The following is a 72,089-nucleotide window of genomic DNA, read 5'->3' as shown; positions in this document are numbered from 1 at the left end:
TAGCCCTGATGACACTTTGATTTAAAGCTTCTGGCCTCCAGAATTGTGAGAATAAATCCCTATTGTTTTAAGCCACCTAGTTTGTGATCATTTGTTATAGTAGCCCTGGGAAAATAATAACAGCATATATCAGTTATAGGTCAAATTCTCCAGGAAATATTCTAAGACAGATTTTTTAAATTATATTTTTATTTTTACAGACTGCATTTTGATTCATTGTACACAAAAGGGGTACATCTTTTTGTTTCTATGGTTGTACATGATGTAGATTCACACCATTCCTGTAGTTGTACATGTACATAGGGTAAGGATGTCTACTGAGACAGATTTTTATACAGGCAGTTTCTTGGGGAGTGTTCTTGGAAACAATACCTAGAAGACTGAGAGAAAGGTGGTACTAAGCTGAGGCAGAAGTTGTACCAGAGGCTAGAGCCCATCCACCCTGGGGCCCTGAAGTTAGGAAGGTCCTTTAGAGTTGTCTGAAATTGAGGAGCCAAGTCTTGGCACCTCTGCATCAACCAGTCATTGGTAGGGGAATTATGTGGGTTGTAGCTGCTTTCAGAAGAGGGTGGACTGGGGAGGTCTCCACTGTAAGCCTCAGCAGACGCCACTCCCAGAGTCTGGGGAGAGGGAAACCTTACCCTGGAAAGGGGAACTGAGCCCACAACAAAACACTAAAATGCCCTTTTGCTATTTCTATGCTTCTTTCTAATACACATTTTCAGTGTTAGCACTTAATTTCTGAAACACTTGAGCTTTACATTTACATATAAATTCAGCAGGATATTTAAAGTCTAAATCTATTGTCAAAACATCACTGAGTTTATGTATTAAATTCTATAGAACAAGCTCATTTTAAGAAAGTGGAACTATCCCATATGACTAAACGACCGTGTGATTTTTCCAGGAAACAGTTTTCTTTCTATATATACCTCTCTCAGTTCCTCCAGATGTCTCTCTTGACACTGGTTTGTTTTTAACACTTGCTGTTCTCTGCCTGGTGAGCTTTTCTCCCTGGAACCCCCTGTCCCGCCCACCAAACACATGGCTGGCTCTTGAACTTTGTTGGTTCTTCCTACCAACGTGCTCTCCTGACAGCACCTTGAACTTTCCATCTTATTGCTCATCACATTTGCAACTGTGAATTGCAAATCCTTAGCTCTTAGCACTGGGCCAACAGTGAGTGAGTAGTGTACAGATGTATTTGTTGAACTGCATGCAATCCTGCCCTGCGAAGCCTGGAGTCAGATTGAGTCCAATTTGCACTTTATGCCTTTAGCACCAAGCAGAGTGCTAAGCATTTGTGGATGTTTGCTAAATGTTTTTGAGTGACTCAGTGACTTTACACAGTGGTTACATTTATATACTTATGTCTTCCGTTCTGCTGTCCAAATTGCTTCTCCTAATACCAAGGAACCGAATACCTGCAAGGTGTGGCCCATGAGATGCTCTATGGGTGGTCTGTGGCACCAGCCCTGCAAAATCCATGCAACCATCAACCACTGGCCTATACCAGTAAGCGCTGGAGGGAATTTCTCAGTTTCTTTAAAAACATCTCTGTGATTTCCCCTACGAAAGATTCTAGATAATATATGTAGATACTCTCTTTTCGGGAAGTGGAGCTTATCTCCTTCCCCCACCTCCCTTGCACATGGCTTGTTTTGAAAGAGTTTGGAATGGAAAGTGGGGAGAATAACATGATAGCAGAGACCGCTGGCAAACGCTTCTTGGTCTGGCGATCCAGGTTAATTAACACCGTGAGTTGTGCTGATAGCACAGACCCTGGCTGTAAGTGATGACAGCAATGCTGTGGTCTTCCCCAGAGCTCATCGCCTTAGTCTCATCATGAGGAAAGCACCAGACAATGCAAATCGAGGGACAGTCTACAAAGTGCATGAACATTACTCCTGGAACCTGCCAAGACCACCAAAACAAGGGGAGTCAGAAACTGTGGGATACCGGCGAGAGGAGGCTAAGGATGACTCAGGGCAATGCGCTATCCTGGATGGGGTCCTGGAACAGAAGAAGACATGGGGGGAAACTAGTGAAGTCTGAATGAGGGGTGGAGTTCAGTTACATGTGCCTGTGTTGTTTGCTCAGTTGTGACCCATGTTCCATGGGAATGTAAGAGGTAAACAACAGGGGAACAGGGCGAGGGGGATTCTGTATTATCGTTGCGACTCTTCTGTTCATCTAAAGCTAGTCTATTTTTAAAAAATCTAGGAGTAGCACAACAACAATTTTAAGCCAGGGGAAAGCCACCAAGCCTGCTCAGCCCTTGGGTCAACCTATTTTATTGCAGAGATATGGAAAGGGAGGAGGTTGGGAAGGAAGCAGTACAAGGCCAGGGGCTCAGCTAGAAAACGTGTTCCAAACAGGATGAAACATCAGAGTGAAGCCCGCATCTTACGTAAATAAACAGTAGAGAGTAAAAGAAAATATTTCAGTGCCACCTGAATCCAAGCAATGTTCTCTTCCGTTGACACCATGCACAGCTGGTGGATTACAAAAGGAGGTCCAGAAGTCCACATTCCAGCCCTCTGTGGCTGAGGTCAAGTCTGGGAGCATCACCATCAGCACCTCCTCCCAAGCAGTGCTACTCAAGAGTGAGAAACACCCAAGTCCCCTGTACTGAGAGGCCTTCTCCTTGCCCATCCCACCTCATTGGCAGAAGGAAGACATTCAGGGTCTGACGCTGGGGCCTGCGGACACAGAGGAGAGCCTGGGAGGTAACCCTGGGAATCTAGGTGAGGAACAGTGAACCTCCTGGGCAGGCGATTTTTTTTGGTAGTAGGTGCAAGACAAACTCCCCTCTCCAGGGAAAAAGAAAAGGAGAAAAGAGAAAGAAAGTGAATTAACATATTTAGGGAAAAGAAAGAGGTTCACAGAAACAGCTTCACCACATGGATCCAAAATTAGCAGGGCCCCAGGCACAGGACAGGGTCCCAGGGGTAAAACCTGTTCCTAGAGGGCAGCTTAATGCCAGAGGCTGCTTTTTAAGGCCAGTCAAGCCACTGGAGAGGCAGGGAATGAGAGAGGTTTGAGAAGGAAAGTCGAATTTAAAAACTACTGCAAGTTGCCATGTGGGTCCCCTGGGAGGCCCCCTTGTCCTTCAGCACTGATGACATCCCCAAAATATCGCACTCCAGAAAGTGTCCATGACTCCTCCCCTCTCATCCTGTCTGACTGCTTGGACAGCACCTTCAAAGACTCCTGATCCAGACTGGGCTCTACAAAATGGTGCCCTTTCCCTCCCCACTCTCCCCTGTTGCAATTTCTAAGTGGAGTGAGTACCTGACTCCCCTGCAAAGCAGCAGCACAAGATGTAAAACTGAGAACAGTGTGGCATTTTACCAGGTCTCTTATTGCAACGGAGTTTGGGGCTGCATAACCCCTAGATTCTACTTCTAGCTAGCTTTTGCAAAGTCCCCCATGAATAAAGGCATTGAACAATCCAAGGATTCATTTTCTAACCTCAACTCCAAGCAACCAAGTCCTCCCTGAGAAAAGGCCTTAACTCTCGTCTAAGGATTTCTCTCTTGGGACTGGGGCTGGGGTTGTGGCTCAGTGGTAGAGCGCTTGCCTAGCATGTGTGAGGCAGTGGGTTTGATTCTCAGCACCACATATAAATAAATAAAAAATAAAGGTCCATCAACAACTTAAAAAAAAAAAAAAAAGATTTGTCTCCTCTTCAGATCCCCTGAGGACTGGTTTCCTGGAAGTGAGACACACAAAACCAGGACAGCCCCAGGGAAGAGCCTCAGGCTGACTCAACATTTTGGGGTTGGAAGGGGGCTTGGACTTTTTGCAAACCCCCCACCCCGCAGACTTGGGGGAGGACAGAGGATTGGGGTTAAGAGCAAAATGATCAGATGGGGACAGGAACGGAAGGTTGATACTCAGAAGCAGGGTTGGTCTTCAAGTAGGGCAGAACTTGGAGGTCACTGGGTTCTCCTGGGATGTCCCCAGGACTCCATCAGGCAGCAGCCCCACAGTGAAGTTGTGAGGATTAACAAAACCCATCTTCCTTCCCAGCTTCTCAGGTGAAAGTCACAATGTAGACACCAGCCAGTACCTTTTTCTCCACCCAGAGGCTTGGGAATAGCTGGGTGGGTTTTGTGAGTGAGTGTACCTGCACCTATGTATGCACACATGTATACATATGCACATGAACTCACAGAACACGTAAGTACATGCACATGTCAGGTGAGTGTGTACATGTGTGTGTTAACCCTTTTCCAGATCCTCCATTTGCTCAGAGCTCTTGGCTTGCTGGCTTTAAATATTATACAAATAGCTGTTTTTCTCTCAGGCTTTAGGTCACATAGGCATAGCAGTCAAGTTAATTTGAAAAGGAGAACCTAAATGCAAATCTAATCTCTGAGAAGTAGAAATCAGTGACTTTTCACCTGAAAATCTAGCCTTATCTCATTTCCACAGGGAGAACTGGAACTGGGTCTTTATTGGAGGAGAAGTTTCCAGACTGCAAAGGAAGATGAACTACATTGCTCTCAATTGGCAGACAGGATGAAGACAAATAACAATGACACACATTTGTAATTGCCTGGCATCGTTAGGTGGAGTTCAAAATGTTTTACATCCTTATCAAACTGAAACTTATCATGTTTGGAAGGTATGTAAGAGGTGGGCAATGCACACCTATTTCTTAGATGGGAAAACTTGAGGCTCAAAATGAGACATTCTTTAAACACCAAGGATGTATGTTTTACTTGAGGTTTGCAAACTCCTCAGGGTCCAGGAAAGTGTTCAGGGTAACCATGAGCATCTCTATTAAGACTGATTAAATTTCAACCATTCTGATATGAATTTAGCCTAAAACTGAGTACTGACATAAAGTTCCAAGGCATACATTTGAATTTGTGTTTATAATCTTGTCAGATACCAGTGACTGCGTTTACCTTAGGTGTAGTGCTCTTCGAATTGGGTCTGTGGATATATTGTTCATTGGATCCCCTAGTTTGGGAAATCCTGCGCTATGACTCATGGCATTCCTGTAGGATCTGCCACATGGTGTGGTTGACTCTTGGCATCAGCCAGAGGGAAATGGTGGGACTACAACAGTGTGACTCTTGCAGTCATCAAGGACGAAAGAGGGTGGCTCATGGGGGAGTGATCTGGCCTGGGTCGACCTCTGAGGAGGGGTGCTCTGGGGCCGTGGTAATGCCAGTGAACAGGTGGTGTTGGCGGCACAGCTCTGCAAGGGCCACCCACTGCAAGCCATCAAGTGCTGGGACTCTGACATCCGGGCCCCAGCAAAATAGGCAAAGCTAGCTATGGTTCCAGCAGAACTCAGAAAACCTAATTCACAACAGGGGGCTTAGCACCAGCTTCACATTCTTCCAAGTGAGGAAACTGTGGCAGGGGTTCAGAGTTGTTACTGGGCCAGGGAGGAGGGGCTGCAGAATAGCGGGAACACAGGGGACACCACGCCTGGCATCCTGACACCAGCTTTAAGGCTGCACAGGGGCCTTCTGTGAGAAGCTCCTTCACTTGGCCAAGGCCTACTCACCCTTCAATTATCATATGAAATGTTAGTTCTTCTGAGAAGCCCTCCCTGAGTCCCAGACTTGATTAACTTCTCTGCCAGACACCCACACACCCTGCGCCTACCTCTGTGACCCTTCTTTCACTGGTGATTAGCTGCTCAAGGTTTGTTTTCATAACTGGACCATCGGCTCCCTGAGGGTAAGGGTGATGCCTACCTCGCTCACTGCTGTACTTCTCAGCACAGTGAGAGGCTTAGTGATTGGGCTTAGTAAAATTTGCTGAAGAAATGAAAGCCATGTGACTTCTGGGACCCTCTGGTGTGGTGGATCTGGGCCTCTGCTGCCCTCTCTGGCCTAGTGAGAATTAGTCTGACCCCAATGTCCAATACCCAAAGCTGAGAAGAAACCATCTACAGAAACATGTTTTTGAGTTCTTTAAAGCACTGAACCACATGCTGGCTGCTGGATTTTAGAGTAGTTTTGCTATCATGCTTCTCTGGATCTGGTTATTCAGAGAGGGACCCTCTTCTCCCACTCCTCATGGGGACACCACTCTAAGCCATGAACTCCATCACGGCAGAAAACGTGGGGCCGTTTTGAGAACTTCATAAGTACCAGGCACTTTGAATATTATTAAAAGTGTTCTTATGTGCATAAAATATAACATATTTAATCATGTAAAAGTTGAGTTCAGATTTTGTGGCTGGTGGGAATCACATTTTATAGACATTTAATTCAACATTATCAATTTAAATTTTTCAGTTTTCTTAGTTTGAAAAGCACATATAGTTTTCTCAAATTTTTTTTTTCTCAAAAAAATGTATAGGTCTTTGAAAAACTCCTTTATCCACTTATTGAATAAAGTGGTTCTAGGATAATGTTCTCAGAGAGAGATGATTCCTTGGGCCAAGGTAGCTAGGTTCCATGGCTTGAACCAGCAAACAAACTAGTGTTCGCTGGTAGGAGCCAAACTTCCTTATGAGACTCAGACACATCTATTCACAGCACAGCACTTGGCAGCCTTCCTATGGATTCTGTAGGCAGAACAGAGGAAGAACATTCCTGCCACCAGAATTATGGGCTGTGTGTCTATGAGTGGGTGGTGAGCTCTGGATCCTAAATAAGGCATTTGGAATGTGAAACAATCCAGCCAAACTAGTCATTGCACACTGACCACAGTGATGAGACTTGGAGAATCTGGGAGAGAGAAAACAGGGAGAGTGGTAGGAAGAGGTGGGAAGAAAGAAGAGCTAATTTAATAGTGCAGTTATTGAATTAAATTAAGAAAAGTCACACAAAGTTCAATTTTAAGATAATAGTTTGAACATCCAATTTTTTTTTTTTTTTTTTTTTTTTTTTTTTTTTTTTTTTTTGCGGTGCTGGGGATTGAACTCAGGGCCTTAGCTGCTCGCAAGGCGAGCACTCTACCAACTGAGCTATCTCCCCAGCCCTGAACATCCAATTTTTATGGAATAAAGCATGTTGTGGAGTTTAATTACAAAATATACCAGGCCTTGTACTAAGCCCTACTGAAAAGTAGTTTATGTGTGTAGATAGAAATACGTGGGACTATCCTGCACAATATAATAGTGTGAACAAAGAACACAAGGCAGTAATTGTGGGGCTGGACAAGGAGACAATCATTAATGGGACCTGAGGGAGTATAGGAAGGTTCTTCAGAAGGGATGGTTTCTTCACTGGATCTTGATGGATGACAAGAATTTTTCCAGGTAATAAAAGGAAAGAACAAAATACCAGAAAGAGGAGTAAAAATGAACAAGACTATTTAAAATTTTAAAAAAAGATGGTAAATTTTCATCGAGTGCTTTCTGTGTGCTAGGATCAGTTCCAAGCACTTCACAGTTAGTAATTCTCACAGCAGTCCTATGGTAGGGGCGTTATTTCACTTTATGGCTGAAGAAACCAGAGATGTGGGAAGTAATTGCCCACTCAGGCACCCTGGTCCTAACTACTCACCATGACCCCTGCAGGTGTGGGAGGGAAGGGGAGGGAAGGAAGAGAAGGATTCCCATTGACTGGATTCAGCTTCTTAGCTGTGGTTGGAGAATTGGATGATGAAACTGAAAATAGAAATTGGACCAGATTGTGAGGATTCTGAAATGCCACATTAGGATTTTGGATTTTATCCTGTAGACCTTTCTCAAAGTGTGGTTGATGGACCATCTGTATCAGTATCATCTCAAGCTTGTTAAAATGCAGATTCCTGGGCTTTGCCCCAGCCCTACTGAATCAGAATCACAGGGATGGAGCCCCACAATCTGAATTTTAAAAACCTGCTTTTTCAGTGATCCTTCTTCACTGAGAAGGATCTCAGACTTCTAGTCTGAGAACCATTTCTGTAGCTATATAGATTCATTTTTAAGATTCATTTTTCAGAAAGCAAACTTTTGAGCAATGCACGAGTTAGGGAGGGGAAACTCCTAAAGCTGATCCATCCAGAGCCGCCTTTTCTACCCAGTGATGGCGAGAGTCTAGATTCACAGCAGTTGTACTCAATTGACTCGTGCTCCCCAAGGATTCAGAATGAAATCTTATTTAGAAATAGGGTCTTTGCAGATGTAATTAGTTAAGATGAGGTCATGCTGGATTAGAGTGATCCCTGTATCCCGCAGCTGATGTCTTTGTGAGGGAGACAAGAGGGAGGTTCAGATGTTCAGACACAGAGGCACACAGGAAAGAAGCCCTGTGATGGAGGCAGACGCTGGATAAAGCTGCTACAAGCCAAGGAACACCAAGGACAGCCTGCGACCCAGAAGCTGAGGGTGAGGCATGGCAGAGATCCCCCCACTCAGAGCCTCTGGAAGAAACCAACCCTGAGATGTCTTGATTTTGAACTTTTGACCTCCCAAATTTGGAGAATAAATATTATGGTTTGGATGTGTTGGTTTTCCCCAAAAGGTTCCTGTTTGAAGGTCTCCTCCTGGTGGGACCTTTAAGCCATGTGGTTTCCAGTCAGGCACAGTTGTACATGCCTGTAGTCCTGGCGGCTCAGGAGGCTGATGTGGGAGGATTGCAAGGTCAAGGTCAATTGGGTAACTTTGTAAGACCTCATCTCAAATTTTAAAAATAAATAAATAAAAAGAAAGCTGTGGCTTTCTGGGAGGTTGTTAGGTCACTGAGGATGCTGCCCTCAGAAGGGAATGCTAATGTCCTGCAATGAGTTCTTGCAAGAGCAAGTTGTCATAAAAGCCTGAACATGATCCCAGTCTCCCTCTGGCTCCTGTGTAGTGATCTCTCACTCCCATATACACGTCTGCCATAATGCCATCTGCCCGTAGGCCCTCTCGTGAGGCCAAACCAATAGTGCCACCTGATCGTGGACTTTCATTCTCCAAAACTGTGGGCTGAATAAACTTCTTTGCTTTCTAAAGTTACCCAGTCTCAGGTATTTTGTTATAGTAACAACAAAATGAACTAACACAATACATTTCTGTTGTCTTAAATCTCCCAGTTTGTTGAAACTTGTTACAGCAGCACTAGGAAATCAATACAGTAGTGTTGAGAGGAGTTTCAGTGGCAAAATTAGAAGGACTTAGGGATTATATTGGAGAAAGGGTGAGATATGAACAATTAACCATTCAGAAGCTTATGTTTGAGTGGTCAACAATAGAGTTGTGTAGTAACAGAGCCCAGACTTGGATTTAGAAGATTGGAGTTTAATTCAAGTTTGGTACCTACTCATAGTAACACAGTGGCACCTTAGTTTTCTCATCTGCAAAATAGGGACATACCCACCTCAAAGGACTGTTAAGAGGAATAAATGACATGAGAGAGTTAAAGAAATATGCACATTTCTGACACTCAAATATTTTTCATGCTCATTTCCAAAACAGAAAAACTAAAAATGAAATTAAACCAAGAAGAACTTGTCTAGCAAGTATCCTCAAGCCACAATCACATCCCGAGCCCACCCTGCAGGCTGGTGATGGAGTTAAAGTTGTGCTCAGCCCTCTTCCCACTGCTGGTCTCAGCGCCAAGGATGAGCTGTGCTGGGAAGGAATGCACTGAGGCCGAGCACAGCTGGCCTCAGGTCAGTGATGAGTCTGCCTGGCACCGGCATCTTCACGGTGGTTAGGAGCTTCTCCTACTGCATGCCTGCCAAGTTCATCACCACAGGGCTGGGCAGGAAAGGGGGATCAGCAGCCAAGTCCAGGAAAGCCTTTTGGAAGAGCACCTATGGGGAAAGCCGTGGGTCTGGAGTATTCATAGCTATTGGGGAGCCAGTCGTGAGTCTGGCAAGGGGGGGTAGGGTGGGATACGGGACACCGAGGTTACAACGAGGGGTGCCAGGAGAAACCCAGAATGCCCAGTTAAATTTGAATCTCAGAAAACTTAGGAATCAAATTTAAAATAAGTATTGCAAAAGGTATCCTTGCTAAATCTGGCAACCTTAGATTGGACCCCTCAGGCGAACAAAGGATAACCTTGGGGCCAGGGCAGACAAGGAGGGCGCAGCACGAGCAGGAGGGTGAAGGCCTCACCTCAGCTCTCCGCAGATATGTCTCTGATCCCGCCCAGGTAACTGGTGGGACAGACGGAGCACTGCCTCCAGCCTCCTGGGATTCCAACCTTGATTTGCCCAACAAATATCAAACATCCTTCTTTTTATATATATATATGTTTTTATTTTTAAATTCGTTCTAATTAATTATACATGACAGTAGAATGCATTTTGACACATTGTTGAACGCCCTTCTTCCTCTGTGGCTAATCTCCCCATTCTGGTCCCTGGTTTTCAGCTGCACATCTGGAGATGGGATGGAGATCCCCTGGGATCTGGTCCTCTCTTCTGTGTCAGACTTAAGTGATCCCTGCTGCACTTAGGGGAGGTGCTTCAGTAACACAGAGGAGCCTGTGCAATGGGAAATGGTGCTACTCAGGATGGGGGGAAATTAGGGCTAAGTCGTGATTAGAAATAGTCAAGCGTTAATGAGCGGACCACCTAGATGTTCATATTTAAAGAATTTAAGGTCCAGTAATGACTGCTTTAAAAAGTTTCCATCTTTTAATACAGTATTATAATATTCTAAGATTAAAAATGGCAAAAAATGTACACTGTGTCATCTTTGACCCAGTTAAACTTGCCTACAGAAAGAAATTCAGCCTCTTAGAACTCAAGGCAGGACCAGTCTCATGGATGCAAACTGTGCAGGTCCCTGAGCTCAGAAGGGTCCCTTATTTGATTAATGTGTTGTTGTCACCTCACAATTGTGTGTGTGTGTGTGTGTGTGTGTGTGTGTGCTAGGCATTGAACCCAGGGATGCTTAACCACTCAGCTCCATCCCCAGCCCTTTTAAAAAATTTGAGACAGGGTCTTGCTAAGTCGCTGAGGCTGGCTTTGAACTTGTGATCCTCCTGCCTCAGCTTCCAGAGTCGCCAGGGTTTCAGGTTCACCTCACAATTCTTAGTAACTTCTAAACAAGGGGTCCTGCATTTCACTATGCACGAGGCCCTGCAAATTATGTACTGTGCCCTGCTCTAAGGGGAGGGGATCTGTCTAAAAAGTAAGCACAGCACATGGAAGAGAAAAAGAGTTTTGAAATGTCAGCCTTACAAATCCTAAATCCATGATGTGACGTGAAGTCACAACTGGGAGACATTTTCATTTTGGGAGAGAAGTCAAGTCAAATCCAACAACCTCCAGGGGAGGCAGGTCAGGCTGAGGATGTCACAAGTCTGCAGAGCTGTTCTTTCCCACAGACAGGCATAACCCAAGGGGCGTGTTGTGGGGAGGGGGCCTTCCGGCTTCCTGCAAGCTGAGCCATCCATTTGAATCCCATAGGAGCAGCCTTAAGTCCTCAGTCAGTCTCCCTCCCCTTCCCATCAGCCCATCAGGTTGGGCCCTCACCCAAAGATGGACTTGGTCAGCAGGCTCTGGGGGTCTTGGGATTTTTGGTGCAGTACAGGGGACCACAAACAGGAAGGAGTCCTTGGACCTGTCTATTCTGTTCACTCAGCATTCTTTTCCTTCTTGTCTTCCTGCTCAGTTGTCCCATTACCCACATCCCTGACCCATCCCCTTCCAGTTCCCCAAATCCTGATGCATCTGAGTTCCCACAGGATCAGGGGCTCAGTGGAGCAGAGGTCAGGGAGGGGATGGCCTTTCCCATCCTTTTGTTCTAGTCCAGTGGCCCAGCCAAATATCTTGCTATCTTAGGTGATAGGCAGTGGGACTGGCTGCCAAGCAGAGAAGCTTGTGGGAAATTCAGTGGGGCAGGCTTTTTGTTTATTTCTAATAGGAAGTTAGGAATTACCCAGAGCACTGGCTGTGTTTCCAGCTGACAGCCTCGTGCCCTCCGGTGACTTCCACATCCTCTGCCGCTGCCTTTATTGATAACAGCTGCAGATGACCAGGGTCAGGGCTTGACTTGCTGCCTGCTGTCTCTACTCTTCAGTCCTTGCTTGGATGACATCAAGTGCCCAGTGCCCAAATCTGCCAGGTGGCTTCAGAAAATATGCTTGCTGAACTCACAGAAGTAATTCAAGACATGGTACTTGGAAGAAGGTCTGACTGGTAAGGGTTGGTAGTTGGGCCCTAATGTCCCAATGATAGCAGGACCCAGACTAAGATACAGCTTGTATTTTAAGAAGAACATGATGAATAAAAATAGCCCATATTATTATTTAATGCCTAATAGCTCCATGGAGACATTACAGTGTGGTATTAAGATCATGGACTCAGGCCAAACTGCCTGCACTTGAAGTCTCCTTCTGACACTTGTTAACTCTGTGACTATGAGAAAGTTGCTTAACCTCTCTGTGCCTGAGTTGTATTATCAGTATAATAGGGATAAAGAAAGTGGCTACTTCATAAAGTTGTTGTAAGGATTAAATAAAATAATACCCATAAATCATTTATAGCAATGCCTGACACATAGCAAGTGCTCAACAGCTAGCAGCTAATATCTTATTTTTTGTTTAATCCTCACACTGATGCTGTAAGGAGCGCATACTGACAGGTTAAAAACTAATTTCAAAGAGGTTAAGTAGGGCTGGGGATATAGCTCATTTGGTAGCGTGCTTGCCTTGCAAGCACAAGGCCCTGGGTTCAATCCCCAGCAACACACACACACACACACACACGCACACACACATAAAGAGGTTAAGACACTTGTCCAAGTAACACAGTTGGCAAGTAACAGAGTCCTGATTTGAATCAGAACCCTGTGTAGCTACCCCAGCAACGTGGAGAGGAGAATGGAGGCGTCTGGTCTGGCATCTTTAACCAGTATTGCCAAACCCTAGGATGTTCTTTTGCGTTTACCCAGGGCACCAAAACAAGGGAGCAGCATGGTGAGGGCGTCAAAGTGAGGACATCTTTTCGCAAGAGCAGTTTGCCAGCCGGAAGATTTAGGAGTGGAAAGAATTTAAGGGAGGATCACTGTTTGCCGGATTACAGCTCCTGCTATAATCCACTGAGTGCCTTGGGAGTGAAAGTTAGTGAGCAGAGTTGCTCCAAACAACTACCAACCTCATCTTCCATGGCTTTGGAAGGAAAGTGGAAGGCTACGTGTGGTATAAGGTTTACCGCCAGAGTCGATATGGGGCTAGTGGTTTCTAATAACCTACTAATCTCAGTTGAGTCTTCCTCACATGGGCTGTGATTAAAGCTGATGCTCCTAGTGGACCCTGGTACATTTCTCTCCATCTGCCAGGCTCCTTGTTCGCTAACTGGCTTAAGCACCTAGGTCTGCTTAAAGTGGAATTTATGCCCATTAGAAGTGGCTTATCAACTGCAAAGATTCCATCTGTATCTTTTACTTTGGTGAAAGAAACTCTTCCCCAAACTAAATCAGTCTGGGAATAAATAATAATACTTTTTAGTATCCCTGATACTAAAAATTTCTTGTATTTAAAAACACTGACAAGGGGCTGGTGTATGGTTCAGTGGTAGAGCCTTTGCCTGGCAAGTGTGAGGCACGGGGTTCCATCCTCAGCACCACATAACAAATAAATTAAAGGCATTCTGTCCATCTACAACTTAAAAAAAAAAAAAAAAAAAAAAAAAAAAAAAACACTGACAAGACCACCCTACTAGTAAATAATCTACTTTCTGCTATCCACAGTTATTTATAAATTTAATCAGGGAGTTTTTTTTTTAAATAAACCTCGTATTTAGAAAACAAACAAACAATAAAAACCACGTGCAACTATTTCAGAAATGCTTCCACACAGAAGAGAAACCTTCTTGCCAAAATGCTACCATATAAAGACAGTAATCAAAAGGGCCCTTGTTGAAATGTTAGCTTCTTCATATTAAGTAGACTTGGATAGAAACATGAATATTTTGCTTAACTCCATAAATCTCTTTGTAAATCACTCTTTATTTTAAAAATACAACCTATTTTATTAAATAGTATTTTGTGCACAACAGGCTGTCAAGTTCTTTTATCTAAGGCAAATAAAAATTATTTGATCAGTTTTTGGTACCAGAAAAAAAAAATTAGTGTAGTACTAAATTGAAAAAAGTCAAGAGATTACTGGATTGGATAGCAAAAGATCTGTGTTCTTAACACACATGTTATGTTCGTTACTTTTTCCTGGGTAACAAATTACCCCAAAACTTAGTGACTTAAAACAATAGTAATCATTTATTTTCTTTCAGGTCTTCATGAGTCAGGAATTCGGTTCTGGCTCATGAGGTTGTCATCAGATGTCAGCCGGGGCTGCAGTCTTCTGAGGCTTGACTGGGACCACAGGATCTGCTCCCAAGTGGTTTGCTCACTGGGTGGCAAGCTGGTGTCCACTGGCAGGGGGCCTCACTTTTTCTCCACATGGGCCTCTCCACGGGCTGCTTGAGTATCTTCAAGGCGTGAGAACTACCTTCCCCAAGAGCGATCCAAGAGACTGAGGTGAAGCTCACAGTGTCCTTTGTCACCTCTACCATCCCCTCCACCATACAGTATTGGTTGGTCACACAGGTAGGCTCTGATTCAGTGTGAGAGGAGAACATACAAAACATGAACAACAGGAGGCAAGAATTACTGGTGGCCACCCTGGAGGCCAGTTTTAGGAAGCCTTCTGCTGTGACTTGAATATGTCCCCCCAAAGGTCATGTGTTGGAAACTGAATCCCCAAATTCAGTCAATGGTATTTAGAGGTGGGGCCTTCGGGAATTAGGATTAGATGACATCATTAGGGTGGGGCTCCATGATGGCATTAGTGACTTTATAAGAAGAGAGAGACCCGAGCTAGCATGCCTGCTGTCTTGCCATGTGCTGCCTTCTGCCATCTTATAATGTAACAAGAATTCACTCACCAAATGCCAAGCAAATACCAGTGCCATGTTCTTAGACTTCTCAGCCTCTAGAACTGTGAACCAAATAAACTGTTCTTTACAAATTACCCAGTCCTAGGTATTTTGTTATAGGAACAACAAATGGACTAAGACACCTCTGATCTTAGTAGTTTGTGCAAGTTTTCCATTCTTATTTTTCCATAACATCCAACTCCATTCATCACTCCACTAAAGTCTTCTACTCTCAATTATAGATGCATAGAGTCAAACAGCACCATAGCAATCACCTATTCCAATTCTAAATGCCTCTTGAGACAATTTATTAAAATGTCCTGTGGATGTGTTCCTTTCCTCCACCAGACTGTAAGCTCCCTGTGGACAGGGATTGTCTTAGAATCCGGGATAAACCCTGGAACATAGAGGTGCCATGCCCATGAATGCTGACTGAAGTGTTTTACTTACCTTGGGATGGATCATTTTTGGTATTTGGACCTTAGTTTTCTTGTTTGTACTAGACTGGATGATTTTAAGCTATGTGCCACTTTATCACTTGAAGGGCTTTTTTTCCCCAGTGGAATGTGGCATGATAGCACTTCACCACTTCCCAGAGGCTTCTCCTTTTGGTTTGGGATATAGGAAATACTGTGGAAGCAGAGACAGCTTATAGTAGACCCTCAAAAGGCAGTGGTGAAATAAACTGTCATCCAAGGATTCAGCTTTTAAGTTGAGATCAGTTTAAGAATACTTCCCAGCTGTGTTGTAGGGAGGAAAAACGGGGATGGCAATTCAAGACAATTAAATACTCTATTGCTCTTCTGCTTCACAATTCCTCTGGCTTCCTGCTGACAACAGAGAAAAACTTGACTTCTTTAGTCTGCATCCAGGGCTCCAAACACCTTCCCCTTCATGGACCCCTGGCTTCAGGCATTTACACCATGGCTACACCCTGTCCAGGCCTTTGTTTTTTTGATTTGTGGTAATTGTTTGCTTTGATGTAGTTTGCCAAGTAAAATCTAGGTCAGCACTTTCCAAAGATCCCCTAAATTTAGCACAATTTCTTCTCCAAAGATCCATCAAATTGAGTGTAAATTGTTTTGGAAGCTGCAGTCCCAAGAAACACTTAAAATTAAAACTACCAAGAAGCATTTAAAATACATATAAATATTATGCCATGTTATTTTCCTAAAGATATTTAATCCAATAATGTTTTAGTCAGCTACTTTGCCACTGTGACTAACAGACCTGACCAGAATAATTGTAGAGGAGGAAAGGTTTATGTAGGGTCTCATGGTTTCAGAGCTCTCAATCCATAGACAGCAGACTCCATTCCTCAGGGCTTGAGGTGAGGCAGGACATCATGGTGGAAGAGTGTGGCAGAGGAAGAGGCTCACATGATGATCAGAAAGCAGAGAGAGATCTCCACTTGCCAGATACAAATATATACCCCAAAGCCACACCCCCAATTCCCACCTCCTCCAGCCACACCCTACCACTTCACTTACCTCTCAGTTAATTCCTATCAGGGAATAAATTCACTGATTGGGTTAAGACTCTCACAACCCAATCATTTCTCCTCTGAACCTTCTTGCATCGTCTCACCTCACATCCAAACAAATAGGGAATGGAAAATAGTCTATAAACTAATGAATAGTGCCTTCTCAGAGTTTTATTTTATGATACATAGAAAATTGAACCCAGGAAAAAGTTCTGGAAGTGACCCTCTTGATCTCACAAGAAATCCATGCAGAGGCTGGTTGCCTGTAAACTGCCCCAACTACTCTGTTGATTTCACGTATCACAACTCTGTTTCCCCTGTTCATGAGCCTCTGCATTGGGAGCTTCATAAGAGAAACTCATTTAAACTTACCCAATAAGTCTCTTCCACTGTTAAAAGGTGGAGCTTAAGGGGAAAGTGCTGATATGACTTTTCTTTGAGGCACTTGTCCAATTCAGGTTAGGCAGATGGTGTTTTTCCAGGTTAGGTCTTTTGTTTGGAAACTGTTGTGGGACTTTGCTGAGAGTATTCATTCAGACAGACAAGTCTATTCTTCCCAAGTTACTCCTAAGTACACTGAGCTCATTATTTGCCTATAATGTGAACAGATATTTATTCAATGTGTCTCTTTGTATAAAGATCATACATCGGTCCATGTGCTTGTCATCTCTCTGTCTATATTACTGTTATTTCTTTAAAAGGAGGGTTAAGGCTTAATGGTGCCAATAGTACAATGTCATGTAAAAGGGTGCAGGGAAGGGAATGGGGATGTGTGCTAGGAGGTGACAGATCACGCACGGGCCTGAGAGACAGTAGGCTGGATGCAATATCAGCCCCCGCCATCCACACTGTACATGACAGTGTTCATGAGCATTCATTCATATCTGTGATCTCACTTCACCCTTACAATGGCCCTGTTAGGTAGGCATTATTATCTCCACTTTACAGATTAGAAAAGTTAAAACTCAGGAAATGAGGGGGGTCTTGGTCACATTAGAACTTAGTGGTAACATCATTTACTACCAGTGGAGCTTGATTGCAGGGTCAGACCTATGTAAAGTATGAAGTTGATGAGCTGTCCTGATCAGTCCCAGTCTTCCCCCCGACCCCGAGGATACCGTTCTGAAGGTTAATATCAATGAAAGTAGCCCACCTTAGAGGTAGTGGTCCTGAGAAGACCACAGTGCTCTCCCGTGGGAGCACTGTACATCAGCAACAAAGGAGCATAGGAGAGAAACTGGGACCTCCCTTGGATCTCTCAAATCACAGCACACAGGCTACCCACCTATAATCATGCTGAAGAGGCTGGCCCTTCTGCACACGCAGGGAGCAGAACTCCACTCCAAGGCAGAGGCTAGCTGAGTTTGAAAAGAGCCACCATGAGAAAGTGAGAAGCACTCTAAGCTTCCCTCTACACTCTCTGTTGGGAACCTCCTGAAACCTTCTCTTTCCCCATGGTACTGTCAACCATAAAGGCGACTAAGTCCGAGGCCAGCAGAAACCCTATTCCATCTTCCCCGACTCTTTTTTCCCAGACCTCACTCACTGACGTGATTTATTGCTTTCATTAAATAGATGCACAGTCAAACACAATGAGTTTCATGTCATCTCCTCAAGGAAATGCCCTTAGGAGCAAGTTGACATGGGTGTCTGAAAGAAGAAAGAAACGACAAATGAATGAAATTTACCCAAACTGAAGTTTCTCCTCCTCTTCCAGGGCTTCTCTAATTTCAGCTGTAGCTGGGCCAAGACCCAAAGGCATTTTTTTAAACTTAATTATCTCCATGGAACCATAACTAGAAATCAGGCATACATGTCTGTCCTACAATACAGATATATCCTTGCTGTATGGTTGGCATCTTGGGGGTCACAGGTCTTATGGATGACAGCAACTCTATTTCCCACAAACAAACAGATCCTTTCAGAAAGCCAGTGGTGAGTTGCTCCAGGTGGAGCCCACCACGTGGGGTAGAAGCAGATTCTTAAGTAACCTGCAGATTTCGTGAGGAGGCTGTAAGTGGAGGAGAGGGTGAGGAGGATGCTGCGACTTGGCTGGGTAGAAGGAGGCTTGCCATTAGATTCAGCCTCTGCCTGCTTCTGAGGAGTTAGGTGCATTGATGACAGATGATTTCACCCTTCTGCAAATGAACAGAGCCTTTGTCAACAGTGTCTGTGAGGAGCAGGGTGGCTCAGTTGCTTCTAGAATAGCTTCACCGTAGGCTCTGTGGTTATTCAGATATTATCAAACATTGGTTTCTTGGGCTGAAATGTTTCATGAAGATCAAAGGTTGGTGATCAAGATGCATTTGACTCACTGCCACCCACCCACCCATCCACCGTCTTTTTTCTCCTGAACTGTCCCTTGCCATTCCCAGCACAAATAAACATTCCACATGCCTTATCTCTTATTATTTGATTGGCAAAAGAAAGTGTCCTGGGTTTGCCTCTTGTCTCTTCCAGGTATTTACAGCTTTGTGAGCGGGAGGTATCTTCAAGTCTTACCCACTTATGTGTTGGTTTCCCCATCTGAAAAGTAAGACTCTTAGCAAATTTTACTTTTGGACATGTTTCTGAGGAAGTGTGATAATACAAGTGAAAGTGCTTTAAATTCTTTGGAACAGGAGTTTTTCTCATTCAAATTTGTGGGAGTCCAAAGGTCAATTAGGGGTTGTTGGAGCGATAGGAGACTGCAACTTTGACAAAGAATTCAACAGAGGTCTGAGGCTGTCCTTTCTCCTTTCCTGGGGAAAGGTGACTGGTCATGGATCAGCTGTTGGGCTTACAAATATGTGGGGTGGGAGAATGTTGAGAGCACCCAACTTGTTGAGACCTCCGGGACAGGCACAGCAGGGAGTGGGCAGTCATGGCCACCAGCCATGTCCTGGATGCCACTCCTGTCCGGGAGCTGGGAGAGCCATACTGGGCTGAGCTGCTACAAGGTTGTGCTCAAGGCCAGTCCCTCCCCACCACCACACTCTTGCCTCCACCCTTTCCGGATGACTTTTGCAGTGAACATCTGCAAACACTAGATGCAAACTTGAGACTTTCTATGTTCCTAATCCCTAAAAAAGGAGAACTTCGTGGGTAGTTTAGAATCTTAAAAAGAACACTAATACCTTTTGCTGAACAGAGCAACTTTGTCAGAGCAGCAGAAAGGGAGAGGCCATGGCTAAATTTGTTCTCCCCACAGCCCGTGGGCATCTTCGGAACTCAGGGCTGGCCCAGCACGTACACCTATAAACACATTAAAGGTGCTTCAGGCTCAAAACCCAAGCCCACACCCTCCCATGCTGTGCCACTCCTTAGTTTCGACTTTCTCTTTGATTTGCTTTGCAGTCAAACTTTTTGGAAATGTAGTCTGCATTCTGTCTTCCCTAACACAACTCCCACGCTCCTGAGCCTCCCGGGTCTGGCTTTTACTCTCACTTGCCCTTGAAAATGCTCTCCACAGGCCAACAGCCACCTCTGAACTGTCACATCCAGTGGCTGTTCAGTCCTGCTCAAAGTCCTCCCTTCTGGAGCTTTCTGCCACACTTCACCATTCTCTTCTGAATCTCCTTTTAGCTTCTAGTTGTTCTTCTCAGTTTCCTCCCTTAATCTTTCTCTCTGTCCATTAAATACTGTTTTTTTTTTTTCCCCTAGAGTTCTTTTCTTGGTCATTTTGTTTTCCTCCCTCTTCATATCTTTAGTGGACATTTGTCATTCTCAACAGCTGAGCAGCTCCTCTGAACAGCCATCTTCTGCTGGAGAATTCTGCACTTTAAGAGTTTAGGTGGGAAGCAAAGATAATCTAGACATCTCCTTTCCAGGTCCTCTTGCACTAGGATGCACGCCTGAGACCCTGGCTCTGGCAATCAGATGTACCTGAAACCTGTCTTCAGTTGGGAGGCCAGACTTGAAAAGGCATGCTGGCCAGCTCCATTTTGGTGAGGAGAGATGCTGCTGTGTCCAGGTTCTAGAAGCAGTGCTTGGTGTCCAGAGCACAGCGGTGGTGTCTGTGCCCAGCACTGCTGTGGTTAGTGAGGGGCTGTGCTCTGCTCCCCACAGATCCTTCCTTCATTCCCACTCTTGAGTAACAGCATCACCTCATCACATTTGCAGTCTCTGGTGTCACCTTCATTGAAACTCCTAAATATGTCTCAACTTTGTCTCCTCCCTCGTGTCCCAACACCACTACATTCACTTAGGGTCTCATTAGCACTCACCTGTGCTATCAAAACCACTTCCCAGGAGTTTTTCTGCCTCCTGCCTCTCCCTTCCATCTAATTTACACTCCTGCTAACTTTATTTTGCCCAGATGTAAACTGGACCCTGTCATTGTTTAAGGGAATGACACCTTCAGCACTTCTCCATTGCTTTCAGGATAAAATCCGAACCCTTTACCTTGACACTCAGTTTCCATTGCCCATCACGGCTCTAAATATTCCACACTCTCGCTACCCCCAACTGTTTCCTGCATGCTCTACACTGATTTACACTTTTTTAGGCTTTTGCTCACTTTGATCCTGGAACCTTTAAGAGGTTGCCTGCTCCAGCCTCCCACACCTGCAAGCAGCAATGACTCATTAAGTGCCTCTGGTGACTGAGAGCCAAATCTCGAGGTTCACTGGAACACCCTCACCTGTAGAGAATGGAAATGCCTGCTTCCTGGATCCTGAGTCCAGTGTTCCTGGAATAAACAGAACCCTAAGTGCCTCCTTTCCTGATTCTCTTCTTTCCTAACACATTCATTTATTTACTCAACACACATTAACTGAATGCCCACTTGGTGTTAGACACTGAGCTAGGTGCTGGGATTGAGCACTGCCTGTCTTCATGGAATGCAGAACCAGCTGAATGCTCACAGAGGTCACATCCTCATTGCCATATCCTTTCCCCATCTGCCTTGGTCTCCTTGATCTAAACTGCCTATACACCCCCCAAAATGGTTTTCTAGAACCATTTTGATCCCATCCCTTGGATCAGATTTCTTGATTATTAATGTCACTCCAGACTGGACCTGAATTAGCCACACTCAATGATCTTGTGATTTTGATATCTATCTCTTCATTAGAGGGAAGCAACTTTGATCACCATCCTTCTCAACTTCCCATCCAGAAACTCCTGTTCACTTCTTCCTCTTCCCATTTGGGTCACTGCCTGGCCTGTTATTTATGATACTTCCCTCTTCCCCCATGACTTTCCATGTCTGGCAAATATTTAACCTTCTTTCAGATAGTGTGAAGCTTGCCTCCTCTGGGAAGTTCCCACTCCACCCCCACTTTCCTACATGTTGTCTTTGGGATGTGCAGTCACCAATTCTACTGTGTGACTTCATTAGTGCATCTTTATTTGCACTTATTCAATTCCACTGTAATTCTTCATATAAGTCATCTTTTTAACACTACAACGAAACACCTGACCCAGGCTATTTATGAATAAAAAGAGGTTTTACTTAGTCCATAGTTTTGGAGGCTGAAAGTTCAAATGGTACAGTACAGGCTCTAGGGTGAGGGTTGCCCCTTGGTTCATCACCTCATGGCATAAATAGTGGGAGCATGTGAGGAACAAGATCATTACATCTCAATCCAGGGAACGGAGGGAGGCCTGGGGTCCCACAATCATTTCAGTTGGCCAAGGACCTCCCACTAGGCCCACCTCGTAAAGGTTCCACTGTCTCCCAATAGAGCCACCCCATGGACTAAGGCTTTAACACATAAACATTTGGAAGAGGGGGCAGGGAGACATGATTAGAAACTGTAGTTTTTGTCTTCACCGCTTGACAGTAAAGTCCATGAGGCTCTGTGTATGTCTTAAAGCATTACTATATTTCCTGTGCCTAGCTTAGTATGTAGCATAGGGTAGAAAATAATATAAAGATGTTAATGAAAGGAGAAAATCCAAATTTCACATTGAACTCATATCTCTAAAGTTTGATCACCTTTCCAACGTTCTCATTCTATTAATATACTCGTGTATTTGTGCAAGGAATGGAATGAACAAATGACTAGGCTATTCTTTTAGTTCTAGATTCTCAAATCATCTTCCTTTCATTCCTCTTCTTCCTCTCAGCAATGTGCTGACAAATATTTAACAATTGCTCTCTGAGAGAAAATCCCTATTTCATAGTGTTTGCCAATTTCCGTGGTGTAAATACTCCATGGCTGATTTCAAACTGCTGACATGATGTTCTCAATGTGGAACTGGAGAAAGATGTGCATGATGGATTATGAGCCAGTGGGAGCCAGCTACAGCACACCAAAACCTTCACTCTTCTCAGTTAATCAGTTCCAAGCCTAGCTAATTCCCTTAATTCTCCCTGATATCTAACTCTTCTCCACTTCATGCCTGACCAAGTCTGTCTTTCTCCCATACTACACTGTTTTTTCAGAGGATTCTTTTTTTCACATGTTATGGTTTTTCATGGTATTAGTTTCCTGTGTCTTCTCTAACAAACTGCAGCAAACTTGGTAGTCAAAGACAACACAAATTTATCCTCTCACATTTTGGAGGAAAGAAGTCTAAAATCAATTTCATGGGTCCAAAGTCAAGGTGTCAGCAGGGCCATACTCCCTCCCTCTGGAAGCTCTGAGGGAGAATTTGCTCCTTGATTCTTCTTTGTTGACTGACAGCATCTCTTGGTTTGTGGGAACTAGCTATAATGATCTTATAGGATGTTCATTTCTTCAATTTTTGCCCTCTTGTCACAATGCCTTCCCCTTAGGTCTGTATCAAACCTTGCTCTGCTTTTCATAAGGATTCTTGCGATTGCATATAGGATCCACAGATAATGCAGGATAAAATCCCTTTCCCATGATCCTTAACTGAATCTCATCAGCAAAGACCCTTTCACCAGTAAGGAAACATTAACAGGTTCCAGAGGTCTTTGGGAGTCATTATGCAACCCATCACATTCATTATTTAAAGAAGGCTTTGCTCTTCTCCCATTAGTGTGGCCCATAAATGCCAACTGAGCCAAGATGAAGAGACAGCCCCATCTCCCACTCTCACCAGTGTGCTCAGGGCACTGTGCTCAGCACACAGTGTGCTGTCCTCTGTTTGACTGGCCTTTTGCAGTCTGTTTGGTTTACCTCTGATGATCTCTCAGCCATTAATAATCTTAATTTCCTGACGACAATCTTTTGACTCATAGTAAATAGCAAGTTTGTTTTCCAAAGAAAAACAAACATGGAGTTATTTTAATGGTTAAATAACCCACTGGATATTAATTTGAATGTTTGCTGTGCACTAAACTGGTGTGTATGTGGGGGAGGGGACTGACTTTGTCCTTTATCAGGACAGTTCAGTGGGATGTGGAAAAAAATGAAGAAAACCCCAGGGGATGTTGATCATTAGTAATAAATTATGTCATGTCCGTATCTCCTTGGGAACAAGTTATAGTGATCTCATATGATGCTTAGTCATAAATGTTCATGTATCTAGGAGTATATCTCTATACCTAAATGTAAGAAATATGGGAAATATGAAGATTAAAAAAACCTGAATGTGAACTAATAAGATATAATCACTATTGGCATATTGGTGTGATTGTTCTATAAAGCTTTGATGATCATCTTTGAGCAAATTGTTTTTCCATATATAAGGTTATATCTTTTTAAAAAAATTTTTGTTGTAGATGGACAGAATACTTTTATTTCATTTATTTTTATGTGTTGCTGCTGAGGATCAAACCCAGTGCTTCACATGTGCTAGGCAAGTGCTCTACCGCTGAGCTACAGTCGCAGCCCCAAAGGTTATGTCTTTATATCCAAGAATCCCAGGAATGATCAAGTCCAACATAATATTAAAAAAAAAAATGCTTCATGTCACTGACTATAATGACTGTACCATTTTCAGCCCAATGATCAGGTACTCTTCTAATCAGCCTACCTCTACCCATTCAACCTTCCTCTATTTTATTCCCCAAAGAGAACCAGCCACTATAGCCACAATGGTCTCTTACTGCCTCCTGCATGTACCTGTTGACCCTTGGCTCTGGTCTAGCTCCTCAGGTTCCTTGGATGCCAACTCTTGTCAGATTACCCATCCTTTGCCCATCCTACAAGTCCTGGTTCAAGTCTCCTTTTGGGAAAACCATTCCTCATAAAGGTTGCCACACTTGGGGTGAGTATCATGCAGGGACAAGATCATCTGATTTGGAGTCAGTTTCATGAAATGCTGAGATGAAAGTCACTTATCCTCTCTGAATCTCATTTCCTCATTCATAAAAGAGGAATTATGATCCTGGTTCAGGCCATCTCCAAGGAATAAGTAAGATAATGAAAGAAAAATAGTTTAAAAGCATCGTAAACACAGGGCATTGGCATTAGTTCTCCCTGAACCAATTCTCCTTTTGCTCTTATTGTCTGTGCTACACAAAGAATAGCATAACTTACTGACCTGCCTACTCTTCAATAGTATCACGTGGCTTAGAATTATATTATTCTTGCTGGATATAATGTTGTTGTGCATGAACATGGCTTGTTCACAAGCCCTATCTCAGCCCTCATCTAGACTAAGGTGTGAGAGGATAGGGAGTGTGGTTTATGTTCCTTTTATCTTCCACCACACCCAGCACAGTGCTGGACATAAAGAAGGAGCCAAATCAACAACCAATTGGGTGCTCGTGTGCCAGTTTGATTTCCTTCTTTAAAAGTTTTAATTACCATTAAGTTCAGAATTACAAGATGATCTGCATTAACTATAGGGAATTAAATATGTCTCAAGATGATACTGAGTCATTCAACACAGAAACTATGGTGTGTGCGGAGGGCTTAATTTTGTCCTAATTTCTCACCATGGTTTCCCGAACCAGTAGAGAGGAACGCACTGAGTTTTAAGTTTTGATCAACATTTCTTCACAATTCTTCTTCTTACTCCTCACCCATAGTATCTTTTAAACTATAAATCATGAACAAGGTAAAAGGAAACTAATTCTGTTAATGAAAACTTCAATGGATGGAAGGCCAAAAATTTCTAAAATCTGACTAGTAGTTATTAGGAAACTATATAGTACATGCTGGTCAAACTTTAAGAAAATCCAATTTCTAGATATTCAAGTGAATAAAATTGAAATTAGGAAGTAAATTTTCACATAAAATTTTTACTAGGAAATTCCTCATTCTCTCATCACTCCCAAATCAATTTAAAACTAAATGTTTTATTTATAAGTGTTTAATTTTCAGTTGTCAAATCAAAAACATGAGTATTATTTATGCAAAGCAAATTGAACCTGTATCAACTTTGCAGTTTTATATTCTTAGAAATCTTCATTCTCAGTACTTTCTTGCTCAGTGAGCAACTTGTTTTTTAAATCTTTAAGGTGATCTTGGCTTTTTTCTCTGCTGCTTTGGTTGAAATGTTTCAGCTTAAAAATATGTGATAAATGGGGGTTTCCTTATCTCACCATGAGGCACCAGAATTGGTTTCAGCTAAAGGAATTTGTACTTCAATTGAGCAAAGATTATTCTTTCAACTCTCCTTTGATATTTGGCATTGGACCAAGGAGTCTAAAATTAGCTGCTTTCAGAAACCAGGTGTGGGCTAAGTGGAAGCAATTCATTTTGCCCCAGGAAGTCACAGAAGTTGTTGAAATAGAGTCCTGGTCAAACCACTTCCTTCACTAAAGCCTGTTCTTCAGAACTGCCTCCTTCTGCAAGGAACAGAAAACTACCACCCTTCACAGCTGAAAGAGACCAGTGAGGGCATCTCATTTGGTACAGGAGCCTCATATGGCAGCTTAGGAAATGAAGTGACCGACCTTTCTGATTCTTTTTTTTTTTTTTTTTTTGCACCTTCAAAATGTGGTCATATTACCTGTCCTGCCCATCTCTCAAAGGAGTTGTGAGGATTAAATGAATGAGCTTTTGAAATTGTGAAGTGCACGGCAAACATAAGCATTATTATTTTCTGTCTTCACCATGGGAGCTTCAAAACATGTCTACAGATTCTTTAACATTCCTTCCATCCAGAAATGCCCTCCCTCTGCATACAGGCAGCTGACCTTAGGTACTCACTCATAACCAATAGAATGCAGCAAAATTTGAAGTCTAGGTCAGAAAAGGCAACTCAGCTTCTGCTTGGTTCTCTTAAGATACTAGCTTTGGGAGAAGCCAGGTGACACATGAGACATCAAACTACCCTGAGGCTGCCATGGTGGGGGATTGGGGATGCCACAAGGAGAGGCCACATGTAGTCCTTCTGGTTGGCAGACGCAACCTACAAGTAAGTCCCTCCCGGGCAGGCACCAGACCTATGAGAGAATGAGATTTCAGATGATTCCAGATCCAGCTACTGAGATACCCTAGGTTTTGAACCTTCCCTGCAGATACCTCAGACATCATGGAATAGAGAAAAGTCATCCTTGTTCTGAAGGCATTGAAACTGAAGATCAATAGGTTAACAGCTTACTCATATCCCCTAGGGAGTTAAATGCTGAGCCAGGGCTGAAACCTCTGTCTGGCCTTGCTGTGAAGCCCACCCTAAGCTGCAGCTCTCTGCCCAGGCAGGGAGCAACAGCCAGCACTGTCAGTATGCACCTATGGACTCCCAGTCCAAGGGCCTTTCCTTTATGCCGTTGGTCTGTTTGGTTCTTCTGGCTCTTTTCTGTTTGTTACCTACAATTTCCTTCTTTTAAGAGATGGAATGGAAACCTCTGCATTTTCTGACCTGGTCAACTTTATACCTGACACCAAGCTGCCATTGTTCTCAGACTCTGGCAGCCATCTTGCTATCCCTAAGGCTAAAGAGTGCCGGGTGTGGTGGTGTGTGCCTGTAATCCCAGTGACTTGTGGGGCTGAGGCAGGAGAATTTGCCAAGTTTGAGGCCAGTCTCAGCCACTGAAGGCTAAGGAGCCATGCAGATTCACCTCATGGGCCCGGCTTTACTTCCTAAGCTCTAGTCAAGCCCATTAGACCTAGCTTTTTTTCCTGAACTGCAGGGGGAAAAATATCAAATAATTCACAGAGCAACTCATTTACCTATTGTAGTCCCCAAACATGCTGTGTGACTCCTTTCCTTTTGGCCTCCAGAACCATAAGCCCACTTGTGATAAATTATCTAGAAGATTGCCCTCATACTGGTGCTCTGAGCCAGCTCTTGTGGGCTGCCAGACTCCAGATTGCTCCTACACAGGGGCCTGTGGCTCAGGCTGCTGTCCTGGCAAGGCCTTCCCAGCCTGCAAAGGGAATCCATGCCAGCTTTGGCCTTGGTGTCCACAAATCCCCTGAATCTGCAGATCCACCCACATGACCCAGATAAAAGCATGTCTTTCAACATATTTGGGAATAATGTTCAGAATGCACCCCTTCAATACCATGACCTGAAAAATCTGCTCTGGCTTTTCACATTTATCCCTCAGCAGTACCAGCTGCGCATTCAGTTCACCCAGCCCTCACCAAACCCAAACCCCAGGCACTTCTTGCTGGCAGGCAAGAGGCCACCCTCTTCAAAGGCAGACATGAAAGAAACTGGGCATGAACTCTTCTACTTAAAACTGTCACTCCCACAGAGTAGAGAAAGCTGGCTCATCCTAGCAGTGAAATCCCCCACAGAGTCCCTTTCTCATCTTCTGTCATGTGACTATAATGTTTCTAAAAGGACTCTAACTAACTAGCCCCTCTGGGCTTGGAGTGGCCCAGAGCTCATCTGTGGAGAGCTGGGAGGTTTCTCCTTCCCAGGCCACAGCCACTAGTTCATGTCAACATTGAGCATCTACCGTGTCTAGGCATTGGAAGTTCTGAGATGTGTAATATAAATTCCTGCCCTCACTCATAGGTGAAGATACTTGTTTTCAGTCTTGATTTTCAGGTACACCATCATATGTCAATTGGTTGTGAAGTGTGTTACAAGTAATTTATTATCCATAATAGGAAGTGCCAAAGATTCGAAATATTGAGGGAATTTGAAATGAGTGAAAAAGAGTGGATTCACATGACACGTACAATGTAATTGTTCACTGAATTCTGGACACACCTTCTTTGGTAGAGAGGAAAAAGGCTGGGGAGGGGTGATCTTGAGATCTATGAATGGCTTTTGTGGTGTCATTGGTCCTCAATCCGGAAAGACGGAGGAGGGCTGGGAGCCCAATGAGAAGGGCACCATGATGGGGCATTATGATGCACCAAACCCTGCCTCCGTATTACTAGTGAAGGAGCCTCCTCCACTCTCTCTGAGAGGGAACTAACAGTCTGAGCTGGAAAAAGAAAAAGCAGTAGGCATTGTTGTTGGTTTTTTTGCAGAGGCAAGGATTGCACTCAGGGGCACTCAACCACTGAGCCACATCTCCAGCCCTATTTTGTATTTTTATTTAGGGTTTCACTGAGTTGCTTAGTTCCTCCCCATTGCTGAGGCTAGCTTTGAACTTGTGATCCTCCTGCTACAGCCTCCCAATCTGCTGGGATTATAGAAGTCTTTTGACTCTGGCAACACTTTGTTCATTTGTTGTTTAAGAAAAGAACAGTGGGCTGGTTGTAGCTGTGGCAATATATGTATGACTATGAGTTTCACCTCTACTTCCTATCCCTGAGTTGAATCAAGTGACAAATGACATTAGTCTCTTCAGTAACAACAGTGTTCTTTATTTGTATAGTGCTTTAAGCTTACAGAGTATTTTCCCATTCATTGACTTCGGTAGGTTCAACTTTAAGGCCCTTTGAAGTAGCTCTTACTCCCATTCTGCAGATGAAGAAATAGCCTCTGAGAGGTTTTGCTTGAAGTCTATAGCAGGTGAGTGACAGACCTGGGATTCAAATCCATGTCCTCTGTTTCTGAACTTTGTTTCTTCTATTACACTCAGGTTGGGTTCCACCCAACTTCTTGAGGGTGAGGAACAAAGACACAGCTACATCTTCAATGCTGACATCTAAAGGGAACATGGCCCAATTCACACTGTTAGATGGGATGTCTCACTGGCTCAGGAAAGCTGAACATTTCTAGATAGTGGAGACATATCACCCTCATTCCCCTTGGTCCATGTGGTTCCTGTCTAGTGATATGGCCCTCCAGCCATAGGCACACAAACCCTATATATGCATGCATGCAGCATGTACGTGTGCACATAGGCCCATACTTAAGACTATTCCAGACTTGGCCGGGGGTAACACCTCCAGATGGGAGTCTAATAAGCAACCCAAGTCAGTACCTGCCTGAGAGTGCACAGCCCACTCCCCACTTTGAAACACCAGAGCACCCACTAGCCACCATATTAGATCCTAGAATGGTATTGAAGCATTTTTACATGTGAACTTAAGGTTACTTTACTATGGTTTAAATCACAGGAAATCTTGTAGAGAAGAGTAGGTAAAAAATGCTCCCAGAGTTTTGTCCTCTCCTCTCAGGACATGGGTGCGCACGCACACGCACACACACACACACACACACACACACACACACACACATAAGTGGAGCCCTATACTCCTGAATCAGGCATTAGTTCTGTGTGTGACCAAGACGTTCCACTCAGGGAGTCACCTTTGGCAGGTGAGAATGTGGTGTCAATACTGGAACTTGAGCTACCGCACTGCTCATTTGTCATTAAAAGTGAAGAACTTTTCACCCCTCAGTGAAACTATTTCTCAATCAAAGTGTTTACTGAACATAAAACTGAATGGTTGTTTAAAAGATGACAGAAGCACTCCCACGGTCAAAGAAATGAAACTTCTGGCTTTGTTAATGCTGAGTCTTGGCTGGAAGCGTTGAGGGTGGATGGAATTCCGTCCTGTAGTTGCAAATGTCTGGAGAACTGCTCAGTCAGCCTTCCGGGGAAAACACGCCTGCCTCCGACTGGATTCCCCAGCTTTGGTCAATACGGGATCACCAAGAGTCTGAGTCTAGATCTCAGACCTTCTCTGTTCCTGGAACACAGAGTAAGACGCAGAGCAATCCAATGACAGATGATGAAATTATGGTCATTGATGGGGATGCCTTCCATTCCTGGAGCACTTAATCTTTCTGGGGTGCTTGCTTGACATCATGTAACCCACATAAGACCTCTCAGAGGTGAACTGAGGCAGACTTTGTTTTTATCACTATTATGCAGAGGAAGAATCAGAAACATATGGTGAAGGGTGTGTGTGTGTGTGTGTGTGTGTGTGTGTGTGTGTGCGCGTGCACACACACGTGAACAGAAGGAAGGAGACATTTAATCATTTAAAAAGATCTATGATGGCATCTGATGACAGGGGCTTTTGTATCATTTTAATTGTGTTTTGTGTCCTGTCTCACAGTTATCTGGAATCATGTTGACTTCAGGGCTCAAACCAGACTGGGAATTCCCACAGGCAGGAGCCAGCTTGCTACTGAAGTTCACCTGCCCTTGACATGTAAGAAGGGAAGAATATGTCCCCTGATATATGGGCTGTGCCTCTCTTATCTACAAACTCTGCCACTTTCAGTGAATTGTGAGAACTATCAACAGCCACAGAACTGATAATCAGGATTTTATAGCTATGTATAACCTAAAGGGACCAAATTAAGCTCTTTTTAAATTGCATATAGTAGTCCACAATGACTTTTATTCCCCCTAAGTGTGAGCTCTTGATAGCATGGGTTCCCCCTCGTCTAGAAAACAATGGCTGGCCCAGGTTCCAGCAAGGGCTGTTGTTGGAGTGCTCCTTTTAGCCCCCTCCCAAGTCTCTCTATCTCTGCAACACTACCCACTGGTCTGGTAATCAACCCCATTACCCCAAGTCATACAGAGTCCTCCTTCACACAGGAAACCAGTGGCTTGTGCCACATGCTAGAAACCAGCCTGATAACTAACCTGGAGAGCCATCGTTTATATACGCTATACAAGTTATTATAAACTTTGTACTTAATTTTTCCTGCTCCCTTGAACCTCTTAGAGTTAGGAAAAAATGATAAAGCAAGTTAATGTTTTGTGCTATCTTTCTAACTTCAACTGAAATTGTTATAAAATACATTTTAAAAAATGATTCTGAAACAAAAACATTAAAGGAAGCTAAAGGGGTTTTCAGTTAGTTCCTAAGAGATCATATATCATTTGGACAGAAGTGTGTCTGTGTCCATTGTCCCTCCTCCACAAGGTTCACTGCAGGGAATGCCCAGGTACAGCCTATGACAAGGACTAGAATGATTTTGGCACCAAGAACACTCAGAGTCACATAGCTTTGACAACTAGTCCTTGGTGTCCCTTGACTGCTATGCCAAGTGCTATGTAAAAGTTGGTCCTAGCAGGCACAGTGGCTCATGCCACAGTGACTGGGGGATGGTACGGGCTGAGGCAGGAGGGTCACAAGTTTGAGGCCAGCCTCAGCAACTTAGTGAGACCGTATCTCAAAATAAAAATAAGAAGAGCTGGGGATGTAGTGTGGTGGTAGAGTGCCTCTGGATTCAATCCCCAGTACTAGGGGGAAAAATGGTTAGTTTCGTACAAGGGGGTGCCTGACCTTACCACATTTACACTTTAGGCTTCTAGAGTTGCCTGGAACTGGAGAAGCAAAAATGTTATGCTGGCCTGGCCTGGCCTCTTTGGGGTTACAGAGGGGTGGGAAGGACTACAGGCACATCCTGTGATTAGCCCTGGTTCTAGCTTAGACCCTAGGCAAGAAAGTCACTGGGCTTTGGGGTCTGCTCTGGGTCCAGTGGGAAGATAAGTGTTTGGCCTCTGGGTTACTTGTTGAGTTGTAAACAAGTAACTCCTGTCTCCTATCACAGTCCAGAGGTCCATGGTCTTCCAAAGGAGCACAGAGTCATGGGGTATGGGAGTGAAGCCAAGTCAAGGAAGAGACAGGCCTCCCTGATACTCCTGTCTTCTCCCACAGAGGAAGGGAGCCTATAATCTCCCCGCCAGTTTCTCTTGTCCCCGCTGTTGCATTGGCATCTCAGTGCACCGAGACGTCCAAGTGCATCATTCCCTGGCTGACTTCACATGGAGGGAAACAGCAGCTGCTCCTATACATTATCTCTAAGCAATGCTTCCCTGGGAAACAGACTTGGAGAAGGAGACCACGTGCGAATGGTTTACTGGTGTGTGCTCTCAGAAACAATGCCTGCAGGGGGTGAGAGAAGGCTCAGAAATAGGGTTGAGCAGCAAACATTGTGCTAGAGGCCACAACTGATCCCTGAGCTCTGAAGCTGAGGTGGTCCTTCAGAGATGTCCTGAAGGGAGGCGAAGGATTCTGCATGGCCCAGTATTAAGGTGCAGTTGTCCCTGGGAAACAAAACCTTGGGGAAGGCAGCTGCCTGTGGCTGGGGAGGAGACAGCTGCACTGTCAGCAAGCAGTGTTCCTACAACCGGGAGAACAGGCACCTCAGCTCTGAAGGGAGACAGGACAGTGCTCACCAGCACCCGCTCCTGCCAGACACCAGGGAAAATGAGAAACAGGAAGCTGTGGCCCCAGTCCCCACTGCTCTGGATCAACCTTTGGGCCTGAGTGGGAGACAGGACCAGGGAGGAGGGGAGAGTTTCTGGAGCTTGACCTATGGTTTGAAAAGGACAAGCATATGCTGAAGACTGCAGGGCAGGTGTCACCATAAAAAGTGACCCAGCTGCCATCTTGGAAAAAAAGTCCAGGAGACCTGTGTTAAGCCCAAGAAGATAGTCCAGCACAGGCCAGGACATTGTCTAGGAAACAATTCTAATTAGGAGCAGTTCTAGGATGATCTAAATCTCAGACACTTCCACTAAATTCCCAAAGGTGCCTGCAACCTTGCTCTGCTTTGAGTTTAGCGGTGTATGTCATTGTTAATGCATGGCAGGCTGGTGGGGACCCAGGAGGAGAAAAACTTTCTTGGGAACTAAGAAATACTGACCAAATCTAGGAGCCATGCCTACCTATTAGAACACACCAAGTCCTCATTTAATTGAGTCCAACTTGGTCCCCTGCTATCTGTTCATCCCAAGGAATCATCGTCATCTATTTTTATTTTTCCATCTCATTTGGGAGGAGGGACAGTGGATGCTGGCTGAGGAGTGACTGTGAGAGAACAGAGGGGGGAGATATCCTGTCCCCTGGCCTGTCCACCCATCTCAGGCTGAGATGGGGGAGGGGTGGCTGCAGGCAGATGAACTGAGGAAGGTCCCACACCCACATGCACCAGCTCAGAGCACTAATCAGACAACTCCTAATGCCCTTTGCTCACTTCCCCAATACTGCTGTGCACAGTTAGAACTCACTCCAGCCATTTATTATCCCCCACTAACTGCACAGCGCCTGCATGAGCTGACGCAATCCACAGCCTGCAGCACAGTTAGCAAGGCCCTCGCAACAGTGTTAAAGTGACCAAGGGTGAACTATTTCCCCACTGGTCTGAAAAGGCTTTTGCCACCAACAAAAAACCATTATGACAACAGGAAGGCACCCAAAGCTAAGCACAGTAGACAGGAAAGATCTCTTTTTCTCTGCTCTTCATGAAAAATAGGATGGGTTTAACCCACCAACTTCAGCTAATCTCCTAAGCCACACTGGGCCTAGGGCTCCCCCCTTAGCTGGGCACTCAGGAAGGGCAAGAGCAGCTCTTGGCAGGAAGGCTGCCCACTGGGCCACACCAGAGATGGCACTGGGGTGTGATACCAAGTAGCTTCTGCAGGTAGTGGGGGAAGCAGAGGGCTTCCAGCACCTCTGGACCTTCATAAGTAATTTCTGGTTTTTAAACCTGCTGCATTTTCTTCATTTTTTTCTATCTTTTTCTTTCTTTCTTTCTTTTTTTTTTTTTTTAATTTTCTTTTGTCTTTTTGGTACTGGGAATTGAACTCAGGGGTACTCTACCACTGAGCTACATCCCCAGCCCTTTTAATGCTTTGTTTTGAGACAGGCTCTCACTAAGTTGCTGAGGCTGGCCTCAAATTTGCAATTGATCCTCCTGCTTCAGCCTCCTGAGTCACTGGGATCACAGGTGTGTACCACCATGGCTGTTTCATTTTTCATTTCAGTTGCATCAAACACAGAATCAAACGACAAATGTTTATTGAAAACCTACGAGATGTCAAGTACCATACTAAATGATTCAGGGGAGATGAGAAAAATATCTGCCTCAAATTACTTTGGGGGAGAAGATAAATGTACATGAAAAAGGTAAAAAGATAATGCAAGATAGGCCATTAGGGGTGTGCAGGAAAGTTGCACACAAGAGGTACTGTTAAGGAGCAGGGCTGGGATGGACCAGTGGGTGGATCAGCAGGCCAGGAAAGGCTCCTGGTGGGAGGGGAATGAGAGGCAGGCTGGGAAGCCGGGATGGGATTCAGATAAGAAAAGGCTATTTCAGGCAGGGGCCCTGGCACAGCACCTGGCATCCAGTAGGCTATTAATAAATGTATGTTGAATAAAAGAATAAATGTGACCACAACAAAGAAGGCATTTTTGTAGTCTCCAGACTGTTCTAACAGAAAGGTCATCTAGAAAGAAGTGTGTGAATGGGTAGGATTGAATAGTATGATTAGAATCAGAGGAAATCTTAAATTAGGAGTTAAGGAATTTGATCTTGATCTTCGATCATTCTCAGTGGGACTCACCCTCCCTTGGGGATATATCAGAATATCACCCCCGGCAGGGGAGAGTAGGAGTGGAGGGGCAGCAAGCATAATGCTTGGAGGGAGTGGGGACGAAAAGACTAAGGGGCCATTTGGAAGCGCAGCAATAATCCAGTTTATAAGGTGCTAAAGGTCCTGTTGGGGAGGTGGTAGTGAGAAGTGGGGAGCAGGCTGGTATCTTCTATGTACACAGCATATTGGTGGGTGCTTCACTCACCTCAGTGGGAATAGAAGAGAAGGGACAGATATGACAGATATTTGGAGACTGACAAAGATACATTGTTGGGATCAAATCTGGATATTACTGTAGTTGCATTAGATTTCACTGCAAATGACAGAAGCCCACATCAAATTAGCTCAAGAAAAAAAAAAAAAAGGCATGTATTAGCTTTTTGGCTCATACAGAGCTGGGGGCCTGCCCCTTGTAAGACACAGGAGCTAGGGAAGAGGTCATACAGCTTGCACTCCCTGAAACACTTGATCACCACAGGGATTTCACACGCTTCTGCTGACCCCATTGTCCTGAACCAACTCAAATCCTTACAGAGCTGGACCCAGAGAGTGTGACCAGCCCAGAGCTGTACAGAAAGGAGGCTGACCACAGTCTTAGCTCCTCAGCATTGAAGTGCCAACCTTGCCTACCTGACTGGCCCAGCCCTTTGCACTGAGATTAATACCTCACTCCCCAGTGGGTGCCATCCTGTCACCCAGTGACCCTATCTTAAGCCAGGTCCACATGGGCCTGCTGAAACCACAGGTGATCCCTGGCTGAGATCTGTTCTCTGCCCTTGCCTTGAGAGTAGGACAGGCGGCAACCCAGACTGCCTTAGAGACAGAGGCACTAACTACCTCTAGGGACCCTAGGCCTGCAGTCAGTGTGTGCCCTCAGCCACCCCAAAAACCCAAGCTCAGGTCAGTCAGGTAAGTGTGGATGTGGTCTCTTGTTTCACTTTTGGGGTAACCCAAATGTCCCCAGGCCACCTTCCTGTGGATCCAACTGAATTCAAAAGAACTTTAATAACAGATGGCATGTTCTTGTTCCACTTGCTGCATGCCCATGCCCCTGTCCGCTGGTGACAGCAAAGGCAACCTCCCTGCTATTCTTTCCTCCTCTGGTTTTCTCTTACTGGTTCTACCGTTCCACTGTTTGGGCTGTCAGGGTTCACCACGAGAACACTAGCAGTTGGGCCCTAGCTTCATGGTGTTCCCTCTGGCTCTGTACCATGCTTTGTCACCACAACAGCAGTCCGATGCTCTGTGACTCACAATAACTCTCATGAAAACAGCTCTTTAAACTGCTTCCTCGAAACTCGTTTTCCACAGGGGCCAAAAGCAGCAGGGAGGGCCAGGCCCAGGGCAGATCCATTTCATCCTTCCATTGTCCTTCTCTCACTTCCCTGATGTACAGATTAACAAACAAGATAGTGTTCCTTCTCCTTTGCCAAAAGCAAAAAGCCATACACATCAGCTCATGCTAACAAAGCCCTAGGAGTGTCACTGTCCCCATCTCTGCTTCTTGCATGGTCCATAACCATGGTAGACAAAACTACCAAGTGAGGCTCCACATGCAGATCACAGAATTGAATTGAGAGATTCTGAACTGTCTTGCTAACAGCTTGCATGCAGGGGGTGTGCACAAGTCATGGGGACAGGAGAAAAATAAGCGCTAATGGCAGGATCCAGCTGAGACTCAGAACCAGGCAATGGCAGTTCAGGCCACAGATGGGTCTTGCTGCATTACAGACCTGCACTCCTCTATCAAAATGACATCCTCTACTCCTTACAGCCCATTACTGTCAGAATCTACCAAGTACTGCCCCCTACAACCCAACATCTTCTGGGAAAAAAAAAAAAAAAAAAAACCAATACTTTCTCATCCCTTGTTGTTCTTCCTCCCTCCTCCTTCTCTCCAGAGATGCCCCCTTAAAATACAGCCTGATCCCCATTTCATTTGTAAAACTTTTCCTGATCACCTCTCCAACTGGTACCTTTCCTTGGTCTTTCTCTCCTTTCTTCCAGCATCACAGTTCATTAATCTTCTAGCCCGCTCCAGTCCACTTCACGATCCCTTAAATCCATTCCCCTCTCTCCACCTTAGTTCTGGCTCCCACCACCTCTTGTCTAAACACTGCTCCTTTCCTGCTCTTCTGGCCTTTTATCGTGCACCCTTCAATCTGTTCTCCAAGCTGCAATGTTCAGTGTTCATTCAAGGAGATAAATATAACTATGCCACTTATTCGCATATAATAGCTAACACTTACTGCATATCAGGCTATTCTGAGTACTTTACATATGAAATTTATTTAAATTTCACAGTAGCCCTATGAAGCAGGCATTATTTCTCCTACTTCATGAGTTAGGAAACTGAGGCCCAGGAATGTTAAGTAACCTTCTCCAGGTCACACAACTATTAAGCTACAGAGTTGGAATATGTACTCAAGGGTCTGGGCTTCAAATTCCACACTCTCAAGCAATGCATGGTAGTTCTACTGCTTCTCAGGTTTTCTCTTCAGCTTTCATTAGGACTTTTAAGCCCCCCATTTTATGGCTCCTGCCCATTTATCTCCATTTTCACTTGCTGTCATGCAATCTTTGCCACCCCCAGTGGTGTGCTGATTAATGCTTAATAAACTGGCTTTCTGGAAAATAAAGGCCTGATCTGCAGCATTTGCCTGTCTCCATGGTGCAAATATCCCCAGCATGGCCCACTTCAAGTTGTGAATATAATGTCATTAAACACAGAGTGAGGAAGAGATGTGCAAAATCCTTTGATGAGCTGGTAGGAGCTGACCCCAGCACACACTCAACCCATCTCTATCACCTACCCTGACTCTGTTCATCTAGGACAGAGTACATTGAACCACAGGCCACACATCCACATGATCATGTGTGGATCTGGAAAGTACCACTCCAAGTCCACATTTATTTCCTCATGTCTATCACCCACTGCCAGCAATCTAAGAGCAGTACTGACAGCTGAGAGTATCATCAAGACCGAAAGGCCCAGGCCAGCCCCTGTCCCCTGCTTGCCACGATGGAATTGACTTCTGACAGCCCTCTTCACCCAGAACAACCACCCTACAGCAATTATGTCTTTGCCCCACCAGTGCCCAAGCCTGAGTACCACTGTTGTCCTAAATTTGCCCTCTCCAGAGCAGTGATGGCCTCTTACCTATGGATATGTCATTGGGGTTCCAACCTTAGCCTCTCTTCTCAATCCACCCACTCTTCTGGGGGACACAGGGGCATCTCTTCTCATTGCTTCCCATGATGATGATTCTCAATCATGGACATCAGTGACCCTCCATCAAATGTCTCATAGGTCGGTGCCTCCTACTCATTCTCTTCTCTATCCACAGACTGAGTTTTTCTATGGACTCAGCCTCTGTGACATTCACTCAGTCAGCCAAGGCAGAGTCATGGGCATGATCCGAGACCTCTTCTTCTCTCCCACCTCCAGCCCAGGCACCAGGCGTATGGAGCCTCTCTTGGATGTCTGTGGCATTGCCATGGTCCATGTCTCTACTGGGGCCATTACCTCCTTTCTCCTGAACCACTGCTGCAGCCTTCTGCCTGGGCCCCTCTGCTCCGGCCTGCCAGGAGATAGTATTTCTCCTGACACCAGCCCTACCATCCCTCTCCTCTCTTCAGTGCTTAGGGTACTCAGAGCCCTTGCCTCTCACCCTGGTTTTCATATCTGCTCTGAGTTCTTCAGTTTGGGGGACCAGTCAGAGTCCTTCTTCTCTTCAATTCTGGCTTCCAGCTCTCCTGTGGGCTCTGACCACACCCCTGATTCAGATCGCCTACAGTCTAAGTGAGAGATGTCCCCTTCAGTTTGGGTCTGGATGTATACTCTAGTCCTGCCTAACTCCAGGCTTGTCCGCAGTCCCTGGAAGGGGTCCACCTACTGTAACATACCTGCATGTTTGCACTTTCTGGCCAAGCAGATGCTCCTTATCCAGGCAGCCCTCAGGATTGGGGTGCCCATGCTCAGAGGCTGGAGAGACTCTCTAACTTCAGGCATGAGCTAGAAGGTACATCTGGGGGTATTCTAGGGTAAGTGGCTGGCAGTGGCATATGCTTAGTAGCCAGGATCCTGTATCCCATATCTTCTTCTCAACTCCTAATTAAGGACCAGGAGGTTTATCTGAGGCAAGTATTTGCCTTCCTTTTTATGTCCCTGGTGTGGCACACAATAACCACGATCGAGGGAGGTCATTTTGTTAATTGAATGTTTAAAATGTATTGCCACATAAATCATACACACCGTACCAGAATGGTCAATTCTCATAGGCTCAAAACTGAAGGTTAACACCTCCTACCTAAACAGCAAGTCTCCTTTGCTCTTGTTCATTCTGAATCCACGGTATCTGAGGACCATCTCTAAGATCACCAGTCAGCATCTTTTTCTTCTTAAACCACTTTATTGAGTTATGATTAAAAGGTAAAAGACTGGACATAGTTAATGTTTATAACTGGAAAAATTTAGAAATGTGTACAACTAGAAAAATTAAGAAAATTTAGAAATGAAATCATCACTATCATCCATCAAAGCCATAAGCATATTCATTACCTCCCAAAGCTCCCTGGCACACTCTTATCATTTTGTGTGTGTTTGCTATGGTTTGGATCTGAAATGTCCCTCAGAGGCTCATGTGTTGAAGGCTTGGTCCCCAGTGCAGCAGTGTTCAGAGGTGGGGCTCTTGGGAAGTAATTGGGTCATGAGGGCCCTGACCTCATCTGTGAACTAATTTATTGATGGATTGATAACGAGATGGCATTATTGGGAAGTAGTGGAAACTGTAGGAGCTTGGGGTGGGGGGGTGCCCTAGGAGGGTATACTGTGTCCCTAGTTCCTTCTGCTCTCTCCCCCTCCCTGCTTCCTGCTGCCATGAGCTGAACAGCTTTCCTCCTCCAAGCCCTTCCACCATACTGTTCTGTCTCCCTTCAAGCCCAAAGCAATGGAGCCAGTTGACCATGGACTGAGACCTCTGAACACTGAGCCAAAATAAATCTTTCCTCCTCTAAGTTGTTCAAGTCTTGTATTTTGGTCCCATAAATAAAGAATTGACAGTGTGTGCGCAGTAAGAACACTTGACATAAGCTCTACCTCATCAGCGTACAATTCAGTCTTACCAACTGTAGGCTCTGTGCTGTAAGTAGATCTCTAGAACTTATTTATCTTGCATAACTGAAACTTTGTACCCTTTGATCATCACCTCACCATTTCCCCTCCCCCAGCCCTGACAATCACCATTCTATTCTCTGCTTCTATGAATTTGACTCTAGCATCTTTAACTGCAGTGCCAGTTCACAGCAATGTGAATGGCACCAGTCTACAGAGCGACCACTGCAAATGTTTTTACTCAGGGGAGGTTCTGTCCTCACGACTGAGCCACCAACCAGTGCTAGTGTCCCTCCAGACCAAACTGGAACCACTTTAGAGAAACGCAGACTTGGGATAAATTTATTGTGACACTAAGTCTGTGTATGTGGCAGGGTGAGAGTGCGGGTGACTGCCCTGAGCAGAGTAAGAGACAGTGCCGATAAAGACTGGGTTGCCCCTGCCCCCGCACCCCACCCGGGGCCAAGAGATGAGAGTGTCCAGGAACTCACCAAAGGCTCATCTGCCCAGACGAGTTTTCTGACTACAGGAATGCAGGCTCTCCTGCTGCTGACCCACTGACCTCTGCCCAAAGCCAGGGCTGACTGCAGGGCACACCCTGCCTGAGGCTGAGCATGTCTGCCTGCCTACACTCAACTCTAGTTCTTGGAAGCCCCTTCAAGTTATTTTAAAAAACCACAGGGTTTCCTCCATTTTGATTGCACCAGTCTTAATCCTGTCATGATAAACTGATTGTGCTGGATCTTTTTAAGCCTATCTATTGGAGATTTCCAGGGAATTTATCCAGTGCTTATCTGATTAGCTGGGGCCAATTCTCAAAGCTCCCAAGTAATGGAATCTGCGTTAAGCTTCAACACATCGAAACAAAGACACTTAGACAAAGATGGCTGAGATAAAAATCCATAGGACAACAAAAGCTACATTGTAGAGACTGTCAGAGAGAAAGGAGTTTAAAAGAGAATTTATATAGCCACAAGGGTGGGGGTAGGGTAGGTTACTCAATCCTAAATGGTAAATATGTGACAGATTGAAAGAAGGCCTTCTTTTCTATTTAACCAGCCAGCAGGCCATTGTTTTGAAGCAGTCACTGATTTTGAATCTAGTACAAGACTATCAAGATCCATCTTAAACATAGAAACTAACAACGGTGACTATCCAGGGAGGGTGTGACCTGGAAAGAAGCAGGACAAGGCTGAAAAAAAAAGTTTTTGACTTTATAGGAATTTATACTTTTTGGATATTGAATCATATGTATTTATTATGCCTTTAAAAAAATTAAAAGAAACCATTCATATAAAGCTTTCTTTGCTCTTTTGAAAAACAAATATAATATCCAAATACATTTCATTTAGACCAAGCGAATGAAATTAGAAGTTGTGAAAGTTATCTTTCTAGGTGTGAAAAACATCATTTTTCAAAGAACACTGAGTCCCTTGGTTTGTGCCTCAGTCTAGGCCTCAAAGGTGACAGGGACGTTGTGGAGCTGGACCCTTCAGGCTTTGCTGAGGCACACTATAAAAATCAATGTGACATGCTGGGCCTAGATGGTAAGCAAGTGGCTACCTGCAAGACTATGGAATTAGAGTCAACAGGCAGGGCAGCCACCTTGTGTGGAGAGAATCTCTGCTGGAGAAGCCACAAGCGAAGGAAGGAAGCTGGTCAAGGCCCTGCTCCAAAGACCAAGTGAGGTGTGTGTGTGTGTAACATCCACAAAACCTGGGGTGTGGATAAGAGGAAACAAAGTGTTTCCAGGCCAAAGGGTAAGATAAGAAAGAAAATTGTGCCCTGATGGGTTTGGGTTGCAGATGTCAGGTGGAAACCTACACAACTCATGTGGGAAACTGGCCACTCAGAGTTGAGCTAGAAAAATATCTAAGGGAAAAGGCAGGAAGAACACCATCACCCACCATTCAAAGAGGGGGATGTGCTGAACTCTGGTGAAGCAGCTGAGAGTGTGATATGGTCACCCCAAGAGAGAACACATAAACAAAACAAGAGGGGACTGTGTAGAGGAGAAAAGTTTAATTTAAGAGAGAGCAGCGATGAGAGATTTGATTTCAGTCACAGGGCCCCTATGGGGAAGTAGAGACAGGGCAGCCTCTCAGGAAGGAAGGCTGGAAGGGATCCTCAGGTCCTCTCCTTTCATGGGGATAAGGTATCTTGTAGCCTCCAGAACAAACAGGGCCCTGCATGTGAGAGACACAGGTACCCCTCAAGCCATAAAAATCTCTCTAGTCTCTGGCCGGCACTGATTCTGCAACAAGTCACCCAAGGGGACTGAACAGTCACAGATAAAAGCAATTCCTTTTAGCTCAAAGGCCTGCTCAAGGAAAACAAGCTGAGATCTGACTATTGCCACACTGGTCCCTAAGGGCCTTTGAGTTCTGGCTGCAACAGGCCTGGGAGCATCTAGAGTTCTGTGGGGTAGTTCTGTGGGGTAAGGTCAGTGCTCACACTTCCAAGACAAGCAAGAGCTCTATAATTTCCTAACCCTGGGGGAGGAGACAGAATGAGTGCCAACCATATAACTTCCCGAAAAGCACAGCTGGCAAGCACACCCACACCGTTAGGCTGCAACTCCCCAAACTAATTAAAAGGCAGAGCTCGGAGAATGTCTGGATTGCTGCATAAGCATCTCCTGGGGAAAATATGTTTATAGTTTTGCAAACCCAGGGCCCCCTGTACATCTCCCAGGGCCAAGTCGGACACAGGTGATTACGGCGTAGGACAAAATGTGTGTGGAGGGATGTGGGAAATGTGAGTGGGGTGTGTGTGTGTGAGCGTGTGATGGGATGGATAAGAACTCAGGCAGAGAATTGCCCTGTGATGGAAATAGCCAAAACAGGAACAATAGGCAAAGGGCTCAAATTGAACCCCAGGAGAATTAGTGTGATCTTTAGGAAAAACTACAATAACAACAAAGCACCCTCCAAACCAAGGGGATGTTATATCATTTCAATATCTGGGAGGTGTTTTCCTGTCTTTCTTTCTAAGTTTAATAATCATTGTTTGAGTTAAACCAGCTTGGAACCAGAAGAATGGGCCAAATCAATAGCAAGAATTGTTATGCTTTGTGAATCTAAGAAAAGGAAAATTCTCTCTAATTCTTTCCTTGAAATAACACTCTATCAGGTATGAAAACTTTCCTACTGCAGAGTCTGAAACATGTTCACGACTCTGATTGGAAATCACAGGGGGAGTCCAGCTGGCCCACTGCCTTGGGAGTTTTGCCCACTGGGTGGGCCACCTGGAGAGTTATTTGATGAGGGTGTTGGAGATAAAGCTGAGCTGCAGGATGTCAGATAAAACTCTGACACCAAGAAAGAGGACAAAGGCAGTGTACCCCCATCTCTTTCCTTGGGAGGCCCTGGTGAGGCTGGACTTTATCCCGAGACAGTGATGGATGGGTTATCTTGTTTTAGGAGAAAAAAAAGAAGTAAGGCTTTGGAGTAAAGTCTTGGAGGAGGGATAGGTGACTCAACTGTCCCTTAGCTCATACTCCACTGAGAATCTATTCCAAGTACCTCTAGATTGAAACAGCAATAGAACACTTTGAGACATGTACTAGGAGAGCTGCGACCTTGGTGGGGAAGAGACCTGTCTTGTCCCAGCCATGGGGACTACCAGAAAGGAAATGGCATATTAGCAATGGCAGAGATGGTAATGGCTGATACGGGCCATCAGGAGACATAGTAGCGGGTAGTGCTGATCCTGGCCTCAGGAAAACTTGAATGTGAAACCATATGAGTCCCCTGGGACTGTGAGAAGTAGAGTTGTACCTTCTGTGGTCTTGAGATTCCGGTGATCTACTAGGGCAGGGGAAGCACTGAGTCAAAAATATCATTTTGTTGCCATTATCTTGCCTTTGGCAGACATGAGAAGGGAAGTGTTACACATATAGGAAAGCACTTAACCTGGCAGCCTCCTCCTGAACATATGAGGGGTTGGGAATTACCCATCTTTGAAGATAAAGCAGCTAATGATTCAAAAGGTTATCAACAATTTATCCAGATTCTAGTTGAGGGGGGTACTAGCCATAGGCAGGAAATTATGGGGGAGGAAGAAAGGACAAGGAGCTGTGGGGTGCAACCCTTACCCCAAATCTTGTTTTCTAGGGAATTAACTAGGTTCAAATGACAAACTGTGTTTCAGGACCACAGACAGCAGCACAGGAGCACTGTCTGAGTGCACATGCCCCCAGAAAGTTCTATGCCAATGATGTCCTCTCACCTCTGGCTCTCCATGGAAACTGTGGGGAACATCTAAGGCTGTGCATAAAACAGTTGAAGATCACTACTATACCTTTAGCAATGGAATTAGAAATCAGCTCTCTTTATTCCCAAGTCCAGTCCTCATCCAGTACTAATCATACTAGCTAATGTTTATTAATCACTTACTATAGCCATGTACTATGTTCTCATTTTACCCTTACAAAAATCCTATGAAATTATTTCATTATTTTATTTATTTTATTGGTGAGCAAAGTGAAAGATGAGAGAACTGAGAGAGATTGAAAGAGGAAACAATTTAAGTAGCTTTTTATGAGGTCACATGGGCAATCTCTATTCCAGAGCCCATCCTCATAGCCATGATTGTGTTCTTGGACTTTACATGTAGAATGAAGGAAAAACAAGAGACACGAAACATCATAGGACGACTTGGCATGTGAGATCATCAGGGAGTCATCTACTTTACTGCTTAGGATTGAGAGTTCTGTTTTCTATTAATTCTGTCTCTTCCTGTTACCTGCAAAAACTAGGACAGGTTATATAATTTCTCCACGTTCCTCTTTCCTTTCTCAATGGAATAAATTAAGTAGACCAGACATCATAAGTAGACTTGGAGTTTGTAAAACACCCTGAAGCTGCTAAGAAGGGGAATTCAGAAATTAGAATGCCAATTTAATTTTCTAAATTGTGTGGTGTTATGGCTGATACAAGAGAGTGACTTTTTTTTTTTTTTTAATGTGTAGGCACCTACAGATCTTAACATCCATGTTCTGCAGGAGAGCATGTATTATTTAGGTGAATGTCTCACACAACAAGAGTCCTTCCAACCATGTTCTTGAGATGGTGCTGGGGTCTTTTAGGGCCAGAGAGCTCTTTAGACTACCAGAAAGCTATCTCTTCACAACAGTGCACCCTTCCTCCACCAATGTACCAAAATACAGCACATCACTCCCTCCAAAGATTTAATTCTGCCCTTTGATGAATTCAGATTAAATCATATGCCACTTCCTTATGGCAACCCTTGATATGAAGGTGAGTTATTATGCCTCTTACAATGCTCTCTTTTGGGCTAACTACTAGTGGCAGGATTATAGGTCAGTGGAGGACAAAGGTATACACTGTAGAGGTTAGCAGGGGTTAGGTCACTAAGGGCATTTTATGAACTCTATTCTGAGGGCAATCGGGAGCCACTGAAGGCTTTTAAACAAAGGAGTGACATCATCGAATTTGAATCTTAAGAAAAATTAACTCCAATTGCAAGTTGAAGAGAGGATTAGAAACAGATAAAAGACTGGAGGTGGCAGATACTGTGGGCAGGCCAGACCAGAGCAGAGCAAGGCAGGACTCTAACCCTCCTTATTTTGAAAGTTGTGTTTCTATCCATAGTACCTGTGGTGGTGAGCTGTGCCAGTACTCATAGCTCACTCTTGTTTCATATTCAGTTCAGGGGCAACTGAACCTTTTCCACAGGAATAAAGATGCTAGCTCTTTCTAGCATCTATCCCTTTACTCAACTGTTTTAAATTTTGTCTTGATGGTTCCAGCTCTGCCTTTTAGGATACTAAAAGCTTTATGCATCTTGATCCAACCCTTTCATTTTTTTCTTAAGTGGAAGTACTGAAAGATTTGTTGAAGGGTATATAGGCAGTCATTGATGGTGGGAGCAATTCTGAACCCAGGTTTTTCTAACCCCTAAACCAGGCACCCTGGTATTCTGTCTCTTTAGGAAATTGATTTGCGTAGAGAAACTAAACTCAAGATTGGTCAGGAGATTAATAGGCTAGTTGGAAGAATAGGTTTTAGCTTACAGACCCCCAAGGCAGGGAGGGAAGATCCTATGTCCATTTCTAGTACTTTCTCCTGGAGACTAAAAGGATCCCTAAGTTCAAATCTGTAATCCACAGGCAGCTGAAGGTCACAGTTGTTCAAATCCACTCATTTTGGCACTCTACAATGCCAGGGGTTTGAGAGAATTTCATAGGTGAAAAAAAAAACCATCTTACAGGCTAGTGAATAGTTAACAAAAGCTTCTCTATGGAACTGAACTAGTTCAGAACATAAAAGCTGTTCAGGGAGTCTGAACAAGTGATGGAAAATCGGACACCCCAATGGGACTGATGGGAGGGGCAAACAGAAAGCTTCCTGAATAAATTCCTGGAGAATCAGGGTTTTTCTCTGCTGGAACCTAATCCATTTGGTCTCTCCTCAGAATTTCTTTCCATGGCCCCATGAAACTGAATGACTGGACCTGTTCTCTAAAGTGTCTGACTGGTTTTTCTCACAGTCCTGGAAATCATCAATACTGAACTTCATCCAGATCCTTGTCCCAAGTTGAGCAGGACATCCTAGGTCAGTCTACCCCTCATCCCAGTAGCCAGTAGCCTCACCTCCATTTCTTTCCAAAGAGATGTTCATGATGTGTGTGTGTGTTGGTGGTGTGGGGGGTGGATAGAATCCAAGGCCTTATGCATGCTAGGCGAGCACTCTACTACTGAACTATACCCACCAGCCCTGCTTTAAAAATAAAATATAAAACCCCAAATAGTCCTTCACTCCTAACCACTCTTCTTGCATCTCTTCCGTGGAGTTCATAGGACCGCCACTCTTTCCCAGGACTCAACCTTTTCCCAATAGTCAGTCATCTTATCCCTCTCTTGAATCACTACTTCAAGTTCTAATGCATTACTTTCTTAGTGGTCTCTATTCTTAAGCCAAAAGTCATTACCAAACTTTATTGGTTCCTTCTAAACAAACATCTTTGTCTTCTAATAACTGTTGATTGGCCAAATTTCACAAAGGGAAAATTCTTCCAACAAAAAGCAATAAGGAACAACTCCAAAACATACCCTTTCAGAGAGAAACTATGTAAACCTTTATCTACTTTTCAAACAACAAGCATAAAAACATCTTCTAAAAGAGGAGAAACAAACCAAATTTGTGCCTTTTGCTCCAAGTTCTGATACTTGGTAAACAAACTGGAAAGGAAGCCCCACAGAGCCTGGACTGAAGACAGTTGTTTGTCAACCATGGTCTTTCCCTGTGGTCTAAGAAATCTTTCCCAGCAAAGCCATGGCCTGAAGTTATCCTTTTCAGGAGGTAAGCTGTCAAGAGGAGAATACTTCTTCTTCTACTTTTTTTTTTTTTTTTTTTAAAGAACACTTTCTATAGTTTTCTATCTGGTTTCTCCATATATTCAATGACACCTGAAAAGCTTTGTTGAAGTGAAATGTATTTGTCTGTGTCCGGGTTACTCAAATTGCCTTTCTTCCTTGCCAGGAAATTCCAAAATCTGGCAAGAGATGTCCCACGTAAAGTCGCACACTTCAGGAAATCAAAGCCTCGCTGACACTGAGGACTTACGGAGGCTTAAACACAAATCACATTTTTAAAAGAAAAAAAAAAAAGAAGAAGGAAAGAAAAAAGAAGACTAAAACGGAACCTTACTTTTATTACCCTTTTTCAGAGAAGAGGCACATCAGCATTTTAGAGCAATCGCCCGCCCAAGGCAATCTGAGTTTAAGATCCCTCAGTCTAAGAATCTTTCTTTCGAACTTACCTAATGACAATGGGCAGGCGAATCTCTCGGCGCTGACGCTTCACCTCTTCGGGTCTGGGACATCATTCAAGAGAGGATTCGGGGCGCGCTCAGATCCTCAGCCCAGACAGCCGCCAGCCGGGGCGCTCCTGGGTGCGCGCGCCTCTGGGCCAGGCGCGCTCCTGGCCCCCCAGGCTCCACCTGCCTAGAGCTGGGCGGCTGGAGACTCGCACGGTGAAGCGGTCAGGTGCCGGTCCTTTGTTGTGCGATTGCTGATTGCTTCGTACCACTGACTGCAGACTTGAAATTAGTGATAGCATTTCCATATGGTGGAATGATAAAGAGGAGGATCTGCATTTGCTGCTGTGAATAGCACTGTAAGGTACACTGCTGGATGAAAAATAATAAAAAGAAGGTTGCAAACATTATTTAAGGTCCAAATCATGTTTATTTTTACACATACTTACAAAAATATCTGGAATGATTCCCAAGAAACTTGGAACTGTGGATGCTAGGGAGTACAAATGGAGAGGAATGGTTTTACTTTTTCTGCAGTTTTTGAATGTTCTTTTTTACTCTGTGTATGTGCCGCTTGTACCAGTTTGTAGTCTCTAAATACTATTTCCTGTTAAATGGAACTAGGGCACCTTGGCGAAATGGGTGACCTGGAATGGGAATTGCACCCAGCGACAGTCAGACATTGCAGCTTTTATACAAAAGGGGTTTTGAAAAATTTCTTTCTTAACTAATGAAAAATATTCTAGTCAGCTAGCCAGGAACTGCCAACAAACAAAAGGGTCTCCAGCAATGATGAAGTTGCCATGGATAATTTTAAGAGAGAAACTCAATTTCCTATAAAAGTATCTAGATCTCATTGAGGCTGGGAAAGGTGGTGTCCTCAACAGGTAGGTTGTGATAATGCCCCAAAAAGAGAAATATTAACTTAATGTACTGCATTTTAATTTTTTAACTTGATAGGCAAGAACATTTCAGCATGTAAAGAGGATAATGAACTCCCATGTACACACTGTTAATTAACAGGGCATCCTGTTTCAGACCTAACTCACATCCACATTCTCCCACCCCAAACACGATGCTGTTTTATCTGATGATATGTACTCCTGTAAGTTAAGGACTCTCGTTTTATAACATTAAATAATCTAGTAAATACTCAAATTTACAAATTCAAAATACAAAAAAAAAATCTATCCATTATATTTAGTTGCTATGCTACTATTATGTTCATTTTAATTTATATGCTTCTTTCCCTGTTTTTTCTTTGCAGTTTGTGAAAGGGACCAAGTCTTTTGTCCTGTAGAGTTTCCCACATTTTGGATTCTGCTTATTTTGTGCCTGTCATTTTTTTTTGTTTTTGTTTTTGTTTTTGTTTTTGTTTTTGTCATACTGAGGATAGAACTCAAGACCTTGCGCATGCTAGGGAAGTGGTCTACCAGAGTTATATTCCCAGCCAACCTGTGGTATTTTTTTAACATGCCCTTTTGTTCTACTTTCTATAAATTGATAGGTAGATCTAGACTTGGCCTGATTTAGGTAGAATTCTTTGGCAATAATATTTCATAGGTGATGTCTTCTACTTCTGTCAGGAAAAATAGAATGCCCTTTCTCTTTGTGATATTAGCAGTTCTTGATGACTATTATGGGGTTGAATTGTGTTCCCCAAAAGATATGTTGACCTCCAAACTTGCATGCCTATGAATGTGACCTTATTTGGAAATAGGGTTTTTGCAGATGTGATTCAGTTAAAATGAGGTCATACTGGATGAGGGCAGGCCATAACCCAATCCTCATAAGAAAAGGAAGACGTTAAACACAGGGAGAAGTTGGCCCTGCAGTCACTGAGGCAGAGAATGGATTGAGGCCCTACAAGCCAAGGAATTCCCAGTTGCTGGTAACCTCCCGAAGCTGGAAGAGGAAGGAAGATTCCTCCGCCCAGAGGCTTCAGTGGAGCACTGCCTACCAGATTTCAGATTTCTAGTTTCCAGAACTGTGAGACAATAAATTTGTTGTTTTAAGACACCTGGTTTGTGGTATGCTGTTATGGCAGCCCTGGGAAATTCATTCAATGATTGTTGCCCAGAACAATTATTTCTTTAAGGACTTGCAAAATGATAACATTCTTCAGTTATTGAATGGCACTCCATAAAAAAGAAGCATCTTTTCCTCTGTTGGTTACCCTGAAGTTCAAACTCGGATTCTTTTTTACTTTCCTGTTTTCAGAATAATGAACTGTTTCCCCAGGATCATCCAAAGGTGAACAATATGTTTATTTTCTCCTTTTGGAGTATCTCTATGAACGTGTGCAATGTCAGCAGGATTCGTGTATTCCATCCTGTCCCATCATTCTTATTCATGTTCAAATTGTCCCATTTGTGGCCAGTGGAAGCCTTGACAAGTTGACTTATGAGTCTTACTGATATGACCTCAGGAATCTCTACATCTTCCTTGCCACCCTATCTACCACCATGTCTCAGGCTTGCAATGTGTAATTCCTGCTCCAGGTCATCTGTTTCACCAAAAAGCCCTAGTTCCATTTAATGGGAAATGTTGAGGGCCATCTTGGACAAGATGACGCCTGGCAGTGAGCCAAAGGGCACTGGCTACCAAAATAAGGAAGTACCCAAAAAGGCTGCTTGCTTACTAGTTCCTTGGAGACTTATGACGTGTTAACGCCAAGCTCAAGGATTGGCTATCTAATATCATGCTGCTCGTGGATAGCTTGTGATTCATATAGTGTTATGCTGGCATTCCTCTGCATGCTCTCTTGCGTGAGAGAAAGCTTTGCTATAATTGGCTGATAAGCTAGGAGCCTGGGGGAGGAGAGAGGGAGAGGAAAGAAGAAGGGAGATAGGGAAGAACAAAGGAGGCAGAAAAACAGGGAGGACGCAATAAATCTTGTCAACTAAAGATTGGTGGTGTCTCCTTTGTCCGCGCCGGTTCCGCTGGACGGAACAGGGAAATAGAATTCAGGGATCACAATCTGGTACTTGATGCACATATTGCATTTGATCAGGCATTCTTTCTAGGTCTTATTAGTGGATGGAGCCAGGAAATAGACTTTTGAAAATAAGAAATTGTATCCGGTTCATACACTAATTCAAGTTTAAGATCCCGAGAATTCTTATTATATTTTTGAATTTTATATTTGTATTTCCTTAACAGTGAAGACTATGGTTTCTATCAACATTAGTATAATTACTTATTTGCTTTATCCTACACTATATAGTTCATCATTTCAGAATAATATCAGTATTATTACTAACAATATGATTATTGAAAAGCTTAAGAATTGCAGCAGGGATTCTTTTTGTTTTAAGATCCCATGAAGATATATAATTTCTTGTTATAAAATCTCTTGAAAGAATTCCCTTTATATGGTTGACCACCAACACAATGCACAGAAACTTTTTTGATTCATTTTGCTTTTGATTTTAGGGATTTCTTATCTTTTTAAATTGGTTTACATTTTTAAGAAAAATATTCTCATAATTCCAAAATCAAATCTACACAAATTATATTCAGAGACCTCTAGCTTTTAACTCTTTCTCTTTCCTGTTTCCTCCATTCCTTTACCTACAGGCATTAAAAATAGGATTTTTCTTTCCTTGTGTTTTTTTGCAATGAGTCAAATCTTCTGTCTTTATAGTGTCCACAGTAATTTACTGAGGTATACTTTACATATACTGTACTGTTTGGTGAATTTGACAAATACATACATCCATGTAGCTAAATCAATATATAAAACATTTCCAAAAATTTACCTTATCCTCAACCCAGGAAGCAACTCCCACCCCCCAGAAATAGCTACAATTCTGATTTCTATGACCAGAAAATAATTTTGTTTATTCTTGACTTTTACATTCATGGTATCATAAAAAGTGCATTTTTGGTACCTAATTCAATTAAGGCAATCTGTTTAAGGTTATCTGTGCTATTGTATTAGCAGTTCACTACTTTCTATTGCTAAATAGTATTCCATTGTACAAATACATCACAATTTGTTTATCCTTTTGCTTGGTGGTAGACTTCTGCATTGTTTCCAATTTTTGTCTGTTATAAATAAAGCTGCTATGAACATTCTTTTATTTCACCTTTTTGTGGATAGAAGCATTCATTTCTCTTGATGCACACTCAGGAATGGACTTAGGAGTGGAGTTGCTAGATCATAGGCAGTGCTGTTATCAAGCTGGCTGTCTGACTCTTCCCAAATCTGCCTTTTGTGTGTGTTTGGTGCTGGGGATCTAACCCAGAACCCCACCCATGCTGGGTGAACAGTCTACCACTGAGCTACATCCTTGGCCTCCTACTTAAGTTTCAATGACTCTTGTTGATAGCTCAAAGTCAGCCATGGTGGGCCTATTTATTCCATGGACATTGGCAAATGTTACAAATGAGTACTTTCTTCTCCTCCATCCCTAGAGCCAATTGTTAAACATTTATAAACACACTAATAGTTAAGGAAAGGTATCTACTTTTATTAATCTAAACTTCCAGTTTCCCAAAGCAGTTTATATTTTTATAACTATATATATATTTTTCCCAAAGCATTTTATATTTCTACTAGCAGGGCATGATAGTTCCCACTGCTTATGTTTGCTAGCACTTGGTATTCAGCAATCTTTCTAATTTTAGCCTTTGTGGTACTGTCTTATTATGATTTTCACTTTTGTGTTCTTGATGACTAACCATGTTGTATACCTTTTCATATGTCTATTGGCCTCTGGATGTTCAGTGTATTGACCCTTTGTCTTGTGACTGGACTCAATTTACTTATTAGTTCAAGTAGTTTATTTGTAGATTCCTTCAATGTTTCAGTGTCCACAATCATGTCATATGCAAGTAATTTTTATATCTATTTCCATGCCTTGTACTTTTTAAAAATAAGGCCTACATATTTTCTTATCTACATTGTAGCTTATTATACATGCTTTAATTCACCTTGCTTTTGCACTTAACGGTATATCTTGGAGCACTGTACACCGGGCTATAGATAGAACATACTTTTTAGTTGATCTTATAGAAATACAGAGTAGTATAGTGGTTACCAGATCCTGGAAAGGGTGTTGAGGCCTGGGGGTGGAGCTGGGGAGGTGAAGTCAGGAGTGTCAACAGATGCAGCGTTAGAATACAATAGGAGGGACAGCTTCTAATGTTTGATAACATAGCAAGATAATTATGATTGAAAACAATTAATTATTTAAAAATGATTGGTAAAGAGAATTTTGAATGACAAATGTCTGAGGTAATGGATATACCAACCATCCCAACTTAATCTTTATACATCGTATGCACGTGTTGAATATCACACTGTACCCATGAATCACTAGATATCAGTTAAAATGTTTTAAAAAAATATTACTTTATAAACAATGAATATATATATTGTATAATTACAATATACCAAGAAAATATGGAAAATAAAAATTTAAAATTAAAAGATACTGCCTTATTAAAAAAAAAATTGTTTTACTGAATCCCAGCTAACTCAGGAGGCTGAGGCAGGATTGAAAGTTTGAGGTTGGTCTGGGCAGCTTAGCGAGACCCTGTCTCAAAATTAAAAATAGAAAAAATATTACTTTAGAAAAGCATGACAACACCTGAAGAACTCAGAAAAACTGCACATTTGAATGGAGGTGAGTCAATGAGATCACAGAGATGTACTTGTTGGACTTCCCCTCTCTACCCACTGGATAGTCTTCTTCTGGTAGCACACTATCAACAACTTGGCAAGGTCTAGTTATGGGATCCTTCTGATGCCCCTCTCCTGACTGAGGCAGAAATCTGCCTGAGAAAATGTTCCTCCTTGATGGTCATACCCTGCACCCAACTCTCCTCAACAACCTTTCCACACATCCAGTTCCAATGAATTGTTTTATCACTCATGGTTCAAAAAGGTTCATTCTCTAACTCCTAAAGTAATACAAAAAATAGATACTTCATTCAGTCCTATGTCTATTTCACCAGAACACATCTGAATGTAATTTGATCTGTGAAATTTCTCAGACAGCATTTCATATCTTCTAAAAAACTCATCCATGGGAACAATTTTCGATCTAGACTGCTGTAACTCTGCTGAAAAACACTGGGTATTATCGTACTGCTTTCCATCTGGCCTGGTAGAGTGCTGCTCAGAATGGGCTCTGTGTACAGAATGACAGGGTAACTCCCTTTGAGCATCTTGAAAGTAGTCGGAGACAAGTTTTAAATGTGAATACTCTCTTACCCAGCACCTTCCCTTATACAAACGTACCATATCACAAAGATAGAGCATATCAGGGTTCAAAGCTGTTTATCGCAGCATTATTTGTGATAGGGAAAAAGAAAACCTTGGAATAACCTAAATGTTGATAAGTAGAAAACTGGTCAAATTATGATACATGAATAAAATGGAAAACTATATAGATGTCTAAAAGAATAAAAATGATCTCAGTGTATTCTTGTGGCACAGCCTTTAAGATAAATTAAGCAAAACAGTAAGGTAAAAAATAGTGGGTATAATACAATCACATAGTGTAAGCTTGGAAAAAAGTTGAATGATGGGAAAATAAATCTATTTGGCTATGTAGCAAGTGTGTGCACTAATTTTTCTGAAGGGATACACTGTTGACTGCAACCACTGTGTATTCCTAGGGTAAAGGCTGATGAGCAGAAGGAAATAGAGAATTTCACTTTTTCTAAAGTCCAAAAAATTTTAGCACATATTATTTTTAATGAAATAAATAAGTTTTAAAAATAACGATTGACTGAAATTTCCTTATTTAAGAGAACCCTATCAGACAAATCTTCAATGTGGAACATTCGATGATACTAAAAAAATCAGTCATGAAAAAGCAAGAAAGGTAAGAGACTGCATTAGGTTAAAATAGACTCAAAAGACATAATAACCAAGTGCAAATGTACCTCAATTCGATTTTTGGTTAAAAATAGTTATAAAAGACATTTTTGGGACAAGTGGAAAATTTTTAATATGAACTGAATATCAGATATTAGTTTTTAAAAAAAACCTTAAGCCATTCTTTTTCTTTTGAAACTATAAGCATATAAATGTTTTATTTTGTTGGCTCCAGATGTCCATCATGAATGTAAACTCAGCACTGATATTTGAATAAAAATGAATTGTTGCACTTTCTTCAGGTGCCTCTGCTGAGGGAATCTTCACTCTGGGCCAAGAGACAGGGAACCTGTTGGGCAGCTGGGGGGAGATGGGGCAACTGCGGGTCTAGCTGTCATCCCCTGTCAACGCAGTGACAGCTGACGTGTCAATGAGCTTGAGTTGGAAAGACCTGGTGTCCCTGCACCAACCTGAGTGTAAAGGCAACTGGATGATATTGAACTGGCTTAGGTGTGACCTCGGGATTGTGGTTATGTCATGTATAGCCTTCACTCTTGGGCAATACATGGTAAAGATTTTAGGGCGAAGTGTCATCATGTCTGCAGCTTCCTCTCAACCAGAGAAATTACACAGAGAGGAAGAGAATGAGTGCAAATGTGGCAAATTATTAATAACCAGAGAACTAAGTGAAAGGCTACACATGTTCATTGTGTTGTGTACCTCTAAGAAGCTTTCAACTTCCCTATGCATTTGAAAGATTTTTTTAAGTGCTATGCATGCTAAGCAAGTGATCTACCACTGAGCCACCCCCATCCCCTGAATTAAAAAAAAAAAAAAAAAAAGAAGTTCAGGGTAAAAGTAATGGCAGGGTTACCAGAGGACCCATAAATTATTGTACTCACTATTATGAGCTGATCGTATCCTGGAAACAAAACCATGGAGCCACCAGAACATGGAAGAGAGCCTGAACTGACCTGGGTTTTGGAACAGCTCTCGCCTACCAGGGTGAGATCCCCTAGTATCACATTTTTTTCCTCTTCTTTTTTTTTTTTTTTTTTTTTCCTTTTCTCTCTTCTTTCATGTGGGGGATAAAATTCAGAGTCTTGTACATCCTAGGCAAAAGCTCTACCACTGAACTACATCCCTAGCACCCTGTTAAACTTGCCATCCTCCTGCCTTGGCCTCCCGTGTAAATGGGATTACAGGTATATGCTGCCATGCCCAGCTAGTATTCACCTTTCTTATTCCATTCCCAGATTTGACTCAAACCTATGAAATTTGGTCTGAATTGTCCTGGCCTTTTAGTCTCCCAGCTATCACAGGGTTTTAGTCCACTTTTTCATTGCTGTGATTAAAGACCTGACAAGAACAATTTTAGAGGAGGAAAAGTTTACTTTGTGGCTCATGGTTTCAGAGGTCTCAGTGGCTCCATTCCTCAGGGCTTGAGGTAAGGCAGAACATCATGGTGGAAGAGTGTGGCAGAGAAAAGTAGCTCAACTGATGATCAAGAAGCAGAGAGAGACTCCACTCCCAGATACAAAATATATACCCCAAAGCCACGCCCCCAGTGCCCACCTCCTCCAGCCACACCCAACTTGCCTTTGATTGCCACTCAGTTAATCCCATGGGGGGGGGATTAATTCACTGATTGAGTTAGGATTCTCATTCATTTCACCTCTGACTTTTCTTGCATTGCCTCACATATGAGCTTTTGGGGGACACCTAACATCTCAACCATAACACTCAGGGTTTCACTCCTCTCCTGAAACAGCCAGTCAGGTGACCTGTAGTGAGGAAAACTCCAATGAGACAACCTGCCTGTATGAAGCAGCCTCTCTGGGTTTGGGGTCCTAGAAAGGTCTGCGCCTATAGCAGGGGAATTTGGTTTCTTGATGGGGAAAAGCTGAGTGACCTGAGGGAGTGCCTTTAGGAACCCACCGTTCATCCACTTCTCAGCTGAACTCCCACTGTGTGCTGGGAACTGAACTACTACTAGTTAGCACAAAAGTACAGTGCACAATAGCTATGATTTATTATTTGCTTGTGTCAGGCACTTTGCTGAGCATTTTATGTATACTGCCTCACCCTCACAGCGACCCTAGATACTGCTGTCCTCCTCATTCACAATAAGGAAACATCCTCAAAAGGAAGAGCTAACTTGCCTAGGGGTACATGGCCAGTAAGCTTTGACACTGGGCTTCTCCAGTTTTATGCCACTATTCCCACCTCCTATTGGATTTCCAGGCACCTGACACTTTTGGTTCCTCTAACAGGCCCTACTTCCAACCTCAGGGAATTCCCCTGCTATTCACTTTCCCCCAACCCTTCCTAACTCAGCTAAATCCTCCTCATCCTCCAGTTTATAACATCACTCCAGGAAAGCCTTTTGGAAGGTAGCCCTCCCCTCTTGTCCTTATCATATTATCATAAAATCACATGTTTAATGATCAGTTCCCCCATACACCTTTGTACCGGGCTTTGGTAAGGAGCCTATGTTCTGACTCTAGTCTCAGGTTCTTCTGCTTTGGTCAACGTCAGAAAAAACAGGGAAGGAGGAAGGTGAGATGTGCAGAGGAAGTGGGAAGGTGGCAGCTGAGGTTCTAACTGTCAGATTTAGTTGTTTAACACTTTGAGACACACTGGCATTGAATTTTAGGCAATCCACTTTTTTATAGGAGGTGTGGTGAAGAGGACACTTAATGGTTAACAAAATCATTGGAGGAGCAACATTTGTTTGTGAGATGAAATTCCCAAGGAACTGTGTAGGGTGTGAAGACTCGTCTGCCTGTGCATTCACCCAGGCGTCCATTCATTCATATCTACCAGTTGAGCTCTGCTCTACTTTGGGCGCTGGGGAACAGGGTGGAGAAAGGAGGGCAGGCCCTGACTGCAGGGGTCTTACATTCCAGTGGAAATGGCAGATAACGACTAATAAATGTAGAGAGGCCAGGTGGACATAAGCGGAGTGAAGCAGGGTAAGAAGATAGCAAGGGATGAGAAGGACTACTTGGGTACAGAGGTCAGAGAAGTCCCTTCTTTGAGAGAAACTTGGTTTAAGGGGAAAGTGAGCCACACAGATACCTAGGAGAAGTGTGTTCCAGTGTAGCATGAGACATGTTGGCAGAAAAACTTTGGAAATCTGAGCCTCTTCCTTCAGCACTTTTTTTCTTTTTTCAATGAAAGCCTCATTTTGAAATGTTTTTTTTCTTCAAGCAATGAAGGTGGTAGAGGAGATTTCTCTTCTTTCTCAATAAGTTGTTTGTTACACTGCCTACACAAAGTAGCAATTAAGAAAGCCAAAGAATAAGATGTTGCATGTCTTTCAAAATAACTTAAAATACATTAAATTTTCCTAAGGCGATTTTGTAGGAATGAGGTGTTTTGATTAGATAGGTACATGCCACTGAAGGAGAACAGTACTTTTAAGGAACTGTTTTTGTTTAGGGTAGTTGAGACAGACTAATGAACCTGATGAGGTCAAGCAGCAAAGACAGATGTCGTACATAAGAGTATAAGCTGAATGATGACAACATCAACTCTTTACACGACTAGGACACTCTTCACAACTGTTCCATTAAGTACTCTGGTTTTTAGATACCATGGAGAAAAAAACAGTTGTACCTTAATTTGTGTTTAGAAAATACAAATAAATATAATGCTAATAAATGGTCAATGACTGACAACTCAGTGACCATTTGAACAGTCATGCATTTAGGAACACATCCTCATATAATCTGACATACGAATTTGTCATCTCCTGCACATGCACACCATTTTAAAAAGAAAAGAAACAGCCAATAATAGTGTCTGTTATTAGTCAGGAGCACAGCCTCTGATTCACCTGTCACTTGGGAACACTGTATACCAAGGGCTGCTTGGGAACTCAGTCCTGCTGGTCAGAGGGAGCTGAGGGAGGTACTTGCCAACATCAAAGCAGCTCTGAGCACAGCAGGAGGGGACACCAAACCATGCCACCACTGCACTGGGAACAAGGGTGGCGGCATGTGAACTTTGCCACCAGTGAGGAGAGGCTCTGGATGCACTTTTAAGTAACAACTTAGTATGTGAGTTGTTTAGGAAATGAGGACAAACAACCCATGTGCATGTGCTGCCAGGTAGTAGGCCTTTTGCTACAGTGTTTTATGTGAAGGGATGAATTGTGTCCAGCCCAATGCACGTCATCTGGCTTCTCATGTGCACCCGCTCTCCTTCTGTGGCCCCAGGATGGGACAACTGTACTCTAGGGTATTATTCAGAATCTGGGGCCAGCGAATCCTAGGTGACTCAGGATCCTGCTGCCTTTGGCCTCCACTGGAAATGTAAACCCCTCAGGACACGCCTCATCCTCAACCCTGTATTATTTTCAAGGTCCTTCCCACTGACCTCATCTCCACCCCACCTCCTGGAACTCCCTCCTCCTGCTCCCCCAGAGTATTCTCTGAGGCCCAGAAAAGGTAAACAAAACCCCAGACCTCACACTTTTTGTTCTCCTTAAGGCTCTTCTGTAACTTCCTTTCCCACCTTCTCCAGGGAAGCATTCTCATTTTCCCACATTCTGTGGGGACCCAGAAGGGATCAGCTTTGCCCTAGATCCCCTGATGCTTCTCCCTGCTTTATGAAAAGATCCTCTGATCCTCATGTCATCCACTTCCCCGTCTTTCCTCACCGATGTGTCCTACCCAATCCTGGGTCTCTCATAATAGTTCCTGAGGTCCACAGTGTCCCTCCTACTTTGAGTTCTATCATCACCTTGGGGAATGCTAATTTCTGGCTGATGATTCTCTTAAAACCCTGGCTCAATGTCCTGTGCTCCTTCATACCGATTGAGCTTCATCTGATCTTTACTCGAGCCAACCACAAACTCCAGCACAGAGCCCAGAAAAGAAAATGGAGATGTGAACAGGAAGTAAAGAGAAGGTAAAATAAGGTAGAGAATTCAGGATGTTCCCTACCAATAGGACTGGGAAGCATAAAACTCCACTTGGGGGTAGGCTTGGCATTCTTTGTGGGTGGTTTCATTTGGTTTAAAAACATATTTGGTCTGGTTAGTAAAAACATTTTGTTCTTAAAAAGACACCATAACACTCATTACTAAATACACAAAGAAAATAAAATATATCCAAACCTCACTGAATATCATTTAACCGTTATTTGCTGAGTGATAATATCCTTTGCATTTAAGGAGCACTTTCATATTTTTATTTCATTTCAATCTCAAAACAGTCTTCTCTTGGTTTCTCCACATGATTTTTCAATGGCTCAGGTTCATTGTTGAGAAATATAGATGTCAGCAGACTGGTTCAACTGAGGTTGATTTAACCAAAAGGTACATCCTCAGTTGTGCTGGGACTGAGTGGGGCACTGTGGTTCCAGAGAAGTTAGTTCATTTTTAGGCCAGTCCTGGGTGGAGAGAGCTAGAGAGATCATAGAAAAAGTTCAATCTCAGCAGAGAAAATGGAGTACCTTGGCAAACCAAGCCAGAGGCCAGCACTCTAAAGACCGAACAAACAGCAGAAGACAAGGAGAGACAACCTTACCTGGTGTCAGCAAGAGGAACTCCAGGCTCATCAAATAAAAAGGATGAGAACCACAATGTGCTGCCAACCTTGAGAAGCAAGAGGAACCTCAGGACAGGACAGATTTTCTTAGATAATACTCTATACTACAAACTATAAAAGATAGTATAAGATTGACAGATTTGACTACATAAAATTTAAGAACATCTGTTCATCAAAAGAACCACGAGGAAGTGAGAAGATAAGTCACAAACTGGGAGAATATATTTTCAATACGAATTGTAATGGTTAATTTGAATTGTCAACTTGATTGGATTAAGAGATGCCAATGATTAAGAGGCCTCTGGGTGTGTTAATGAGGGCATGTCTAGGAATGATTGGAAGGTGGGATAGTGACCTGAAGTGGAGACCCTCCCAAACCATGGGCAGCACCACCCATTAGGATGGAATAAAAATTGGAAGAACAAAGAAGCAGATGCAGATGCAAGTTTGGCTCTTCTTGAAGAGGTTCTTGATTGCCGTTTTGATCATCTGAGGATATCAGACTCTGGCTTCTGCACTCTTCCATAGTGGACTCTGCCAGTGATTCTCCAGGTAGTTTCCAGAAGCCTTGGTCTTGGACTAGGATAGCACTGTTGATCTTTCTTGTTCTGGAGCTTCTGTGTCTTGAACTGCACAACTGCTGGGTCTTCCAGCTGTCTAGCTGCAGACAGTCATTGTGGACTATCCAGCTTCTAGTTGTGTCAGCCAATCTAATAAATTCCCTTTTTATAATCACACTTCCTATTGATTCTGTTCTTCTAGAGAACCCTGACTAATACAACATACAACCCACAAGGGATTAGTATCCAGAATATATAAAGAATTCCTGAAAATGAACACTATAAAAATGGGCAAAGTATATGAAAATGCACTTCAGAAGAAAAAAAAACACATGAATTAGGAAAAATTAAGATGACTGACAATATCAAAGGATGTGGAACATCCCATTTTGGTGGGTGTATAAACTGATTCAACCACTTGGGAGAGTGATTTCATATTATAAAGTAAAGTTGAAACTATAAATATCTAGTAATTTCACTACTAAATGCATGCCCTAAATTAGGATTTTTCAACCTTAGCACCACTGACATCTTGACCTAGGTAATTCTTTGTTATAGGAAATTTCTCCTGTGCATTGTAGAATATTTTGCTAGCAGCATCCACAGCCTCTACCCACTAGATATCAGTTGCAGTGTCTCTATCCCAGTCATGAAATCCAAAAATGTGTGGGACATTTACTGAATGTCTCTGACACTGCTAAAAATCACCTCTTGATTGAGAACTACTGCCCTAGCTCATGTGCACTAACTGAGTTCAATCAATGAGAATATTCAGAATAGCACTGTACCACATTGCAAAAAAGCATAAACACACAGCAGAAAGAAAGAAGGGGGAGGGTGGGAAAGAGGAAGACTGAACTATGGTAAACAATTACAATGAGATATTATAATTCTAAACATAAGTGAACTTCTCCCAACAATGTAAATGACTCATAAATATCAAGGGAACAAAGTTGTATAAGAATATATTTGGTGTGAATGTTTCTGTAATGTTCAAAACATGTGAATAATACATACTTTGGGTGATATGGTAGTTTGCATTTCTGGTCCCATTTTTCTTCTGGAACATCAGGCTCTCCCATTTGTGAGAGTGGAGTCAGTATCCCCTCCTTGCATCTGTGCAGGACTTCATGCCTGCTTCAACCAATACTATGTGACACTATGTGATTTCTGAGGCTAGGTCACGAAAGACAATACAGCTTCTGCCTATTTTTCTCTATTGGAACGCTCATTTTGGCACTGCTGTGAGGAAACCCAGGCCACATGGAGACAAATCAAGGTCCCCGGGTTTTAACCCAGCACCAACAGTCAGCCAGCTGACTGAGTCATCGGAAGTAGATCCAACAGCCCTCCGTTGAGCTGCCCCAGCTGTTGCTGGTTGAAGCAGGGATGAGTTTTCCCTACAGATCCTGCCCAAATGCCCAAATGATATATCAATGAGGAGATGGGGAAGGGGGGGAATCTGTTATTTTTACTAAGTTTTGGAGTATTTTGTTAAACAACAAAATATTGGGTATCTGGATGAAATGGTAAAAACTAGTGAAAGGTAAGAGAATGAGAAACGTAGAAGTCAGGATCCTGGTTATAGACAGGGAGGGGATGGAACATGATGGATTGGAGTCAAGGGAGAGCTGTCTGCCTCAGAATGTCCTGGTCTGGGAGCAGAGCCTGCTCTGATAGTTCAGAGGAGATAATCACAGACGTTTCCTGCAACTGTGCCCGTGAACAGTTCTTTCAGCATTAAAAAGCTGAAGAAAATCCCATATCCCAAAGGGGAAGAAAGCATCCTGATAAGACAGAATTGCAGAGTAGGGCCCAGCCTGCCTGTGGCCCTTTCAGGGTAGGCCCCAGCTTTCCCGAAGGGCTAGAGGGAGGCTGCCTAGAGAACGGTCTTCTTAGGCAATGCTCTTTCGGTTGTTTAATCAACACTTACAGTTATCTGTTGACATTTTGGAAACAAAACCAAGAACCCTTGAAAGGACAAAGTGAGCATTGTACCTCTGAGCCAATAGGAATATTCAGAATGGCTCTGAGCAGTGGTGTGAACACTGGGCACTTATTCTCCAGAGAGAAGGTCTTTGTGTGCAGACTCCGCTCTAGGCGAGACTGTGGTGCTGGAAAACATTGACACTGGTGCTCCCTGTATGAGTCCCCTTACTTCTGTGGGGAACTCCAGGTTCTGTGCTTCCAGTGTTGATGGCAAATCTGAGGCCTGAAGAATTCTGTTGCGCTCTGATAATTCCCAAAAAGACCAGCCTAGGAGAGGTAGAGTTGAAACTGAGCAACTGGACCACTCCAGAAACTGGGACATATCATTCATTTCTGTTCTGCGAATCAGCAGATAACTGAAAGTGCCCTTTAAACCGCAACCTGATACTATCACCCAAAGAGAGTACAGATTAAAAAAGGTAGCTTTCTGTAAAAAGTACTTTGAAAATTCCAAATGAAAGGTATCACTATTACTTGTTATTTGTTATGAACATATACTTTTCTAAATCAGAAAGCCTCAAGTCAAATGCTTGTGAGACATAAAACACGTGAGATGGTAACAGGAAGTGGTAGGGACTGTGGCAAGTGGGGAGGGGCACCACTACCCAGCTTCAGCCCACTGCCGATTTATCCAATCTTCTGATTGTGAAGAGGAACCAGAAATTCAGATAAATAAAAATCCACAATTCTTAAGATAACATGCCAGCTAAAGCAAACATGTATATGAGCCACATTTTGTTAAAATAAATAAATAAATAAATAACACCACTTAGGATCATGAAAAGGATGACTTGAGAGACTAGAATGAACAATAACTAATTAGTGAACATGTATCAGAAAAACCAACAAACATAATACAAAACGGGTGGCAGTCTGGTGACAGATTATATTTTCCAGATGGTCGCAACCATATCCCCCATCTCACATGCTATTTATATGATGTAACCATGACACTCCCTCTGTCAACTGTTGGGAGCTACTTTTCCTCCCCTTGAACCTGAGCAGGACTTTATGATTTCCTGAAGCAACAATATGGTAGAAATGACACCATGTGACCTCTGAAGGTAGGTCTAAAATCTATCTTGCTGTCTGGAGATGTTCACTTCTGTAATCTAGCTTCCATACTGTGAGGGAGCCCAGGCAGCCTATGGAGTGTTTTGAAAGGAATCAAAACACTCAGCCCACACACTCAGCAGGGTTCCTAGGCATAAGCCAGCTCCAACTTGTTAGTTATGTGAGCCATCTTGAGACTGGACCCTCCAGCTCCTGTTAGAGCAGCCCCTGTGGAGACCCTGGAGAGAGAGACAAGCCATGCTCAGCCCTGCCAAATTGCAAATTCATAAGCAAAATAAATGAATGCTCTTGTCTTAAGTCACTAAGCTTTGGAGTGTGTGTGTGTGTGTTTTTTTTTTTTTTTAAACACAGAGATAGATTATGGGAAAAAGATCAATTGAATTTTTAGACAGAAACACTCTGAAAGGGCAAAGAAAGAGAACCAAGATCTACCCAGGACCTACTAAAGCACAAAAGCACTTTTTTTTGTTTTTTTTCTAGGTTAAAAGGAAAAGGAATTTTCCTTTTGAATTTCCCAGCATGGAACAGAGCCCACTGAGACAAATAGTAGGGGAAATGGATGATCTAAGACCTAACCCGAATTTGAGCTCAGGGACAGGCTGAGGAAGGAGTTGTAACTCTTTCATATCTGAGTGCAGTACTGTCCAAATCCTTTTCAAGTGTGAAGAGTGGGCATTTTTATTTATCATCTGGGCCAGGTTCCTTAAAGTGGAATTCTCACATTGTCCCCTACATTCTTCTGTCTCAGAATAGCGTCCAGAAAGCTGTGTCCTTAACCACGTTCCCAGCAATGATTTTATACCTATTTAGAAACCTGAATCTCACCCATCTACCACCCAACCCTCCCAGACATTTTCTTCGGGCTTATTCTTAGAGAAATACTCATGGTTTAACCTTTAAGCAGCCTGTGGCGTCGCCAGGGGAAGACACAGTGCTTCCTTCCTCAGCAGGCAGAGGCTCTGTGTCCTCAGGGATGGAGGTGGTGGGCCTGGCATTGGCTTGAAGAGGTGGGGGAAGGGGCCTCCCAGGCAGCAGGTGAAAACTTACACTGGACCAGTCAGGCATGGTGTGGAGCCTCTTCCTGCCGGCAGAGACTTTTATCGCTCCCCACTCGCCCCTCCTACAGCCCTACTCTTTGGGCATTCGCCCTCCTTAATCTACATCAAATCACCTCTCAAGTCCAACCACCAGGGCTCCACCAGGACCTGCCTTCCCTTAGCAGTGAAAGGATTTAGGTGACGAGAATCAAGCTAAAAGTAAATGTAAAAGGAGTGTAAATGTAAAAGGATAGCTGAATATATGCTTAAGGTGTTTTCTTTGGAAGCAAGAGCAAAATGCTCACCAGCAGAGAAAGACACCCAATCTAACATGGAAAGACCTCTTATGTGCAGGTACTTTGCTAGGCCCTTATTACAGAGGAGAGTAAAGGCCCTCTGCTTCGACCAAACGCCTTAAGATGTCACCTGCAAGGTGCAAGGATATTTATTATCCCATATTCACAAAAGGAACACATGTAAATATCTACTAATATATCTATCAGAGAATTGAGAAGAAAAAAACATCAAACTGATCACTGTGGTTGTAAATTGGGGTGAGAGTGGAGGAGAGTGTGAGATTAGGATGAAATTTTACTTTCTAAAATAAACTTCTCACTTGATCCCAGTGCTGTGATAATAACAATAATAAATACATAAATAAATTTCTCTAAGTAGTTTAACTTTTTTGGCAGTGACAATGTATTAAGAAAATATAATAGGAAGTATTAATGAGAAAAAATATTGTAAGGACAACTTATAAATACTGATAATATTTTATTTTAAAAACTATCTTTATAGAGATATAATAACCTGTTTTAAGTGTATTCTTTGGCAAGTTTTGACAGGTACATATTCCTACAAACATCACCCCAATCAGGATATAGAACATTCACATCGCCCCAATGTTTGTCCCTCATCCCAGCCCCAGGCAATCATTAATCTGCTTTTTGTCACTGCAGATTATTTTTCTCCTATTCTAGATTTTATGTAAACTGGAATAATACATTATGTTCTCTTGTTTATAGCTTCTTTCACTCCAACATTTTTGAGACTCATTCAAGTTATTTTAGTGTCAATAGTTTGTTCTTTTATTTATGAATAGTATGCTGTTGTATAAATATATAAAAATATGGTTATTCAGTCATCAGTTGAAAGACAATTGAGTTTTTTCCAGTTTGGGACCTTCATGCGTAGAAAGTTGTTATGAACATTTGTGTTCAAGTCTTTGTGTGGAAATACATTTTCATTTCTTTTGGGGAAGTATCCAGGCATGGAATTGTTGGACATCAATGGAAAAGCATGTTTAATTTTATTTAAAAAAAATAAAATTATAGCTTAGTGGTAGAATGCTTGCCTAGCACATGTGAGGTACTGGGTTCGATTCTCAGCACCACACATAAATAAATAAAATAAAGGTCCAACAACACCTAAAAAAAATATTTAAAAAATTAGGTGCCTCCAATTGTTTGTAATAATTCTTCTCACAATTTATGGTAAATAAATAATCATGGATGTAAAACAGGTAGGGTCTATCAGTGGATGGAAATCTTAGTAAATACCTTGAAACAGAAAGGGTCGGATGAACATTGAATACAGCAGGGGCATGGGCTGCAGTCAATGAAAGCTCAAAGTTTGTCCACAGAAGCTGAAAGGCACCTCCGCTGAAAAATCAAAAGGATCCCAGAAAATGGGAATGGAAAGGGGCTGAGCCCACTGAGCTCCTGGCAGCGGAAGTGGTGACTGACTTCTACTGCTGTACTTAGTAACCGCTGACAGCGCTGCTTATCCAGTTTACACAACTGCCAATGACCTTCTGTAGGCAGAACATTCGAAGGCTTATCTCTGAAGAAATTCTATAGACTTTGAGGAGAATTAGGGCAGCCAATGTGAGGTTGGGAAGTCCAGAGTAGAGCCCTCAGCATTCCTGCATTTAGGTACTACTATAGTTTGGGCATAGATTGGGTTCATGTGTTGGGGGTTTGGACAGTGGAACTTTTAAAAGGTGGAGCCTAGTGGGAGGTCACTGGGGACGCTGCTCCAGAAGGGCTACACACAGTTCTCGTGGAACACCGTGAGTTTCTGCAAGAGTGAGTTGTTATCATGCAGCAGGCTTGACTCCTGAATCATACTCTAACTTCAGGACTCACCATCTAATAGCTCCCTCACACATTCCCACCATGATGTGATGCAGCTGTAGGGCCCTTGCCAGAGTTGGCACCATGCTATTTGGACTTTCAGCCTCCAAATCCCATGAACTAACTAAAGCCTTTTTCTTCATACACTACCCAACCTTGGATTTTTTTTTTAACTTTTACTTATTTATTATTTTTTAAAAAAGAAAGTGAAAATAATTCAGGGACCCTCAACAAAAAGACTAGCTTCCTGACAGCACCAAAGTTCCTACCAGTCAACTTTCCATAGTGAGATGCCTGACAGTGGACAATTTTGGCCTGTTGTTAAAATCACCCATCAGCCTCTTACTGCCTCAATCTTAAGTAGAAATGGAAAGCCAAGAGTAAACAGATCTAAAAGGAACCTTTGCAATGGGAAAAAGACAAACTGACTGGCAAACATGATCCTAGATAATAGAGATAATAAATGGAACAGAAAATGATGAAACAAACAAAAATTTCTAAAGACCACAGAGACAACTGGGAAAATATATATTACAGCACAAAACAAGAAAAGGGTACTGTGAAAAAGAAGCTATTGGAGAACAAGAAAAAGCTCTTCGAAATTAAAAAAAAAAAATAGGTCTGCCAAGAGAATAACTAATAATAGTCAGATTGGATGATTAAGTTAAAGAGATCTCACAAGAATAGGTCTTAAAATTTATGATTACACAAATGGTATGCCTTTATTCCATGTACAAACAGAGAAACAACACGTATCCCATTTGTTTACAATAAAAAAAGAAAAAAAAAAGAATAGGTTTTAAGAGAAATGCAAAATATGACAGAAAAGATTAAAAACATGAAGGAGTGATCCAGAGGTTTGAGATCTTAATGATGGGAATTCAAAAAAGTTAAAAGGAAGGAAGTTATAAGAGCAAAATAGGAATATGAGAAAAAGAATTTTCTAAAATGAAAAAGGGCATGTGCTTTTGGTTGGTTCTAATGAGTGCCAGCAAAATAAATGGAAAAAGACAACATTTAGATACATCACTGAAAAATTTCAGAACACAAAGACTAAACAGTAGATGCTGAAAGATTCCAGAGAGAAAGATAGATTTGATTTTGAGGGATAGGATGTTTGGCTTAGAATTTTATGCCCAACTAATTTTGTTAACCAAGCAAAAATTTGAATGAAGACATTTTCAGATATGAAAGAACTATAAATTTTACCTCATATATTGGTTTTCTTAGGAAGTTATCCAAGGGTATACTCCAGCAAGATAAAAGTGTAATTTAAGAAAGCAGAAGGCCATCTATGCTAAGCCCATGGCTAATATCATTCTAAATGGTGAAAAACTGAAAGCATTCCCCCTAAAAACTGGAACAAGGCAGGGATGCCCTCTTTCACCACTTCTTTTCAATATCGTCCTTGAAACTCTAGCCAGAGCAATTAGACAGACCAAAGAAATTAAAGGGATACGAATAGGAAAAGAAGAACTCAAACTATCCCTATTTGCTGATGATATGATTGTATACTTAGAGGAACCAGGAAATTCCACCAGAAAACTTTTAGATCTCATAAGTGAATTCAGTAAAGTAGCGGGATATAAGATCAATGCACATAAATCTAAGGCATTTTTTATACATAAGCGATGAATCTTCAGAAAGAGAAATTAGGAAAACTACCCCATTCACAATAGCATCGAAAAAAATAAAATACTTGGGAATCAATCTCACAAAAGAGGTGAAAGACCTCTACAATGAGAACTACAGAACACTAAAGAAAGAAATTCAAGAAAACCTTAGAAGATGGAAAGATCTCCCATGTTCTTGGATAGGAAGAATTAATATTGTCAAAATGGCCATACTACCAAAAGTCCTATACAGATTCAATGCAATTCCAATTAAAATCCCAATGATGTACCTTACAGAAATAGAGCAAGCAATTATGAAATTCATCTGGAAGAATAAAAAACCCAGAATAGCTAAAGCAATCCTTGGCAGAAAGAGTGAAGCAGGGGGTATCGCAATACCAGATCTTCAACTCTACTACAAAGCAATAGTAACAAAAACTGCATGGTATTGGTACCAAAATAGAAAGGTGGATCAATGGTACAGAATAGAGGACACGGACACAAACCCAAATAAATACAATTTTCTCATACTAGACAAAGGGGCCAAAAATATGCAATGGAGAAAAGATAGCCTCTTCAACAAATGGTGCTGGGAGAATTGGAAATCCATATGCAACAGAATGAAACTAAACCCATATCTCTCACCATGCACGAAACTAAACTCAAAATGGATTAAGGATCTCGGAATCAGACCAGAGACCTTGCATCTTATAGAAGAAAAAGTAGGTCCAGAGCTTCAACATGTCGGCTTAGGACCAGACTTCCTCAACAGGACCCCCATAGCACAAGAAATAAAAGCAAGAATCAATAACTGGGATAGATTCAAACTAAAAAGCTTTCTCTCAGCAAAGGAAACTATCAGCAATGCGAAGAAAGAGCCTACAGAGTGGGAGAAAATCTTTGCCAATCATACTTCAGATAGAGCACTAATCTCCAGAATCTATAAAGAACTCAAAAAACTCAACACCAAGAATACAAATAATCCAATCGACAAATGGGCTAAGGAAATGAATAGACACTTCACAGAAGAAGATCTACAAGCAATCAACAAACATATGGAAAAATGTTCAACATCTCTAGTAATAAGAGAAATGCAAATCAAAACTACCCTAAGATTCCATCTCACCCCAATTAGAATGGCGATTATCAAGAATACAAGCAACAACAGGGGTTGGCAAGGATGTGGGGAGAAAGGTACACTCATACATTGCTGGTGGGGCTGCAAATTAGTGCAGCCACTCTGGAAAGCAGTGTGGAGACTCCTTAGAAAACTTGGAATGGAAACACCATTTGACCCAGCTATCCCACTCCTTGGCCTATACCCAAAGGACTTAAAATCAGCATATTACAGAGATACAGCCACATCAATGTTCATAGCTGCTCAGTTCACAATAGCCAGATTGTGGAACCAACCTAGATGTCCTTCAATTGACGAATGGATAAAGAAAATGTGGTATATATATACAATGGAATATTACTCAGCCATAAAGAATGATAAAATTATGGCATTTGCAGGCAAATGGATGAAACTGGAGAATATCATGCTAAGTGAGATAAGCCAATCTCAAAAAACCAAAGGAAGAATGATATTGCTAATAAGTGGATGATGACACATAATGGGGGGTGGGAGGGGTTAGTGTTAGGGTTAGAGTTAGGGCTAGGGAGGGGGGCAAGAATGGAGGAAGGAAGGACTGTATAGAGGGAAAAGAGGGGTGGGAGAGGTGGGGGGAAGGGAAAAATAACAGAATGAATCAAACAACATTACCCTATGTAAATTTATGATTACACAAATGGTATGCCTTTACGCCATGTACAAACAGAGAAACAACATGTATCCCATTTGTTTACAATAATAAAAAAAAAAAAAAAGAAAGAAAGCAGAAGCTGCTGAGGTCTTGAAAAGAGTGACTCTAATCTTTGAATTTAGTGAAGGGAAACGATAGTAGGTAAAAGTGCTGCAGACCTAGAGAAAACAAAGCAGGTGGATTGGGACCTACAGGGAGCTACTGAGAAAGGTTTAATGCATTGTTTTGGTTCTGAAGGAGAGGTCAAAAGGAAAGGAGTATACTTAATAGAAAATAGCATAAATGAACGCTCAGAACATAGAATATGAGGATAAGATAAAGGACACTGATGAAATGTTAAAAAGTAAAGGGTAGGACTGGGGTGTAACTTAGTGGTAGAATGCTTGCCTAAGTATGTGTGAGGTCCTAGTTTCAATCCCCAGAACCACAAAAAAGAAGACTATAATTTGTTCCAGAAACATTCTCTATTGAATAGACATTGCTCTCATAAAGAGACAGAACCCTGATTCACTACTTAGTCTGCTGTAAATTGTATTTACATAGCCAAAAAAAAAAAAAAAAAAAGCATTATGTCCCAACCTTCAGTTCTTAGAATCAACTCATGTTGGTAAGCTCTCCATTGGTGTGACAAATACCTGAGATAAGCCAACTTAAAAAGAGGAATGACTTATTTGGCCTCTCGATTTCAGATGCTGGTCACTTGGCCCCATTGCTTGGGCCTGCAGAGGAACAGTACCGCATGTCACAGAAGGGTGTGAAAAGGAAGCTACTCACCTCATGGTAGCCAGAAAGCAAAGAGAGAGACAGAGAAAGGGGCCTGGGCACCAAGACCTCCTTCAAAGGCTCATCCTCAATGACCTAACTTCCTTTTACTAGGGCCCACCTCCCAGTCGGGCTACAGGCTGGTGACCAAGCCTTTATACATGGGCTCTGGGAACACTTAAGATCCAAACTGTAACAGAACCTTAGACAAACATGAGCAATTCAACAGTGATTTCAGAACAAAACTATAGAAGTATAGAAGAGGCTACAGAAGTTGGGAAGTGGAAGAGAGAAGAGAGGGGAAGGTGTGGGTGCCAAGTCTTCTCTTACAAAGCGAGGAGTGAGGAGATGCTATCTGAAGTCCATGGGACAGGAAATGGGGTTTAACTGTGTTCTCTGAAGTTACTGAGACCAGGGAAAGATCTGAGACTAGGGATTTAACTGTATTTAGGAGAATTGGGGGAGGAGGTGCTGACTTCTCTATCATAGTAGGGAGACAACAGAAAGCGCTGAAGTTGCTAAATAATAAATAACATTTTACTTAGAAACATGGAGGTAATCACCAAATGAATTCAAAACAAATGCTTGAAGTTTGCTTCAGTGAAAAAGAAATATGAATCATAAAGACTGGGGCAGGTTACTCTTGTTTTTTATTATTATGTCTTTGGTATTATTTTATTTTAAACTAGTTGCGTATGTTACTAATTTAAATCTTTAATAAAGATCTCAACCTTTTCTGAGATAAGCAGTTTATAAGACTGTAGGATATAATGGTATATAAAAAGTTAGAGGACTATAGATCAAACTGGTGTTATTAATTTATCTCTAGGTCTTTGGACCACAATGTTTTATTTTCTTCTTTATGATTTATAAGTGTATACATTTTTCACAATATTTATTTCAAAAATGACTTTTGAAAATTAACCCCTAAGTTTCTCCAGGGCACAGGATAACTATTTCCTAGGGTGACCATTCAAGGTGGTTATGCCTGACTTCATACCCCTTCCACACTCATCCACCTCAGACAGGTAAGTGATCCAGGTCAGCCTGTTTGGAGGTCAGGAACCCCAGACTCCTGCATTGCTTC

General features: G+C 42.9%; 1 long non-coding RNA gene across 1 annotated transcript; it reads right to left on the bottom strand.

Moving 5' to 3' along the window:
• Window positions 1–28,817: 28,817 nt before the first annotated feature.
• Window positions 28,818–48,116, bottom strand: LOC124993574 (uncharacterized). The gene is made up of 3 exons (XR_007110333.1): window positions 47,641–48,116; window positions 29,711–30,093; window positions 28,818–29,102 (listed from the first exon to the last, which is right to left on the bottom strand). It is a non-coding gene; the product is annotated as an uncharacterized LOC124993574 (long non-coding RNA).
• Between the last annotated feature and the right edge of the window lie 23,973 nt (window positions 48,117–72,089).

The sequence above is a fragment of the Sciurus carolinensis genome, chromosome 1 (assembly GCF_902686445.1).
Source record: "Sciurus carolinensis chromosome 1, mSciCar1.2, whole genome shotgun sequence".
Lineage (NCBI taxonomy): Eukaryota > Metazoa > Chordata > Mammalia > Rodentia > Sciuridae > Sciurus > Sciurus carolinensis.
The sequence above is the reverse complement of the archived record's forward strand: the minus strand, read 5'-3'. Positions and strand labels throughout refer to the sequence as shown.